This window comes from Protopterus annectens, chromosome 7.part0 (genome assembly GCF_019279795.1).
Source record: "Protopterus annectens isolate FY-2018-M chromosome 7.part0, PAN1.0, whole genome shotgun sequence".
In the NCBI taxonomy this organism is placed as follows: Eukaryota; Metazoa; Chordata; order Ceratodontiformes; family Protopteridae; genus Protopterus; species Protopterus annectens.
This window is the reverse complement of record NC_056739.1, coordinates 514,375,082-514,447,170: the sequence shown is the minus strand read 5'-3', so window position 1 is coordinate 514,447,170 and position 72,089 is coordinate 514,375,082. Positions and strand designations below refer to the sequence as shown.

Here is a 72,089-nt window from a genome sequence, read left to right as displayed (position 1 = left end):
GATCAAGTTCGTTCATAAGGGCCCAACTTGAAAAATTTTTCCCATTTATTTTGATACAGTTTCCTAGTTGAAGAATTGTGATGGGCCACAATGATTTGACAGACAGGAGAGGAAAGGGAAGGATGCCTGACAATCATAAGAATTAGAGAAGCCATGCCATGAGCTTGTGATGAAGGAGGTTCGGATGAACCATGCCTTCTGGATGAGACAGCAGATCTGGAGCTAGGTCCAGTATCCATGATTTCCAAAGATGATGAGGCCAAAGGAAGGGAAATTAGAAGTTATGTACCTACCATAACGTTCCATGTTAGTTGTCTTCTCTCGCCTTCTTTCTTGCTGGATGGGGTTCGGAGCCGATCCTCGGCTCCAACTCGGCACTTGCTTTAGCTTGAGAACTCCTTTTACCAGCTCGAGGCAACCCTATATCCCATGATGCAAAGCGGAACTACCTCAGATCTCGTTTGGTAGCTAACCTACCCTGCTAAGGACTAACCTAACATAATTAGGAAAACCAAGTTCATAATAAGAGTCCTCAAAAGAAGGCTCAGGAGGAAACAACCTGATAGGAACTCTTCAAGATCTGTCCAGGCCAGGGGGAAGGAGGGAGGGGCCAGAAAGAAGCAGAGAAGACAACTAACATGGAGCGTTATGGTAGGTACATAACTTCTAAATGTTAAGTTGTCAATCTCTTCATTCTTGCTGGATGGGACCGTCCTAGCACCTGTATCCCGGGTGGCTCAATGGAACAGACTCTTGAGAACTGTGGAACCAAAAATGGCCCTGTCTCTGGAGGCCAAGTCTAACTTATAATGAGAGACAAAGGTATGAGGAGTGGCCCAAGTAGCTGCTGCACAAATGGTATCAATGGGTAGTCTATCCTGAAAGGCTGCAGAAGTGGATAGACTCCTGGTTGAATGTGCTTTCGGTTTAGAAGGTAGTTGTTTGCCTCTGAGAGAGTACACATAGGAAATGGTGGAAGACAACCATCTGGATAAGGTCACTTTAGAAACTGGAAGACCTATCCTGTTTTCTGCATAGGATACAAATAATTGGTCTGATTTCCTGAATTGTTTCGTTCTATGCAAATAGTACCTGAGCTGACGATGGACATCCAAAAAATGAAGCTTTTGTTCAGCTCTGTCAGAATAGTTTGGGAAAAAGACTGGTAGATCTATGGATTGATTAATATTGGTTTGAGACACAACTTTGGGAAGAAAGGACGGGTTTGTTCTTAAGGATACCCTGTCCTTATGAAAAACCAAGTAAGGACGGATGCAGAGAGCTTGAATCTGAAACCCTTCTTGCTGAAGTGACAGCCAGTAAGAATATAGTTTTCCAGGTCAATAATTTCAAAGAACATGAAGCAGGCGGTTCGAAGGAGGTAACATCAAGGATGCCAACATTAAATTTAGATCCCATTGCGGAGGAGGATGCTTTATCGGCTTTAGGAGAAAAACTCCTCTCAGAAAGGCTTTGCATAATCTATGAGACATAATGTTATTATCATGCAAGCCAACATGATATTTGGAAATAGCAGCCAGTTGAACTTTAACTGTAGATGAAGAAGATCCTGACTGAAAAACTTCAGCCAGGAAATCTAAAACAGAATGCACAGGAGCAGTAAAGGGATCAATATTCCTGGAATTTGTCCAAATAAAGCGTCGCCACTTGCTAGCATAAACAGTTCTGGTGGACGACTTTAAAGAAGACACTAAGATGTCTCTGACTGAATCAGAGATCATCGGAAGCCTGGCTAGGGAAGGAAGTGGAGCAACCAAGCAGTGAGGTTGAGAGAATAAATGGCCCGGTGCTGCTGACCTGACTGGTGGATCAAGAGATCCAGAACTGGGTCCAGATGCCAGGGCTGCACCAGGAGGTGACGATGCAGAGACGGAAACCAAATTTGTCAAGGCCAGTAAGGGGCAATGAGAATCAACTTGGCCCTCAAAACGGTGGCTTTCTGAATGACTTGTGGAATCAAGGGAAAGGGAGGAAAAGCATACAGAAGTCCCCGGGGCCAATCCTGGGTTAGAGAGTCTCTCAGGGGTTGGCCTGGTAGAGGAAAGAGAGTGAAGAAATCGGGGCACTTGTTGTTTTGGGGTGTAGCAAAAAGATCGCAACAAGGTGTGCTCCACTTCAGAAAAATCTGATCTACTACAGATTGATTGAGAGACCACTCGTGAGGCATCAGAATGGATCTGCTCAGCCTGTCCGCCAAGAGGTTGGACCTGCCGGGGATGTGCGTTGCTATCAGAAACCGATGAGAGGAGATTGCCCATTGCCAAAGTCTGAGAGCTTCTCGACACAACGGATAGGACCTGGTCCCGCCCTGCTTGTTGATGTACCAGACCACGGACATGTTGTCCGTTTGTACTGCAATAGTCCCCGTGGGAAGAAAGTCGTTGAGGGCTTGCAACGTTAAAAGCACCGCTCTCATCTCCAGGACATTGATGTGCAGATGGTATTCTATGGGTTGCCACGTCCGTGGACCATCCTGCCCTGATAATGCCCCCCCCACCCGATCAGAGAGGCATCCGTAGTAACTGTGGCAACTGGAGGAGGGAGAACAAAGGGTCGGCCCTGATGAAGAAGAGGGAAGATATCCACCAGTTCAGATGAGTTCTGCGATTGTGTGACTAAGATTTCGTGCCTCATCGGAAGACTGTGGTACGACCACTGAGTGAATAACATCCACTGCAGAAGACGCATGTGGAAGCAAGCCAGTGGTAGAAGAACAATGGCCGCAGCCATAAGACCTAGAACCTTTAGTATCAATCTGGCTTTGACCTTGCTGCTCTGCAATAGAATCCGAACAAATTTTTGGATGTCCAGAATTCTTTGATCTGTTAGTCTGGCTAACATTTTGACGGTGTTTAATTCTGCGCCTATAAAGGTGATAGATTGGCAAGGCCACAGAGAAGATTTTTCGAAATTTACTGAAATCCTCAAACTCTTGCAAAGCTGCAGAGTGTAGTCTCTGGTCTGAAGAAGTTGACACCTGGTGGTGGCGGAGAGGAGCCAGTCGTCCAAATAAGGAAACACCTGGAATCCCTGACATCTCAGATGAGCTGTGACCACTGCCATGCATTTGGTAAACACTCTGGGGGCTGAAGTGAGGCCAAAGGGCAGGGCTCTGAATTGGTAATGACTGGTCCCTAGCCGAAAGCGGAGAAACCTTCTGGAGCGCCTGTGAATCTTTATGTGATAGTACGCGTCCTGAAGGTCTATAGAGCACATCCAGTTGTCCTTGCCCAGAAAGGGCAGAATGGACTGAAGCGTGACCATCCGGAATCTTGCCTTCTTGACAAATCTGTTTAGACTTCTCAGGTCTAATATTGGTCTCCAATCTCCTGTCCTTTTGGGGACCAAAAAGAATCTCGAGTAGACGCCGTATCCTACTTGGTCTGCCGGCACAGTCTGGACGGCTCTTTTTCCTAGGAGCTTTGAAACCTCCTGTTCTGCCAAATCCCTTTGACCAGGTGAGATGTCTGGAAGGGATTGTTGAGTGCAGGATACCTTCGAAGGGATTTTGTAACCCTCGGATATGATCGACTGTACCCACATATCTTGTGAGAGGGAATGCCAGGCTACTGGGTACAGCGAAATCCTTCCCCCGACTGCCTCCAAGGGTGGACAGTCGGGCAACACCTCAGGGGTGCTGAAAGGGCTTCTCAGGAAGAGACTCCCTGTTGCCCTGGTTCTGAGGACCCCCCCCTGCCTCTAGGGTGGCGTCTGTTATTGTTACCCCCTCTGCCTCTGGGGGTAAACTGACCACGTGTGTCCGGTGTAGCTCCTTGGGCTTTGCGGAACCACATCTTCCCTCCCTTCTGACCCTTGGGATATGGTCTAGAAGGGGTGGAAAAATGGACTCCAATGGCAGAAAGAGTTTTACCATCCTGCTCACACCTGGTCAAGGTATCCTTCACCTGAGGTCTGAACAAAGCCGAACCATCAAAGGGGGTATTGGTGAAGGACACCTTAAAGGGGTCCGCAAAATTACAAAGCCGCATCCAGGCTTGACGTCTAAGAGCCACTCCTGTGCCTGCGGCCCTGCTCGCTCCATCAGCCGCATAGGATATGAGCCGCATGGAGGAGTTGGATAAGGAATTCAGGATTGCTAGCTGTGAGGCAATCTTTTCTTGAGCCCCAGCAGCAGAAGGATCCTGGACCACTTCACCTAGTTCCTTGAGAATATCTCTTTGAAGCCTGGTGAAGTGACAAAGGTAGTTCAGCGAGCATAGCAAAGGTCGCTGAAGAAAACATCCGCTTTCCATACCTGTCCATGGTCCTAGAATCCTTGTTAGGAGGATGGACAGGTACTGAAGGATCCGCAAGTTCCTTCTTAGTGGCCGCCACCACCATAGCATCCACAGAGACGCCCTTGGAAAGAAACTGTTTGTCCGTAGGGGCCGTAATAAACTTGGATGGTCTCCTGGGGACAGGTTCCACAGAATCTGGAGCTGCCCACGCCTTCCAAGCCACTGCCTGCATAAGTGGGTCGAAAGGCGGAGACACCCAGGAGGTGGAGGGTCGGGATCCAAAAGCCTCCAGGCATACCGACTCATCCTCGGAGGGATCAATGGATGGCCAATTCCCCCTCTGTTTGAGGAGCTCAAGGATGTCTGAAAAGGAGACATCCTCAGAGGGGGATCGTGGGGAACCCTCCGACTCATCTAAGTCGTATCAGATGTAGTAGACTCAGGGGAGTCTGTGTGTATCCTCTTACACGTCCTCTTCCGAGGGGGTTCACCTGCAGGATCAGGAGAAACTTCGGAAGAGGAGGAAATTCCCAATGGGGAAACCTGGGGCGATGGATCCCTGGGCCTGAGAGCAAGAGGCTGGCAAGAGGTGTCCACAGGCACCAAAGAGGGAGGAGCTAGAGGGATGGACCATTGACCTGGCTCAGTAGCCAGGACACTCCTCATCACCTCAAAGGCTCCCCTCCCCGGGAGACCGGAATATCCCGTTCGAGGACACAGGAATTCCGGCTCCACTGAGAGGGAAGTCTCCGAGGCGATGTCGGTGCCGAGCTTACCAAAGCGAAGCCCGAGAGGAGAGCGGGGTTGGACAAGGGTCCGATGCCACTAGCCCCTCGGAGCCGACAAAGGAAACTTCGATGACCGGATCCCTCCAAGGAAGGTCTCAAGGAGGAGATCGGGCCGAAGACGACGGAGCCAAGGATGTATTGGCTCCGCCGCGAAACAGTCGCTGTCCCGAAGCTCCGGCTCCGAACTCTGGTGGGGAGTCGGAGGAGGAAGTTCAAGGGGTGAAGCAATAGCGAAGTCTGTTGAGACGGGCTATGGAGCATTTGGGCCAGTGCCTGCGACTTTAACAGCCTGCTTACCACCCTCTAAGTCGTGGTCAGACAGCCTGGAAGATCTCGAAGATCGGCTCCGATGGCTCGCTCCGACAAAGAGGAGACCCGGGCCGAGTGGATACTCTCCAGAAGGGGACCGAGATCTCTTCGGACGAAGTCATCGGAGCCGAAGTCCCCTGAATTCCAGATGGAGCCGAAGGTTTCGGCTCCGATGCTGGATAAGTGTCGGCTCCAGCCGGAGCCGACAAGGCTACAGAACAGGTGTCAGAACCAATCGGTGCCGAACCCACTACTTCGAAGCAGAAAGATCGGCTCCAGCGGGCCGATCTCCGACGGGAGCCGGAGCCACCGGAGGAGGCTTGGATACTGTAGCCTGAACCCGGTGGCATAGAAGGTTTACTAGACCCTGTTTTAGAGGGAGAACCTTCTGGCTTAAGTAAGCCACGGAGGATCAATTTATTCCTCCTTTCCTGCAGGACTCTCTGGCTAAAAGAGTGACACAAAGCACAGGAGTCCTGCAGGTGCAAAGGCCCCAGGCAGTAAACACAAGAAGTGTGACCGTCTGTCAGAGACATTTTCTGACAGCACGAGTCACACTTCTTGAAGCCTGAGACCTTGCCTTCCTTAGACATAGTCCTAGAGGAAGAAAGTCACACACACCCCAACAAACACACAATTAATCCCCAAACACACAGACACACAGGTAGGGATTAACCAATGGGGTCTAGGCCTAACTTAAAAACTGTTTTACAATTATAAAAAGAATTTAAACTTTTTAACTATAAGGGAAATAGGGTGGGCTGTAGAAACACTACACACTATAAAAAAGGGGAAAAAAGGGAGAAATAAATCCCTAACTAAGCATTTTGACAATATCAACTTACCTCAGCTGGCAAAGGAGACCTCTTTCGCTAAGCGGCAAACGAGATCTGAGGTAGTTCCGCCTTGCATCATGGGATATAGGGTTGCCTCGAGCTGGTAAAAGGAGTTCTCAAGCTAAAGCAAGTGCCGAGTCGGAGCCGAGGATCGGCTCCGAACCCCATCCAGCAAGAATGAAGGCGAGATTGACAACTTAACATCCAAAGTTATTGAGGCAAAAGGAGGCAATGAGAATTACTGAATTCTCCAATCTCTTGGCTTTCTTTAGAAACTGGGATATCAAAGGAGTCAGGGAAAAGGCATAAAGAAGACTGGGGGGGGGCAATCATGGAGAACAGCATCTCTGGGTGACTCCCCTGGAGGGGAGATTAGGGCAAAGTAACTGCTGCACTTGTTGTTCAGAGGAGAAGCAAAGAGATTGCAGCAAGGTTGGCCCCAGTGACAAAAAATCTCTTTCGCCACCACAGGATTGAGACCACTCATGAGGCATGAGAAAAGTTCTGCTCAGCTTGTCCGCTATCACATTAAAGCTCCCTGGAATATGCACTGCTGTAAGAAAGTGGTTGGAAGAAATCACCCATTGCCAAACTCTAAGGGTTTCTCAACACAATGGGTAAGATTTGGTTCCCCCTTGCTTGTTCATATACCAAACTACCAACATGTTGTCCATTTGAATTGCTACAGTTCCCAGAGAGAAGGGCATCCTGGAATGCTTGCAATGCTAGCAGCACTGTCTTCATCTTTAGAACATTGATGTGCAAGTTGACCTCCAGTTGGGACCATGTGCCTTGGACTGTCCTTCCCAGATAATGCCTCCACCCCACCATATCTAGGAAGCATCTGTGGTCACTATGTCTTGGGACTGAGGAAGAATAAATGGTTGGCTCGAGAGAATCTCGTTGTAATGGAGCCACCACAAAAGATTCTGTTTGCAGCAATTGGTAATCATGATTGGGTAAGACATTGGTTTATGCATCAGAGATCACTGGGAGGCAAGTAACCACTGTAAGATTTTGCATGTGATATCTTGCTAAGGGAACAAGAGTGATTGAAGTTGCCATTGAGCCTATTGCTTGTAGGTCTAATCTGGCTGGAACCTTTCTGCTTTGGATAATTTGGCCGACCTGACATCTGATCCTTTGTAGTCTTTCTAGTGGAAGTGAAGCAATTTCTATAATAGTGCCTAACTGGGCCCTGATGAATTCCAAATGTTGGTTGAGAAGGTTGTAAATATGACATCTTGTAATTTATTGTAATGCCTAGAGATGCATAGAAATGGATAGTGAAATCCCTTAGCCATTTTAACTGACACCTGGTGGTAGCGGTGAGGAGACAGTTATCGAGGTATGGAAAAACTTGCAGTCTGAGATGAGCCGCAAAAACTGCCATGCATTTGATGAAAACCCTGGGGGCTGAGGCGAGTATAAAAGGGCTGTGCTCTGAACTGGAAATGATTGGCTCCCAGCTGGAAGTGCAGGAGTCTCCTGGACCATTTGCCCATTTTTATGTGGTAATATGCATCCTGGAGGGCTATAGAGCACATCCAATCTTTTTCCAATAATGGAAGCATTGACTGTACTGAGACCATCCACAATTTGGTTTGCTGAGCTGCCTGGTTGAACTGACTGAGATCCAAGATGGGTCTCCAGTCTCCTGTTTCTTTAGGCACTGAAAAGAACCTTGAGTAGAACCTGGATCCTATTTGGTCTGGTGAGACCTATTGGATGACTCTTTTGTTGAGCATTCTTTGAATTTCTATGACTGCTTCTTCCCTGTGACTGGGCAGAACATCCGGGAGTCTTTTTTGGAGTTTTGGATGTATAGATAGTGGGATTTTGTAACATCTGGATATTATTCCCTGCACCTATCTGTCCAAAGTTATAAGTTGCCAGATAGGCTGGTGCAGGGATAGTCCAGCCCTGAAGAAGAATCTCTGTACCCCTGTTTCTGCAGGCCACTTCTGCCTCTGGAGCAGCATCTTCCCTTACTTCCCCCTCTGCCCGGGGGAAATTCTTTGCCACTTGAATCCTAGAAAGACACTTGGAATTTTTTAAACCATAGTCTCCCACTTTTCTGTTTTCTAGAGTAAGGCCTCTAAGGAGTGGAGAAACATGCACCTACTGCAGAGACAGTCTTCCCATCTTTTTCACATCTAGCGAGTGTCTTTAACTTTGGGGCCAAAAAGGGATGATCCGTCAAATAGAGCATTGATAAATGATGCTTTAAATGCTTCCATAAAATCACGCAAGCACATCCAGGAATGCCTTCTAATGGCTATGTCTGAACCCAGTGCTCTTGTCATCTCTTCAGCTGCATGGGCAATCAGCCTTATGGGCGAGTTACAGATCGATTCAAGTGTTGCGAGCTGAAAGGCAACTTTGTCCTGTACCTCTTCAGCTACTGCTCCTGAGAGAGTATTCGAGAGTTCTTTGATCAGATCCCTCTGCAACCTTGTGAAATGTGCCATGTAATTCAGGGACCTGACAGCAAAGGTCACTGAAGCGTAAAAGTGCTTATAAACCTTTCCATTGTCCTAGACTCCTTGCTAGGAGGATGGCTAGTCGAACTTTCCTCAGCAAGTTCCTTCTTTGTGGCTGTCACTATCACTATGGCATCAATGGGTTTGCCTTTTGACTAGTGTTGTTCCTCCTCCTTAGGGGCTGAAAGGATCCGATCAGGTCTCTTGGGGATCGGTTTGATGGAGTTGGGTATCTTCCACACCCCGTTGAGCCATCAGTTTAATGAGATCATCAGCAGGTGGAGAGATCCAAGAAGAAAGTTGGGCACACAATGCCTCCAGGTATACAGACTCCTGTGAAGAAGGTTGGAGTGAGGACCAGCCACCCCTCTGTTTTAGGATTTACAGGATGTCCCCAAAGGAAACATCATCAGGGGTGACCTGGGGGAAACCTCCACTTCATCAAAGTCAGTATCGTCAATGAAAAACTCCTTTGGGGAGTCCGTTTCCTCTTGCACTTTTCTTCACGGGTACTTCCTCAGGGGGATGCTCCAAGGAAGTGTTCAAAGAGGAAACAACCAAGGTGGGTGTTTCCCGGGAGTTTTTTGCCCTCTGCCGTGGGGATGAAAATTATAAATGCTCCAGCCAAGGGGATTTGGAGATCTGTCCCAACAGGGATGGCAGAGACTGTATGTCCCCAGTGTATAAGGCCTTCTCTATGATCTGGAAGGCTGCCCCCCAGTAGAGTGATGGGAGCCTGGATCCAAAATAGACTCCTTCACAACAGAGGTCCACCCCGCACCGAGGAGGAAACCCTCGAACAGAAGCCTGGGTTGATCCTACAAAGGCCAAAGCACCAAGGGCCATGGATGGCTCCAAAGTTAAAGAAGCCGATCCATGCACCTTGGACCCGACCATGGAGTCTCGACCCTAGGAGGTATCCGATGTCAAAAGGTCGGACAAACTCAAGGCAGCTCTCGGTACTGGAGATGAAGTTGCTACCAGAACCAACACAGTCGACAATGGGCGTGTTGGAACTGAGGGCTCCAATGACTCAATAGGAGTTGGAGGAGGAATAGGTGGAGTTGTAGTATGACTGGCTAGGAACCAAAGACAACACCCTTGCCATTCAGAGCTGATCCACTAGTCTCATGATGTAGGCCTCGGAGACACTCTTAGTGGACCGAACCAATGCAGTCAATGGAGACCTAGGGGGTCTGACATCGATGAAGGGTCTTGGAGATCTATCCTTAAAAGGATCAATTGAGGGAGACTACCTGGATCTTGGTACCGAGATCAATTGTGGTTGTTCCAGTACAACCTTTTCTATTGGTGCCGAGGAAGCTAAAGTTGGCTTTGAAGTTTCTGTCAATGTCGAATGTTGTTTGCAGTTCGGTGCCGTGGAGCTCATCGGTACCAAGGGATGCTTTAAAGCCTTCTTAGGAGGTTTCAAAACACTTGGAACCAAAGAAAGACATTGCTTAGATGATGATGAAGATGATGATGAAGAACTGGTTTTTGTTTTTGACACAGAAATGGCCTCTTCAAAATCACTCTTCAAAAGGCCCTTAAGAATGAGCTTGTTCTTACATTCTGTAAGTGTCCTGGTAGAGAAAGCATGACAAATAGAACAACTCTCATGAGGATGAACTTTGCCTAGGCAATATACACATAATGTATGCCCTTCTGAATTGGCATTTTACCCTGACACTTGAGACACCTTTTAAAACCTGAGGTGCCTTTTTAAGATTTGGCTGGATACTCAGCCTTTTCAGCCATAATGAAAGATCTAAATAGTCATGCACACACAAAGCTGACAGGAAATAAAGTTTTTTCTTTTAAAGAGAGAAAATACCAACTATGGTAATAAAGGAATACCTTAAAAAGGTAAAAAGGAAGTAACAACTAAGGTACAACAAAAACACTACAAACAGTAGAGTAGAATAGAAAGAGAAAAAGAGACTCACATATGCGGAGATTAGCTAAAAAGAGGAGCAGATAGAGAAAATAATATATTGGAAGACAAAAAAGGTCTTATCAACAGAAAAAAGGGTATATTTAAGATAAGAAAACTTACTTAAAATTTAAGCCAAGACTCGAGAGTGGTTGAATACATCTGACACACGAAGCAGCAAATGAGATCTGGCATAATTTTGGGAAGAGCATTTTGAATGACTATGCTAACTAGAGCTCATCTCATCGTTTCTGAACTGCTCAATTTGTGTAATGTGCAAACATGGCAAACATCATGTTCACTTCTCCATGATGCTGTGCACACGCCTGACCATGTGAGCTCAGCTCTTTGCATGTGCTGGAAGCTAAGATTTTAGGGGTAGAAAAATTGACATACTCAAACCTACTAAGTATAGATCTTTATGAGGAATAATCCCCAATTTAAGTTGTAGGCGGCCATGGTGGTGCAACAGTTAGCATTGCTGCCTCACAGCAAGAGGTTTTCCAGTTCGATTCTCAGCTGGGGTGCCTTCTGTGCGGAGTCTGCATGTCCTCCCTGTGGTCGCGTGGGTTTCCTCCGGGTGCTCCGGTTTCCTTCCATATCACAAAGACATGCTGTAGGTGGATTGGACACTCTAAACTGGCCCTAGGTGTGTGTGTGCATGTGTGTGCCTTCTGTGGAAGGTTGGGCGCTGGGCTGGCAACTCAACACTGTAAAAACTCCACTGCCAATCTTGAGCGGACAGGTGATCTGCTGTGGCGAACCCTAACCGGGAAAAGCTGAAAGAAGAAAAAACCCTCAATTTAAGTTGTAAAAGCCATATTCCTCAGAATTCCATGATGAAAAGGTCTGTAACACATTTAAGTGTTAGCAGTGTTTTTAACTAATATCTATGGTAAATAAATCTGAATAATATGAATCTATCAAGAAAACATTTTATAAGAATAAAATGGTGTATGTTAAACATGTTGTGAGTTTCCTAGTTGAAGCAGTTTCCAAGCTATTAGTAAGTGTTCCATGTATTGCTATTAGTTCAACATTATTAAGAGGTGGTGCTCCCCAGTCTAAAGACTGAAGGTTGAGAGTAATGTCCATGATATCTTTAACCATGTGAAGATGGAGTCACTGTTGAACATTTATTCTTACCAACAAAACAGGGATTGAGAATTGCCATGTTTCACAACTTAAAGCGCCATTGGAATACTATAGTATCTGTATTTAATTATTTTGTCATTTATCATGCAAATGAGGTTCTCATTGGTGTCCATCATTTTATGAAGGCTTTGACATGAAAGAACTATTTTGGTGCCACTTCTCTGACATTTTCCTGAGATCTGTGAAGATCAGATAAGTATGACTGGAGAGGATGGGTAGTGTTCCTTTCAGAGGTCAGAGGTGCTGCGAGGAGGATTTTTCTTGACATTCTCCATAAGCAGTAACGGTATAGACTCCTGCTGGAGAGCTATACTGGTCATACTATACTTACATTTGTACTATACTATTACTTATACTACAAATGGCCAGGAATAGTTTGGTCAAAGCTGTCACCCTTGCTACTGGTATCCCATGCACAGGAGAGGAGTGCTGTCACCACTACAATGACTTGTGTCGATACAGGGCTGACTTCCTTTACCAATGGCAGGATGAAGCTATGACACAATCTTTTCATGAACGAAATTCCCTGCCAATGCATGCCAGATTACAAATTTTCAATATTCCCATTTTACATCTCCAGCCCCTGCAGAGATTGAAAGGAATAGGGAGATACACATGAACAGACTAGAGCGCCTTTGAGAAGGATGAGGTAGCTATACCTGCTGTAGTGAAAGACATGTTTGCTTCAATAGTAACAGTTATGTGCATTAAAAATAATTCTGTATAACTTTTGTACAGCAGTGCCACATATGCCAGTATTAGCAAACCTTAAAGTAATTAGTATAACTGCACAGTATTAGGCTTGTGTTTTTCATGCAATTTGCTTTGTAGGTGGACAAGTAGCACATCATGTTATGTGCACACTGAGATTGTTAGAATATCTGTGGGGGTCATGCCCCCAACAAAAAATTCTGTTGTAATTGCAAAATATATTTTGGCACCACTACTAGTTCCATATATGTACTCTCCATATGTATTGTTTGGTGGGTATTTTACAATATACAGTTTTCACTTATCATCAATGTTCTAACATTTTCTTGAAATGCATTTTCCAGCATGCCTTGCTAATGCACTGCACTTGAGAATGTCAGTGGCAAAGATAGGGGGTCACATCCAGCCAGGTTTATTTATTTACATTTGTTGACCGGGAGAGTCCGACTGGACACAGGTCTGTTTTCAGCGGAGGCCCGGGGAGAAAAGCTCCACATTAAGTATTATTTACATTATACAGTTAAAAAGCATTTAAATATAGACATTAGTCCAGTTAAGGACGCAAGACAAGAAGAAAACAGATGTAAAACAGCTGTAGAACATAGTACAATTTTAAAATATGGTGACATATACTAAACATGGTTACAAATGTAGTTGAGATATTTCTCTTCTCTTTTTTTGCTATCATGCTTTCCACTCTCCTGAAAAGTGTTTCTCAGACACCTGTACATTATTACTTCTGTGGCATGCCTTCATAATGAACTACCTTAGAAAATATCAGTAATGAAGATAGGGGTTCAAATTCATTTAGGTGTATTTCTCTTTTCTTGCCATCATGGTTTCTGTTCTCCTGAAGTGAGTTTCTCAGACACCAACCTGTACATTAATGATTCTGTGGCATGCCTTTATTCTGTGTTCCAGTTCCCTGAAAGAAGCATCCCTATCATCAGGTTGTAAATTATGTAAGGGGGTTTGGCACTATCTAAACATATATTTATATATAGAGTAATTTACCAATGTCGTGCTTGGAAGTTGAAAATTCGGGCTCCTACCCCACCTCCATCCTGCTCATTCCTTATTGGCTGACCTTGTGTTGTGCTTTCTGTTTGCTTCTGATATTCATATCTATTCTATTCTCCCATTTACAACCTACAATATCATCAAAACATACAGAGAAACAACACAAACGGATTATAAAAAAGCAGTCATCTTTCTGCGGTTATCATTGCATGACAGATGGCAGAGAGCAATGTTGATGGCAATCTGTAATCAGAGGAGAATGGCACTCCTTGTCCTATGGCAAAAGTATAGAAAAATCCTTGTGGTGTGATAATCGATCAATGTGTTCTGTGCATACCAGTCCGATATGAAATATAATTATGCACTTAATCCCTTTATTCTAAATCATTAAATAGCTTAGTGCAGTCATGCAGCTATTTCTGCCCTGCCAATACACTGTTTGGGGACTTCAAATTACCCAGGGGCTGTATATTGCTGTTTTACAATGCTAGGTTTGCACTCTGCACATGTGCTACATTTTCATGATATGTCTGTATTATGATTGCTTTTACACTGACTGCTGCTGTACCTTGCCTTGCTAGGAAACTATGAATATACCGGCATGCAGACTGCAATGATGGAATGACTCCACTGACATTTTTGAATTTTCCTTTTTTAATGACATTCACATTGGCTTTATTTGCAGATGAAATTATTTTGTATCTGATAAAACCGGAAAAGGACATATCAGTGCTGTGGAGCATTCTGAGACAGTTTTCAGTCTTTTCGGGATACAAAATTAATAAAGATAAAACAAAGGCAACAGCTGTAAACTATGTACCTACACACAAACTGATTCAGCAATACCTGTATGTATGGGGACATGATAAAATGAAGTACTTAGGAATATGGATTAAAAAGGATTCTGTTATGGCAGCTAAGTATATGTGGGGAAAGACTAAACAAAAGATAATACAAAAACGGAGAAAGTGGAAGCTCTGTTTTATGGATATTGATAGCAAGATACAAGCAGTGAAAATGTTTTTAGTCCCTTCAGTTTTATACACTGTTCAGGCATATTTTTATCAACCAGAGGAGAAGCTGTGGATAGCAATTAATGAAGAGTTGAAGGATATTATCTGGGAGGGAAAAATGACACGATTCAAATGGGATAAGCTGATTCTTCCAATAGAATAATGTCATTTGGGATTACCTGAGTTGAGGCGGTATTTCACAGAGACACTCAAGGCTCCTATGCATAGCACAACTAGAAAGCCTTAATTCAATGTGAAAAGGAATGATGATGAAATATGGGGGAAGCTCAAGAAACAAGCAGAGACTGAGATTTTAGATGCAGAGAATAGCAATAACCATATAAAGTATTATATTCATAAAGTATCAGAAAGTATTCTAAGAACTAAGCCAACATGGGAACAGAGAAAAGAGATGTTGATGATATGGATGACTGCAATTATGGGTATAGAGAATAGGCAAGAGAGGGCTGGAATTCTCTGGAGAAAACTGGCAAAGGAACCAAGGTACCGGGAGCAAATACTTAAAGAGGGAAAGGTAACAGAATGGGAAGAGGCCAAAAATGCATAAGGACTGCGGGCTAAAAATTGCCTTCCCTACCAAGAATTGATATCAGAGTATAGGTAAAGAGGAAGGAATAAGGGGATCCTAAAAGATCAGCACTGGTAGAGGTTTTAGTAGAATCTAGAAGAGAAGCTGCTGTTAAAAAAGGGATAAATAGTATAGCATATAAAATATTGTATGATAACTATATCAATAAATCAGAGGAGGTTAGAAAGGATTGGGAAGAGGGATTGGACAAGCTATTCACAAAGAAACAATGGGAGGATATATGTATGGCTCTCAAATATGCAACAAAGTCTGGAAGATTTATGATTTTTGCTTAGCTATTTTTATACCCCAAGTAGACTCCAAATAATCATTTAAGAGTGCAAATGTTGGAGGTGCGATGGGAAAGAAAGAGACAATTGAGAACATATTTTTGGGTGTAGTGAAGTGGCAGAATTTAAAAATTCACTGCAGACCACTCTATCAGAAGTACTAGGTGAGCAAATCAGTGTAATTAAGGAAATTATTTTTTTTTATCTGTGATACAGACTCAGAATTGCCTAGACATAGTAAGGCCTTGATGAGTTTAATTCTGGTGGTTGCCAAAAAAGCAATTACTACAAAATAGAAATCAAAGTCTAACTCGGGATTCAATAAAGCCTACACTGTGTACACAATATGTATTCAATAAAATTCTTATCTCATTTTTGTGTTTTCTAGTCACGCAGAAAGATTAGGCTAACTGTACATGTAGTCTACACTTTGTGGTAACCTTTATGAATCCCTGTCAATATTTAAAGCAGCAAAAATATCAGTCGGAAAACTAAAATTAGGAGGAAGGTGTGTGTTATGTCTGTGTTGTCTGTTCCTCAGAACAGTGCACACTTAGTGTAGGCTTTATTGAATCCAGCTCTAAATCAACAGTACTAGAAGTAGTGAATACAGTAACAGAGATAAAAAAAACTGAAAGTGGGATCTTTAGAAAACAGTACACATAAAAATGGATTTTGGGAAAAATACATGCAAATTAATGTTTTGGAAGATAGATGAGGCTGAAGAGAAGGCAGAAATTGAATGAGCTATGTAATGTTCCATATAGATTATATGTGATGTATAATGTTTGCAACTGAAAATATGTCAGCATGGTTTGTTTTTATTTATATAAAAGTATGTTTATGTGTGTCATAAGTCATAATTCAATATAGATATTTCTTGTTCAAAAAATGAATACTGGGGTGCTCATGCTCCATTAAGGTTCACCTCTCCTGATGGTACTTGACTCTATCTGTGATGTGATCTAACACAATGTATGCACAGGCTGTGCTGTGGCAGTGATGAAGAACTACTCATCATGCACACTGACCTGGCCACATGAGTATTTGATCAGCATTGCTTCTCTTTACGTACTCAATGTAAACAGTGCTGCCTTGATCACTATCAAGTACATCGTGTTTATGAATCCACAGGAGGATTTTTTAGACAATTGCTGTTTCGGTTGTTGGTAGTCAGTGACTGCTTCATTTTGTTTGTCAAATCAGTGAATATCATATCAAGATAAATATATACATATATTCCTATCTATACTGCTGTCCAAGTCAGTTTTTGTTTCTTTTTGTTTGTTACATCAGTAAATATCACGTCAAGATAAAATAAATGTTCCTAACCATATTACTGGCCAGATAAGTTTTTGTTTCATTTTGTTTATCTCATAACTAATATTATGACACCAAATCCTACTGTAATCCATACTTGCCTGAACAAACATGGATTTAGTTATAAAGCATAACAAGAAATATAAGTATATTGCTTTTGTCTTGAACTGTCATCCTGTTTTTTTCTTTTCTCTCTGCTGCATCGAACATATTTCCAAGCTGTTAAAAGTTGAATCTAATATAGTATTTCAGTTAGATATTTGTTACCGTTTCTTGGAAAGTGCCATTTTCTTTTCTTTCTACAATTGCTATATATGAAGAATAGGTAAATTTGAATTGTTTTAAACACCTTTATTGAATTATCAGTTGTGACATAGGCACACTTATATTTATATAAAAGTAATCAAGCTGTATTAACAAGTTAAAATTAACAAATATTATGCTTCACATATATTGCTATGTATAGCAACATTACACAAATTATTCAATTTTTGCCCCTTTTCCAAACAAGAAACATCTTTATTAAACTATCACTTATGACATAAGCAATCATACATTTATATGAATGAAAACAAAACAAACCAAGACAATCCTAGCTGCAATCATTTTACATGACAAACCATTCTGACACACTCCCAGTTGCAAACATTATTCATCACTTATAATCTACCCAATCATTATCAAACATTATATAGCTCATTTAAGCCTTACCTTCTTTTACACCTCATCCCTCCCTTGTATGTATTCATAGGTAGGTACTAGGCTATTGGCCCTAGGGCCTATATAAGTCTAGCCAAAAAGGTACCCTGGCTTTCACCACCCAAGAAAATTATTTTCCTGTGCCCCTGTCAAGCAGAGCCACAGAAGTGATCCCCGGGGTGAATTTACTATTTCCCATCAAATCAAGATTTTTCTTGAAGAGCGCTAATGAGGAGCTCTGTTTGACATAGACAGGTAGTCTGTTCCAAAATATGGGAAGTCTCTGGGACAGGAATCTTTTCCTCCAGCATGTTCTGTTTATTGTGGTGACAAAGTTTCGGTCCCTACAGCTTGTAGCTCAGGGGGATTGGGATTTCTTTAAGTGGAGCATGTCCAACAGCTCTGGGTTTGACATAGCTATGTATGTTAGGCAGAGATCAACCCTGAATAGGCGATATGCGACGGAGTAAATCTGGATTTTTTTGAGACGGTCTGCATAGGGCATCTGTTTGAGGCCAGTAATTCTCTTTGTGAGGTATTTCTGTGGCCTTTCTAGTTGTTGTAGATGTTTTGTGAGGTACACACCAAAAGGGGCATTGTACTCTATAATGGGTCTAATGAGTGATGAGTAGAGGGGAACAATGACCTCTTTTTTTCAGGATGAGAAACCTTTTGTGATTAGGTGTGCCACGTAGAAGGATTTCCTGACCACTGTGGCGATGTGATTATCAAAGGAGAGGCTACTGTCCACCTGTGCCCCAAGGCCTCTTATCACACTTTCAGTGTTAAGTAGACTACTATCTATTTGGTAGTTCATGGATACAGAGTTTTTACCAAAGGGGAAGACAATGCACTTTTTAGCATTGAGCTTGAGGCCATGGCTTTGACATCTGGCATCTGTCTCAGTGAGGCGCTTTTGTAGGATGTCCACATTGTTAGGAGCTTTTATTATGGCTTCTAGTTTGCAGTCATCTGCAAACTTCATTAGCCAAAGACCTTCTGTGTTAGCCTGTACTTCAGTGAAATAGATACCAAACACGAGAGGACCCAGGACTGAACCCTGTGGTACTCCACTTGTCACTGGTCTGAAGCTGGATTTGGAGTCTGCTATTTTCACAGTGTGGGTTCTATCCATGAGCCAGTTGTCAACCCATCTTGTGACATAGGGATTTATACCTAGTCTAATGAGTTTAACTATAATTTCAGAGTGGGGGATGGTGTTGAAAGCCTTGGCGAGATCTAGATAGGCTGTGTGAACCACCTTACCCTCATCTATGGCTTTGGTGACTGCTTCAAAGGTTTAGGAGACATGATCTGCCTTTTACAAACCCGAACTGGGTGGGGTCCAGAGTTTGGAGATTACCAATGTCTTTGTTTATGAGTTCCATGATGATACATTCCATTGGCTTGCAGACCAGGCTCATCAGGCTAATGTGGCAGTAGTTCCCGGGGTCCGTCGTGGCTCCCCCTTTGTGGAATGGGATAACCGTTGCGGTGTGTCATTCAGTGGGCACAAAGCCGGAGGTGAAGCTATGATTGAACATGGTATTTAGGTTCTTCTTATTTATTCTTATTCTTCCTACAATTCCCATTTTTTCCTGTGTAGTTTGCTCCTATTTTTTTCTAACGATCTCAATTCCAGTTGTTTTATCTCTTTTGCTATATTCACTACTTCTAATATAGTTGGTTTAGATTTTGATTTCCATTTTCTAGTAATTGCTTTTTTTGGCAGCCACCATAATTAGAGACAGCAAGGTCTTACCATGTCTAGGCAATTCCGATTTTGTATCATAACTCAGAAAAATCATCTCCCTTGTCACACCAATCTGTCCACCCAACATCTCTGACAGTGCATCCCACGGGGAATTCTTAAAGTCCACCAACTCACTGCATTCCCAGAAAATATGTTCCGAATTACCTCTCTCTCTTCCCCATCACACCTCCAACATTTGCTACCTACCTGAGGAAAAATTCTCTGGAGTCTAAATAACTAAATTTGGATTTTAATCAAACAGCAAACAGTGGACAACTGAGATGCCAGTAGCTTTATGTAAGCACAATGAAAACACAGAAATCCCTCTAAGAAACAGTAAACTATCCAATTTCATAAAAAATCATCATCATCATCTTTTGACTGCTCCCATTAGGGGTCGCCACAGTGGATCATCTGTTTCCATTTCTTCCTGTCTTCTGCATCTTGCTCTGTCACACCAACAACCTGCATGTCCTCTCTCACCACATCCATAAACCTTATCTTAGGCCTTCCTCTTTTCCAGTTACCTGGTAGCTTCATCCTTAGCATCCTTTTCCCAATATACTCACCATCCCTCCTCAGCACATGTTCAAACCAATGTAATCTTGCCTCTCTGGCTTTGTCTCCAAACCTTCCAATCTGGTGTGACCCTCTAATATACGTATTCCTAATCCTGCCCACCCTTGTCACACCCAGTGCAAATCTTAACATCTTTAACTCTGCCACATCCAGCTCTAACTCCTGTTTTTTTTGTCGATGCCATTGTCTCCAACCCATATAACATAGCTGGTCTCACTACCCTCTTGTAGACCTTCTCTTTCACTCTTACTGGTACTCATCTGTCACAAATCAATCCTGACACTCTTCTCCACCCACTCCATCCTGCCTGTACTCTCTTCTTCACCTCTCTTCCACACTTACCATTACTCTGAACTATTGATCCCAAGTATTTAAACTCATCCACCTTCGTCACCTCTACTCCTTGCATCCTCAGCATTCCTCTATCCTCCCTCTCATTCACACACATATATTCTGTCTTAGTCCTGCTGACCTTCATTCCTCTTCTCCCTAGAGCATATCTCCACCTCTCCAGGGTCTCCTCAACCTGTTCCCTACTCTCACTACAGATCACAATGTCATCTGCAAACATCATAGTCAACGCGGACTCTTGCCTGATCTCATCTGTCAACCTGTCCATCACCATTGCATAGGTTCATAGGTAGGTACTAGGCTATTGGCCCTAGAGCCTATATAAGCCTAGCCAAAAAATGAATCCTGGCTTTCGACACCCAAGAAAATTATTTTCCTGTGTCCCTGTCGAGCAGAGCCACAGAAGTGATCCCTGGGGTGAATTTCCAATTTCCCATCCAATCATCAAGATTTTTCTTGAGGAGTGCTAATGAGGAGCTCTGTTTGACATAGATAGGTAGTGTGTTCCAGAGTATGGGAAGTCTCTGGGACAGGAATCTATCCTTCCAGCATGCAAATAAGGAAGGGCTCAGAGGTGATCCTTGATGTAATCCCCACCTCCACCTTAAATGTATCCGTCACTCCCACCCCAGACCTCACTGCTGTCACACTACTCTCGTACATATCCTGTACCACTCTTACATACTTCTCTGACACTCCCGACTTCCTCATACAATACCACAACTCCTCTCTAGGCACCCTGTCATATGCTCTCTCTAAGTCTACAGAAACACAAAGCAATTCCTTCTGATCTTCTCTGTACTTCTCCATCAACATTCTCAGAGCAAACATCGCATCTGTAGTGCTCTTTCCCGGCATGAAACCATACTGCTGATCACTAATCATCATGTCCCTTCTTAACCTAGCTTCCACTACTATTTCCCATAACTTCAAGCTGTGACTGATCAGTTTAATCCCTCTGTAGTTACTACAGCTCTGCACATCACCCTTATTCTTAAAAATCGGTACCAAAACACTTTTCCTCCATTCCTCAGGCATCCTCTCACTTTCCAAAATGTCATTAAACAATCTAGTTAAAAACTCCACTGCCATTTCACCTAATCACCTCCATGCTTCCACAGGTATGTCATGTGGACCAACAGCCTTTCCATTCTTCATCCTCTTCATAACTATCCTTACGTCCTCCTTGCTAATCCATTGCACTTCATGATTCACTATCCCCACATCATCCAACCTTCTCTCCCTCTCATTCTCTTCATTCATCAACCCCTCAAAGTACTCTTTCCATCTGCTCAACACACTCTCCTCGCTTATAAGTATGTTTCCCTCATTATCCTTTATCACCTTTACCTGCTGCACATCTTTCCTAGCTCGGTCCCTCTGTCTAGCCAATCAGTACAGGTCCTTTTCTCCCTCCTTAATGTCCAACCTTTCATACAACTCTTCATATGCCTTATCCTTAGCCTTTGCTACCTTTCTCTTTGACAATCCCACTTCTTCTTTGCCAACCTCTTTCTCTGTATACTCTCCTGTACTTCCTCATTCTACCACCATGTCTTCTTGTCGTCCTTCCTCTGTCCAGATGTCATACCAAGCACTTTTCTAACAGTCTCCCTTACTTGCTCTGCTGTAGTTACCCAGCTATTTGGTAACTCTTGACTGCCAACCAGTGCCTGTCTTAACTCTTCCCTGAACTCCACATCACAATTACCCTTTTTCAATTTCCACCATTTGATCCTTGGTGCTGCCCTCACATTCCTCCTCTTCTTGATCACCAATGTCATCTTACAAACCACCATCCTATGCTAACTACACTTTCCCCGGTCACCACTTTACAGTCGCCAATCTCCTTCAATCTGGCCCTCCTACATAAGATATAATCCACCTGTGTGCATCTTCCCCCACTCTTGTTTGTCACCCTATGCTCCTCCCTCTTTTTAAAATACGTATTCACCACAGCCATGTCCATTTTTTTTCCCAAAATCTACTACCATCTGACCTTCTGCATTCCTTTGTTTAACACCATACCTACCCATCACTTCCTCATCCCCTCTGTTCTCTTCACCAACATGCCTATTGAAATCTACTCCAATCACCACTCTCACCCTTGGGTACAGTCATCACGACTTCATCCAACTCATTCCAAAATTTTTCTTTCTAGTCCATTGCACAACCAACTTGTGGAGCATATGCATTAACAACATTCATCATTACACCATCAGTTTCCAGTTTCATAAACATCACTCTATCTGACACCTCCAAAACACTCTTAGCATACTGTTCCTTCAGGATAACTCCTATGCCATTTCTCCTCCCATCCACACCATGATAAAACAATTTGAACCCACCTCCGATACACCTAGCCTTACTCCCCTTCCATCTGGTCTCTTGCACATACAATATACCAACCTTCCTTCTGTCCATCATATCGGCTAGCTCTCTCCCTATACCAGTCATACTGCCAACATTCAAAGTTCCGACCCTCACTAATTTCATAAAAAATAGTAATGTAAAATACCCCAATATGCATGTAGTTGCATTTTGCACTCATATTGCACACTTCAGAAAATAAGCAATAGCATCTTAAATTCAAATTTTGCCTTTCTGAAATACCCTTTTTATTTCTATCAGACCAATCAAATCATCCTGAGATATCATTTTCTCTCAGCAGCCCTATCTATGACTCTTTTGTTCACCAGAACTAAAAATAAAAGGCTGAGGTGCGACACCAAATGGTCTTTGTATCTAAAGGTGCTGGAGAGGCATACCCAACTTTTTCCTAGAACTCAGAAGCTCAGGGGTTCAAACATAGGTTTAAGTGCAAATGTGACAATGTAGGATGTTTTATATTTGCATGGTTGGAATTTACATTATACGCAGGGCTATACAATACCTAATCCAACCCTCCAAATGTTCTCCTTTTTCCCTTCCCTAACTGTTAGTATGTAGGCCACAAATTGAATCATAGGTCACTTGCACCTCAAACAAATGCTGTATCCCCTTACTGCAAACAGATGCTGTATCTTTGCATACACAACACAGTGGAACTCTGGAATACCTCACCTAACTCCTTACTCAATTGAGATGTGTGATTCAGTAGAATGACATGGAGTAAGTGGTAAAAGGTTCTCCTGTGCATTCTTCTCCTGGTGATCAGCTAGCACATTTTCCTGCTAAAATATATATATGACACTCTATGGGTCTATATGCTGTCATGTCTCCGCACCTTATAAAAGACAGAATTTCATATTTTTAAACTTTAATTTGTTACAACCTCTTCTGAATTAGTTAGTTGTTAATAAATTAATGGTATTTTAGAAGAATACAAATGCGCATGTGCGCACATGTGCTCGCATTCACACACACACACACACACACACACACACACACACACACACACACACACACACACACACACACACACACACATACACACAAAAACTCACTGATGTGCACAAGTAAACAAAGTAAGAGGACTTTTAATACTTGGTTTAAATTTCTGACTTTAATATAGCCGACAAAAGAATAATATGTCATACTTTTTTCACAAGGAATATTCACAATGGATCTTTTAGTTCTGCTATGCATGACCATAAATGAGAAAAGGTAATTCTGATCACTGATAAATACTAGATACATAAACAATTATTGAAAAATATATACAGCCGTATAACTTCACAAAAGTTGTATAGTTAGAATGAAACTTGTTATTGTGACTGTTTGTTTTAAGCTTTGCCATAGATGGGAGCTTCTGTAAAATGGAACAAATAAGGCACATTTTTTGTCAAACATACTTTTCTGTAATGAACACAGGGAGTTTGCCACATCACTAATAATACTTTTAAAATGCATACATAACCTGTTCTTTATCACATTTCCTTTTCATCTTCTTCGGTTCCCTAAAATAAGAGTGAAAGTACTGTATGCATATTATTACATATATTTTCCACAGAAATGTTTAATGAGCAGCCAATAAAACTGTGCAGGAGATGGAAAACTGAATTTTATTTAAAAGTACTTTTCAAAGAATTTTGTTCTACAAAATTAAAACATCTTTTGCATAGAAATGGAACCTTGCCTACTATTATAATGCTTCAGTCTCCTCTCAAACAAGGGAAGAAAGTATTAAATCAAGTCCTCGGTGGTCAGGAGAGATTCTTGGCATCTGAGATCAAGAAGGTACATACCACTGGCACCTAATGGTCTGCTGCAGTGGGGGGGGGGGGGCAATAAATATTAAAAAAAAAAATCTGAAAATTACTTCTTCATATTTAGAATCACAGGAATACCACCTCTGTTAACATTGCAAGGTTAGCTTTTTGTGAGCAGACATCTGACAGTTTTCTAGGAAATAAATTTATATCACCTGTGGGATAGGGGATTTTAGAGTAAGAATATAAAATATACAGACAGGTGCAACAAAATTATGGCCCATATTAGAAAGATTAACGAGTCTGGCTAAATTATTATAACAGATTTCTAGACAGCACCATAACACAGTGGTTAAGATTTCTCACACTTAGCTCCAGGTTCGAGGGTTTAGCCTCTTGTTACTGAGTGTTTGACGTTTGTACACCTTCTTTTTGTCTACATCATAAATTCAAAACATTCTCAGTGAATGTCTATTGCATCTGTCTCTCTTGCTCTCTCACGATGTGAGTGTGTGTGTGTGTGTGTGTGTGTGTGTGTGTGTGTGTGTGTGTGTGTGTGTGTGTATGGTCCAGCTCAAGCACTGATCAGTATCATACCTCTTAACCACTTAGAACAAGAAATCTGGGCAAAGCATAACAGAATGGGGGATAAAGGCCCAAAAATAGGGACAAGGTTTAAATATTGCTCTTATAAAATTAGAAAGCAGATAGAATAACAGGTTTTGCATTAGCATGAATAAAGGGTGTGAATTCTGAAACTCAAATGTTTGTCATTATTTTCTGACTTCAATCCTCAATGATTTAACATAAAACCAAAAATGTTATGAAGAACAGGCCAAAAATAAGAGACAAAAATCTGTACAGTCTTCAAAAACGTGGACATTTGAGAGGTATGATCAGTTTCAGCATGCAATGAGTTGATAAAGTGAAATCTTGCAAATGTTGAAATAATCACATATGGGTACTGTAAGATTGGTTGAATTTTTTTCTTTGTTATTGTTGTTGACTTGGAACTCACTGATTACAGCTTGCTGTCAAGTCCTGATTTATCAATCACAAAGAACTAGAAGAATGGGAATGCCACCCCCCCCCCCGAACCCATGTTAGCCTCAATTCTGGTGATTAGAATGTGAAAGAATGGACTGGCATCAACATGTAGTGAGTTCATTGAGTGCAATCTGAGACATGGTAACATAGTCATAGCTAGATAAATACATATGTAGATAAACAAATATATATACATACATATATATGTATAGATAGATATAGATAGTGGGCCTGTCTCCATTTGGATTTGTCAATGGGTGGTTATGCTTGCTCAAACTGGTGGATTTTTTGAAAAGGTCACCAAAGCAATGGATGAAGGCAAAATGGTACACACCACATACCACAATCTAGCCAAAATATTTGACAAAATCCCCCACTGAGTCATAGTAGAAAGCTAAATAAACTGGGAATAAACCCCTATGTCACTCGCTGGATTTCCAACTGACTCACAGATTGGCTGCAGGAAATCTGAATAGGGGAAGTTGTCTCCAGAAAGAGATCAGTCACCAGTGGAGTCCTCCAGGATTCTGTGCTGAGACCTCTCTTACATAGCCTTTACTTTCTGAAGTGAAACTCATACCAAAGGGCTGTGGCTGACTGTGTTTGCAGATGACTTCCAGCTAGGAGCAGTTATTGAATCCTCAAATGACTGAAACATCCTGCAGGAAGGTTTGTCCCAAAAAATAACTAGTGCCAAAATCATGGACTGAAAAAAAAATGCCAGGAAATCAATACTATATCATTTGGGAAGTCATCTATGCCAGGGATCTACCACATTACCAATACACCCCAAAGAGTCGACCCAATTGTTCAGGATTTGGGAAGATATGTGGCCAGTGACTTATCTTTCCACTAATATATGTCCAATGTAATAAGAAAGTACTTTTATATTGGAAAGCTTATAAATAAAAAGATTGTGTCTAGATTTAGGGATGCCATAGCCATCCTTTACTCAGCCCTCATTAGACCACTCATTGAGTACAATGACCCATTTGACATGAATCTGTCCGGACACATGCAAAAACTGGAATATCTTTGTGTAGTATAAAAGACATCCTCTGACCCAATACTGATGAATTTACTGCACATTAGTAAGTCAGATTATATCAGAAATACTTGGTCTTGGTATCTAAACCTCTTCTGTAATACCAACAGGAGAGTTTGGAGGGACAGTTATATCTTGCAGAAGATACCACTGCTCTGGAACAGACTCCTCAGCCACATAAAACAAAGCTCATCCCTGTCCATATTCAAGACCAACTTGGATCTATGGATGGGAAACAGATGATTTACCCCAGACCTGCCCCCTGTATGGGTATATATTAGAAGATATAAGTTTCAAAACTTCGAATCGGATATGGTCGACACCATATGATCGAAATCTTGAAACTTCAAATCTTTTAACGGAGATGTCCGTAAAGCACAGAAAGGGAAGATTTCCCTTTTCTGTACTGTAGTGTGATCTCAAAGATGGTATATTTAAGTAGCAGTGTATGTGGGGGGTGCAGGGGGGCTTGCCCCCCCCTGCTTAGAGCATTTAAATGTATTTTTTTGTAGGTTGTTGTGTTTTATTACATTTTCAATGTTTCAAGACTTTGATTATATGGTGTCGACCATATAAGATTTAAAGTTTTGAAACTTCGATAATGTAATATAGACCCCCCCTGTACTACTAATGGACAAATGCAGCTCCTAAATACTTTGTTACATGCATGGGTCTCCTCATATTATCTTTGGTATGATCCTAATTATTCTTATTTGTCTGTCCATGAAGCTTACCACAATCTGGCAAAAGTGCTGGATGCCATATCTCATGGTTAAATTATACACAACTTCAGAGATCTAAAGTTAACTGAAACCATAATAAACTGTATCCATAACTGGTTACATGGTAATATACAACTGGTAACACTAGATGGATTCCTACCCTCACTGTCTTCTGTCAACAGCAGATTCCCCCAAGACTATTTCCTGGTACCTCTTCTTTTTGATACCTTTTTTCTTGGAAATCAAAAAATGACTCCGTTCTAGCTCAACAAATAAACAGCTGAGTGCAAACAAAGGAGTAGTACCTTATTCCCACTGATAACACCGCCCTTTCAATAGCACTATTATATATGAATGATACATTAGAAATAACCTTTCCTTGAATGTTAAAAAAATGCAGCATGCTAGCATTTGGCAACCCCTTACACCCCAGGATTATACATATGTCTGTGTGTGTGTGTGTGTGAGTGCGCACGTGCGCGCGACTGTATGTACTGAAACTGAATGGATAATTCCACTAAATCCTGCAACAAAATATGTTTCATTTATTACATGTAACATGCTGTACATACTTCAGTTATCCATTTCTTCCTGTTTTATAGATTTGAATTACTAGCTGAATTCATTTCAAAGGGCTGCAGTAATTCTGTAAGCTGTCAATTGAATAGTTTCTGCAAGTGTTTATGTAAGGATTCTTGAATAGCTTTCCACTCTTGTTCAAAGTTTCATTCTTCATTTTCTTTTTCTTCTTTCGGCTTTTCCCGGTTAGGGGTTGCCACAGTGGATCACCTGTCTGCTCATGATTGGCAGTGAAGTTTTACGGTGTCGAGTTGCCAGCCCGGCACCCAACCTTCCACAGAAGACACACACACACACACACACATACACACGCACACACACACACACGCACGCACTCATGCCTAGGGCCAATTTAGAGTGTCCAATCCATCTACAGCATGCCTTTGGGATTTGGGAGGAAAGCGGAGCACCCGGAGGAAACTCACGTGACCACAGGGAGGACATGCAGACTCCGCATAGAAGGCACCCCAGCCAAGGATCGAACCAGAGAACCTCATGCTGTGAGGCGGCAATGCTTACTGCTGCACCACTGCGGCCATAGAACCAGTTAATTTTTTTGTCTTGTTTTAGTGTTGTGTGGATTAATGATAGGACTTGTTACTTTAAAACTGGCCAGGAATGAAATTTTCAGGTTGGCTAGTTGTGGTCTGTGTTTTTAATTTTAGTGAATTACATTGCTATGTATTTAAGTGTGCAGAGGTGTTTCAAGGATACTGCATACACTCATTTTGCATGGGTCTGATTTAAGTGTGCTGGGCTGTTTCAGACATATTGTATGTATATAGTTTGTATGGGTGTGATTTAAATGTGTAGGGTTGTTTTAGTTGCATGTACATATTTTGCATGGGTCTAATTTAAGTATATGGGGCTCTTTTGGGGATACTGTATGTATATATTTTGTGTGGGTCTGATTTAAGTGTGCAAGGTTGTTTTGGGAGTATTGTGTGTGTGTATATATATATATATATATATATATATATATATATATATATATATATATATATATATGGATCTAGGACACTTCACCGAATGCACATTTCACCGAAAGTGAAATTACTGTGCATTTTCCACCGAAAACACAATTCACCGAAACATATTTCACCGAAAATGGTATATGGCCTTGTCCCCACTGTACTGCAACCCTGGAGTTGGTATATTTAGTAGGGGGGTGTGGGGGCGTAGCCCCTCACATATTTTAAATGTATTACACTATATACATGCATACTTGCAATTGGAATCTATTACTCTTATCTAAACATGATATATACTTGAAATATGTGGGGGGCTCCGCCCCGCCCACCCTCCCAATGCTGTGGGCGGTGCCCCCCACCCCCCCCTACTATATATACCAACTCCAGGGTCGCACTACAGTGGGGACAAGGCCATATACCATTTTTGGTGAAATGTGTTTCGGTGAATTGTGTTTTCGGTGATTTGTGCTTTCGGTGATAAGTGTTCAGTGATAAGAGTTTTGGTGAAATGTGCATTCGGTGAAGTGTCCTAGAGCCATATATATATATATATATATATATATATATATATATATATATATATATATATATATATGTATATTGCAATGGTGTGATTTAAGTGTGCAGGTTTTTTGGAGGACACTGTATGTATATATTTTACATATGCAGTGTAAGCAATTTATTATTCTTTATTTATTTGAATCAGTGGAGATTTCTCAAATTATGTTGTTTTGGGGACATTGTAAATGTTTTGTGCAGGTCTGATTTAAATGTGCAGGACTGTTTAGTGGATATTGTACGCACATATTTTGTGTGGTTCTGGGTTGTTTTGGGGATATTTTATGTATATATATTTTGACTGGGTCTGACTTAAGTGTCGAGGTTGTTTTGGAGATATTGTATGTACATATATTTCATATGCAGTGTAAGAAGTTCAAATTTTATTTTTTGTTTGTTTCTTTGAATCGGGTGGAGCTTTCTTAAATGATGTTGTGGGTAAGGCATATTTATATATTTGGATGACATGAGGGCAGTGTACATAAATGTTCACTGCCTCCCCCCATCTGTATCACTTTGCCACTGTCCTGACCAAAATAGATAGATCTTAATTTTATTTCCATCCCTCCAATAAAAAAGTTATTCCTGTGCTGAGACTGGATGTTATTTTCACAAGAGTGCATAAAATTCATTACATTATATGACAATTTAGAGCTAAAAAATAAACATTTCTTGAGTTTAGCCAAACTATCAGCATCCTGAATGCATCTTGCAAGGTAAACTTTACACTAAATGATACATAACCAAGAGTGAAAAGCATGTTAGTATTTATAGTGGCTAAACAGAATGTGTCAATGACGCTCCGGATTTGTAGGTACTGATCAAGGAAAAGAGTGGCATGTGACCTTGACAGAATTATACATTTCACATGGTAGTGGTGCTGCGGTAACATTGTCACCTCAAAGTAAGACGTTGTCGCATTCGATTCTCAGCTAGAGCGTCTTCTGTGTGGAGGCATGCGTGAATGGGCATGCCTTCGTTGAAGGTTGTGCGTCAGGGCTGGTAAATCGGCAAGTAAAAATCCACTACCAAACATTAGCGGATCGGAGTTCCGCTGTGGCGACCCCTAACCGAGATAAGCCGAAAGACTCAACAACAACAACAACAACTGTCATCAAAGACCTGCAGAGCACCTTGTCTGCCACAAATTCTGCAATAAAACTGTGTGTGGGCTGTGAGACCCCCCCACCACCCCTCCCCCACCTCAGTCACCTGATCAAGGCCACATTTTTTTCTGCCCTATATCACACTATTTGTATTTATGAAAGTGATTAAAGACAAGAGGCCAGATTCATAAAGGTTACCTCAAAGTGTAGACTATTTGTACACTTAGTGTAACTATCTGAGTGAATAAGCAACACAAACATTGTGGTAGGGCTGTTTTTAAATTCAGAAAGTGTAACATTTATGAATGCCACCTCAGAAATCTAAAGAATATAAACACCAGAAATGTCACTGAAATGAGCTGGTAATGTGATCTTTATAAAGAGCAATTTAGACAAAAGCAAAGCATTACAGATCAAATGGGTCTCTTCAGAATATGCACAGAGAACCAACTATGAATCAAAGGGAGTGACAAAGGCATGAAACTTCAGAAGAGTGAAGTATAACACAAGGGAATTTTGTATGGAATCAGAGAAGTAACAGAAAAGCCTAAAAGAGGAGATAAGAAATGGGATGCATTGTGTTACACACTGGAGAGGCAAATTAAGAAGTCTGAAAAAGTATGTGTTTTAAAATGGAATCAAAGCATGTGAAAAGAGAAAAGTAAAGACATTTAGGTAACATGAGATTCAAAATGGAAATGCACATAAACACTAGGTAAATCATCAAGATGGTAAAATACAATTAATTTCAAAAAAGGTAACACAATAGAAGCAACAGAAGACCTTATTTTCATGTGTGTAATACAGGCAGCAAAACAAGAATGCAGTAAAAAAGCAGAGTGCAAATGACTCCTAAATAACACTCAGTTAATGAGAAAATATATGCCTACTGGCTTCCCAAGAGCATTACGTAATGTTTAGGTAGTTGAACAGGGACAGGGAGACTACCTTCGAACATTTTTTTCCAACTTTTAGAAAAACAATATATCAGCAAAACAACTATCTAGAGGAAAAGCTATGGCTGCACTGATATACTAACGAATGTCTACATAGGACCATGCAAGCCCTGGAAGCATTTCCGCAGTCATTCATTAGCCAGTGTGAAGTGTGAATACCATATACAGCTAATGATATGCAGACAAAAGGAGCTGGCATGCCTGCTTTTTCTTTTGAAATGTTACCATTAAATAGAAAATTCACTTTTTTTCTTTTACAAATAACTAAGGAAATCTTAGAGTGGTAAATGTCTATTAATTGCAGTGATATATACTGACAATTACAGCACGGCACCAATATGAAAATGATAATATAAGATTCAGGAACTGCCACATATGCATTCTTGGCTAATACAATGTGTTTCCGTAATATGTGATAATAATATAGTACAGTATACTACAGGAAATAAGCTGCCACAATACTAGTGTGAATGAAGAGGTAGTAACAATACTGTAACGCCATATTGGTAATTCTACTAAACTCACATGCTATATAGTAGGCACAAATTATACTGAATGGAAAAACCCTGTTTTTCCACTAACAGGTACCACTAACAACATAAATGGTAAAAAGGTAAATAAGTAATGTGTGGATATAGCATGCATAAAAAGCTTTTTTCCTTTTAATACATTGCACCTGTCATTTAACATATATTTCTTTTCATTTCTGCTTATATCACCAGCAGAATTTTAAGTTTAGCACTCACTGAATATCTGCTTAAACCCCTGAAAATGACCCATTTCAGGAAACTATTCAGCATGTATACTACTAGGGAAGGGAGAGAAATTCATGCTAATTTCTCAAGAGACTATGGAAAAACAGGAAGAATCAAATGACATGCTCCCATGACTAGGGGGGGTGCTTACTTTTTTATTGGCTATGCTGTCATCTACTAGTGTCTTTCATGCTTGGGACTCTGCAGGAACACATATATGACCTCTCATGGACTGTTTGGGTACACATACCCATCTCCCTTCAGTGCTGGTGACAAGAAGTTGTTAAAAAACAATGCCACCCCACCCAGCAGAAAAGAAGAAATGTCTGCCCCAAATCCAATCCTCCCAAATCTGAAGTAGTGGCAGTGTGTGCGATACTGCTTCTGTTACATGAGAGGTCCAGCTATGGACATGGCTTGTAAAGCTGTACAGTATTACAGGTGTTAAAAGATACTTCCTTGTATATCAAATGTGAATCACACAGGCACTATTGTGCAGGGAATAAAAAGCTGTCTGTCTCCACTACTGAAGAAATGCATACATTTATAGCACTGAGCTGTGTAAACTACAGCTTGAGCAGCAGCTCCAAATATTACCGAATATGTTGCAAAATGGAATTACATTGCTATCATTCAAAGGGAGGCACTCGTACAATGTCTTCAATGAGCGTTACTGTTAATGTAGCCTGGTTTACATGGAAGGTGCTGCTAATGCCTTGGAATCTCACTTAGCTACCGATGCAATTCTTTTGGAATAATAGGGCGTATATGCCAGTTAAAAATTGCTTGAGGGATGTATAAAAGATTTACAGGGCCTCTTCTGAAAATGGGATCTGACCAGTCACACATCTCCAGTCAACAAAGACCAACAAATAAATGTAATTATTCGTCTTCTAACTGATAGCTCTGTATAGCTTTCCTAGAATGCCAGTGACTGCAGTTTCAAGACAGAGTCCACAGAGTTAGTATTGTCTGCACTTTATTGGCTGGTTAATTTACTTGGCCTTTATCTCCATCAGATGTAGATGTTTCTGGAAGCTTCCCATCATTCTGAATCATTCGAACCACATCTGAAAGATCAAGACTTCTAGTAAGTATCTCAAGTAAAAGGTCATCCTTCTGAACACCGTTCATAAACTCTTCAAGAGACAGTTCACCTAGGGTAGAGAAATCCAAAAGTTACACATGAATTACAAGAAATATCCAAAAATATTTGGGCTAATAATGATGAAAGCACTGGTCCTCAACACCCCAGGTTCTGACTGCAGTTATGAAAATCCTATTATACATCAGCAGAACACACTAATATCATGGTATGCTTCCTTATTCCAACAGTGGGTGAAAATGTCCAATTCACAACCCCCTAATGAAAATCTGAGAATCAATTCTGTGAATCCTAGAACTCTGAAAGATTAAGTGTGCAAGTCTTTCAAAATAACACTAAGGTATACAACTCACTGTTACACATTAAAACTGCTATTTGGAAGAGGTGAGCTCTCTCTAGCTACCTGATGTGGGGTTGCACTGCCAGACACCCTTATTACTTACGTATGGTAACTATGAAATCATTGCATCACTGAGAAGAGAGAATCCTCTAAAATACAGTAATTTCAAATTTGACATAGATTTCTTTCATCACATTTAAATGTTTATTGCTCCAAGGAGTGCACTTACAGTCCTCAAACATACAGTAAGACCCCCCCCCCCATACCACATACCCCGTCAATCGCTTTACAAACATTGATAATGACAGCATGACATGTTGCCACAAGGAAAAGGAACTCACTAAAATGAAGACCTGCATTCCTTCTAGATTAACCATTGTACTGCATGCTGCCTGAATAAGTATATTTCAAAAACTAGAACAGTGACAGACTGGGAGATAAAGCTTTTAATCTGAGATAAGCAGGAATTAGTCAACAAAGTGTGAATTAGGAAAGTGGTTGGATTAGACCATTTCTAAGTCTAGGTAGCTAGGAAGTAGCTTTTAGGAGATCAGGAAGCACTCACTAATAATGATGGATGGATTGACGCAATTCTGAGAGAGACAGACTTTTGTAGAAGCGTATTTCAATCTGGTAAACGCTATAACATTCTGAAATATACTTGAAAAGTTTCAAAAAGGAGTATATTATGAAATAGTTCAATGTTTTCATTTTTTAAGCATTTCATCCACATGTTATCACTTCCAGATAATACACAGTCGGAAAGCTGCAAAACCCATACAATGTATTTTGTTAAAAAATACTGGCAATTGCTTTCCACGGTATCTTTTAAAAATCATCACTTTTAATATAGGAGAATCCAGAGCATATGCTTATTCTATGACATCAAGTTGAACAGAGTCTGGCAAAACTGACAACAGTGTTTGTCATATATACATTTAATATATTTTTAATATTTTCTGCTACTAGCCTGAAAGCAGGCATCATATTTTTAAAAAAACTATACTATTTCTAACAGAACACTGCAAACTTAATAATGAGATAAAAATGCATAAAACATGAAAATGTAAATTTGATCTTTTCCACATTATATTTAGGTTTCACTGTGAAGTTAAGTATGGATATTGTAAACTGAAATTTTACTACTGCATTCTGGATATTAGAAATATTATAAGACAAAGTGGTCCCATTTTCAGTTCAGTTTTCTGAGAAATAATTGCTCTGTTGAACCACAACTCTAAAACCAAATCATATCATCACTCATATACTCCTGCGCGCAAACAACTATAAAACAGCAAACACTGAGGCATGTGCCAGTTTTTAATATCACTCCATTTTCTCTTTTGACAATTAGTACAAACATCTGTTGTGATAAAAGCAGCATCTACACTTAACGATCAGCTATCCAAAACTACACGGAGAGCTAAGTTGTGTTCCCTCAATTTCAGGTTACTTCGAACTGTAAAGGTTACAGATGGGTATGACTGTTCAAATGAGTCTTGCATGTCTCAAGTTGGCAGTGACTAAGGATGACTTTATTTTTATTTTATTTTATTGTATTCCATTTTACATTATATGTATTTGTTAACATGTGGTGTGTCAGTCCTTCAACCATTTTCAGCTACAACCCAGGTGAAAAGGTAAAAGGTACAATTACTGACTTGTATATATCAGAGAAAACATTGTGAATGCAAATTTGAATACTTGCATACAATAGTTTTTCCATAGTTTTAATGCAAATGTGAATAACTGAGTAATGTTGAACAATGTATATGCCAACTCTGTTTTGCAGCACATTTCAGATATAACACATTAGAAATAGATGGAGTAATACAAGAGATAAAAATAGAGATTTTCTTTTTGCTACATACATATTTACAATACTATCAAGTCTGGTTCATTTGAGGTAAGCAATGATTCACAAGAGGGAAGATTTGAAGCCATTACTATAATGGGGTTCTACAAGACAATGATACTTGGCCTCTGTGTATGTAACATGAACTTTTATATACCTATTTTAGTCATTTTTTTTTTCTAAAAAGAATTGTAATCTATTATGTGGCATATATCTCATAGGATACTGTTCCAGCTCAACACAAGGACATCTATTTATCTACACACACAACTCTCATTCAGTTACAGACATAGGCAATGATTTACTGTTATTCAGAATGAGATTATGTTTCCCTAAAATTCTTGGAACTCTACCTGTAACTGCTAAATCTAATTTCCAGTCAACACAATGATTTTGTTATAATTTTTAATGCTCAACATGTAATAAATTAAAGCTGATAATAAGAACAGAAAGGTGCATTGAACAAATGAACAGCTGTAAAAGCAGTAAATGAGATCTACAGGTTATGTTGAAAAAATGTTATACTCCAAATTTTAAAATGTTATATTTTAGGAAAGAGAACAGTTTTCTTTGATACAATCTCATGATCACAGTCTTTTTCAGGTATGCTGCAGTGAGATCTGTGTAGCTGAAAAAATCGCATTACTGAATTGTTTCTAAGGAAAAGAGTTATGCATCTGCTACTCCCTTACATTGAGTTCATAAAATGGCCAGGTCACTGAAGAGGAGAATACCTATTTGTGTATGTGCATGTGTGTGCGTGTGCATGTGCGTGTGTGTGTGTGCATGTGCGTGTGTGTGCACGCGCGCGTGTGTGTGTGTGTCTGAGTCTGTGGTTGTGTTTAGAGAAGTAATCACAATGGTAAAATGATCTCAAGCTCATGATGAAGGGTCTACTGGTAGCTTGAGGCACATGTACATATTCATAACAAATTCCCCTTCCCCTTGAGAAATCTAAAAGAATCTATCAAGTACTGACTCTCTTTCTTAAAGGCTACGTGTTAAAGAAGAAGTTATGTACTCACCATAACGTTCCGTCTGTGTTGTCCATTTTCATTCTTCCTCAGCTGATGGGTTTGGATCCGATCCTGTCAGATCCAACTCAGCTATTGCTAAAGCCTGTGGAAAATAGGAACTCTCGAGCTTCTCCCTTACCCATAATGCACTAATCCCAATTACGTCAGATCTTGTTTGCTGTTCCAGCAAAAAGATATGGTCTACTGCTACTCTTGAGCTTTGTAGATATAAGTGACAATTATATTTCTTACATAATTATTTCCTTACCCTACTTCCTTTTTCATCTATTTAATAATACCTTTCTATTTTTCTTCCTTCGTTTGTACTTGAGTGCTCTCCTGATACTATTGTTAGTATCTCTCTATCTACCTTGCTAGTTCTTCATTATCATTGTTGATATTTTTCCCCTTTTTCCTTCTGCCTTCCAAAAAAAAAACTTTCTTTTTCTTCTGTGTAGACAATTTTCCAAACCTTCTAAACGGAAAGTGTGTTCACAAATTGCACCATTCAGATGCTCACACTTTATGCATGTATTGTTTGGGCCCTCTTCACTTGCAAGAAGACTGCTCTGTCATAGTTTTAATTCATGAGCTTTACTGGAAAGAAAAAATAAGCTCATTTTGAAAGGCCTTTTTCCTCCTCTTTTAGAAAAGCTATTTCTGAAGGTAGTTCTTCAAATGTTAAATCAAAGAAATCCTCTTCTCCATGGCCTTCCTCTCCATCTTCTACCTCAGATTCCTCAAGAAAAACATTAGCAAAAGATCTGATCTCAACCCCGGATCATAAGAAGTCAAAACTTTTGGATCTTACTTTAGCTACAGATCCGAAATCCTCAAACGCATGTGATCTGACAGTTTTGGATTTGACTCTTTCCAAACAGCAGAAAGTACTTACTGAATTACTATTTTACCAAACTGGAGAACAGTATTAAAAAACAACAGTGGTACAGTGTTATAGATATGAGATAATACAGCTTCAGAGAAGGGGAGAGCCCTCTTCTTTGTGGTTGTGCAACTTCAGGGTTGTAAAATATGACATGTGAAGGATCTTACACTCCTGCAAAAAATGCTGCTATTTTCTAATTTAGTGAAAAGGCAGTTTGATTACTACATTTCACAGAAATGTGATTCACTAAAAGGCGATATTGCATGTTGCCGCACACCCATTTATTAAGACATAAGAAGGTAGTGTGCAGAACCAATACTGTAAATATAATGTTCCTTACCATCTCCATTCAGATCAATCTTATCAAAGATCATGTTTGTGAAATCCTCAGCTGATGTTGCATCCTTGCTTCCACTGATAGCTCTGATGGCCTGAAACAATAAAAAAAATCTGTTGTACAAAAAACATAAAGTATTTATCAGCTCAGTTAGAAGCACAATATAGGCTTTATTTCTACTCTTTTTTTTTCTTTGCTTCATTAAATCATTCCTAAAATAACTCAGTAAACATAACCAAGAAATAATACAAACTAATGAATATACTGAAAACCATGCTTTATCATGAATATTATTTTTACTTACTGTACCAGAGAGACTGTTTGGCATTAAATGTACTTCAGCATAATGGACAAAATGTAAATTGCTGCTGTGGTCTTGACCAGCACTTGTATTTCTACAAGGGTTATCCTGTGAGATATGAAGACTTGGTGCATGCCTCAAGCAAACACAGCAAATATATGTCAAGTCAGAAGCAGATTATTCTAAACTCTCTGACCACAGTGAGATGGGAATGAAAATGACTTGAGGAATATGAACTTTTAAATTAGCATATAGCACAGGTCAGGAACATTTACCCTGGCAGTCCAATTTTCTAAACAGACAGTTGGTTACTGATGCAGGTGTTAATGTCCTAGCTGCATCAACCATGCCCAAGCATGGAACTTCCATTCAAGCTTCCTTAGTTTCACCACTTGACTTCCTTGGGTGATCAGCACCTTGCAGCCCGGGATAGCAGACATCATCTGTTGACTTAGCAGGCATGTTCCAAACTATATAATATGATCACTACATTTTCTGTGCATCTGTGGGGTCCACTAATAACTTACACATTACAGAAGAGTGAAATGATTGGCAGATAACATCTGTTTAAAGTCAAATAATTCATTAAGATCAGCAGTATAAAAATATCCCAGTTAGACATACTATTGGACTAGGACAACAGAAAGGGAGCTATTTTACTCTAACTATGTTACATGAATCAAAAGAAATAAAAGAGCTAACTGACAAACAAAAGATAAAACCAGTATGAGTAAAGGTAAGAAATAATAATGAAAAGCTCCATCACGTGACTAGGGCTTACATACCACTTGCGGGAGTGGTGTATACATCTTAGCAGCAGAGGCCTATGCATCATACATAGGAAGGGATGTCTAGAACACAAGATATGGGAACAGTGGTAGACAGAATATGTGTTTCAGTAATCATGATCATCAGTCATTCCAAGCAGCATGCTGCTGTGACAGCGATCAACAATGAAAATGCTGCTAAGCATCAAGCCTATTTTTCTCAAAGAGAAGAACTTTTTAAAAGCTCACAAGACTGTAATTTTCTGTATCTTAAGCATTGAATAAAACATCTAGGAGTTGAAGGAAGAGTGTTATGTTATGGTACCCCACTCCCCAAGACAATGAGAGTTAATGTTTATGTGATTCAACATGACTGTTAATAACAAAAAGGAAATTATACAGAGTATGCATCCGAATACTATAGGATAATCATTTAGACACGCATGAATGTAGGAAAAGTGGGTAAAATGAATAAATGAAAAAAGCCATAAGTGCTATAAAAAGGTAGCCATTTGGCAATAAATTCCTGTGGTCATACTGACAAAAATCAAACTAACAAGAATCCAACTAATAGCCACACCAGAAATGTGGTTTCTGAGGAAGTCCCACTTGGAGACGAAAGCACTAAACTGTTTGTAATAAATGTGTTGAGTTTTATCTGGACTTTAGCTGTTTCTTCCACATTTCTGTTGTGATTATTAGTTGAATTCCTGTGGTCACCAGAGTCAATATTTCATATTTTGCTTCTCCTATAATGTCCTATCTCTTTTAGTTTATAAGAAAAAAAAACATATCTGGCTCCCCGTTTAAGCACTGAGGGCTCTATAAACAGAAAAAAAAAACTAGCAAATCTGAGATGCACATAAGAGATTGGTGCCACAGTCATAGAAATGAGAATGCCAAGAAAAGGCTGCCACACAGCACTATATCACTCCTCAGGGCCAGCTTTAGTTCAAGTGAAACCCAAGGCAAAGGACTTTTTTGTACCCCCTGATGTCCACCAGTTACCACCTGCACCATTACCATTCAGTGTCTCCCCTATGTTTATTCCCATTGTGGACTCCCCACACGATACATACAGGTTACTTTTTTTGAGTTCCTATGGGGCCTGGATGCCACTAGGTCCCAGAATCCATGCATGTCTTGATGCCCTGAATTGCAATTTGGAGCTTTATTGCAATGTTTTGATCCACTAATGGCCTAAATGAAAATCACAAGAAAGGAAAGAAATAAGGACCATACTGTCAGCAGTCTATAACAAACCATAACAATCACAGAATCATATAACTGATCTTTTGCTTTTACCCACATACCTTCCCACCAAACCAGTAGCCATTTCTGGTAATCATCTATGGTGTGTGATCACTAGGAAGCACCAGAAATAATGGCCACAGTAATGCACATCACTTGCTGCTACAGCATCCCAAACACAATTGCTAAAGGAAAACATGAATGAAATCCTGCTACAGGTGCCATATACTGTTACAAATCAACTGTCCATAACATCTGGCTGCCTACTAGGACAAAAATAATAATAATCCTGCAGCAATCCACTACTGTTTCCTGAACTTAGAAAGGATTCTATATGCTGTGTATGCTTTGCAGTTGCATCTGTGAAAATTGGTCACATTTTGATGTCAGGAGTATGTATACTGACTATTTAGACCTTTTCTAATTCTGTACTATGTTCTAAGGTGAAAAATGCAAATAAATGTACACATTGCTAATGAATTCATAAATGTACTTACCTTGATGATATTTAATAATTCTCCCCTGTCAATGCATCCATTTCCATCAACATCATACAGCTTAAAGTACCATCTCAGCTTCTGCTCCACTTTCCCTTTCAAGACCAGACTCAGTGCTGCCACATACTCCATGAAGTCAATATAGCCATCCTGAAACAAAAGATGGACAGCAGATTGAAGTACACCCCACTACTGTCACAAAAGAAAATGCAACTAGTGCTGGTTAAGGCCTTGATGGTAAGTCTGGCACAATTAACTGAAATAATACATTCTTTGTGTGTAGGTCATAGAACTGTCTTTCAGATGTTAGGTATACTGATAGACAGATAATCCTATATGTGATGCCTATGACATTGTCAGTGAATGTAACTCCAAATGACTACCTGAAGGTCTGAGAAATTAATACTACATCAGTCTGCTACCAAAGTAAAACCAGTGCTGCACTTAGGAAGCAACCAGTATTGGTGAATGTTCATAGTGAATGCTAGGCTAACTGCCCTAAAGGGACATTTTAAGCCTAGTCAATAACCTGAGGTCAGAATTAAACCCTTTATCTTGAGCCTAAGAGGTGAACACCTTAACCATTATTCTAAATTGAGACATTGCACAAGAATGGCTCCTTACAGCAAGTAGTGGTTCCTTTTCTGGTTTCAGCTGTAGCCTCCACAGTGACAAGAGTATGCACCCCATTATCACAAGAGCATGCACTGCTATTGTCACTATAGCATGCACCTCATTGCTGCTGAAAAACAAGTACTTTTGTTTCTACATAAATAGGATTTTCTTATTCTACTAAGTAAAATAAACATTAGGTCAAATGCCATAGGATATTGCAGGATGGAGGAAGAGGATGTTGCAGATACCACCAACCTGTGCTGGATGCAGGTAAATCCAAGTTCTCCTATGTTGGACTATAGTATTCAGCATTAGTGGGATAGTGTCAAGGATATGGTGTCTTTGAGCTGTATGGCACAGTGTTAAGCGCTATATTCATGCATCACTATAAAATATGCATTGAAGATTTTTATTCATAACAACTACATTATGCCATGGTTCGCAAAGTAGAATCTTTAGTTGCAGGCAGATTCCAAATAGTCTGAGACAAAACAGTTTCTTACCAATGTGTATTTGTATACATGCATACACATACTCAGAAAAACATTTCAGTGTGTGTACGTTTGTCTCTGACAATCTATGTGCCTGTGTCTGTGAGTCTATGTACATGCATGCACACATATGTTCACAGACATACACACACATGCAAATGTACACATATATCTGTTTGTGTATGCTTATGTATATATATGTATATATGTGTGCATATATATATATATATATATATATATATATATATATATATATATATATATATACAGAGAGGAGAGAGGGGGAGACAGACAGATATAGATGTATAAAAAACAAAGCAAAAAAGAAGATAAAAAGGTCATACTTGCCTCATGTACACAGATAACCCTCTCCTCCTACCACACAACACTACAACTCTCTCCACCCAAGATTGTGCTAGACAGTCAAGAGGAGAAGGTTAACACCCGCACTACACCTCAAGCAACACATTGCCCTTCTAAACCCACACCACCAACACCCTCACATAGCAACACTAAACCCTCATATGCAGAGGCCCTTAACAGTAACCTGCCCAAGCAACAAGGACCTCTGAAGCTAAAACGCAAACAAAGACCAATCACAACCAAAGTGTCACATAGATCACAACACCAGTGTGCCACCCAACAACAGCCCCTAAGGGTAGACAACATACCCAACACTTTAGTCATAGGTGACTCTATAGTCAGGCACACCAATGTCCCACTCATCAGGCTGAACAAGTAGAAAATTACAGTCAGCTGCCTGTCAGGTGCCAGGATCTGCTACATAACACATGCACTCAAGTCACTCCACAACAAGTACAAATATGACTCTGTCATTGTCCATGTTGGAGTGAATAACTTGAGATGTACCTCCCTGAACTACATGAAAACAGACATGGAAGAGCTTTCGGATCATGTGGCCCAGGCAGGTATGACCCTAGCCCCTGAGTAGCATCCTGCCTTTCCCCAGAATGATACCACAGTATAAGGACAAAATGATTGACTTCAACAACTGGCTAAGCTTCTGGTGTCATTCAAAGGGGATCCAATATCTGTTTGCCTGGAACGACATGATCAACAGACCACAATGCTTTGCCAGAGATGGTCTGCACCTGTCACCCCTGGGATTCAGGTTACTGGCTAAGGCTCTTGCCACCCCTATAGTGCCTTTTTTAGGCAAAGTTCAAAGGACAAAACCACCACCGTAACAGGTACAAGCATGCAAAATCTGAAGGTAATGCTACTCAATCCTAGAAGTCTAAACATCAAACTGCACTCTCTCGATGCACTCCTAAAAATGGAGAACATCACTCTCTGTTCAGTAAATGAGACCTGGTTCAAGGCTCCAGAGAGCACCCCTGCAATACCACACTACAACTCTTACCACATTTTTTGGCCACCAAACCAGGACCGAAACGCTAAAGGTGGAGGAGTATTCATATTCACACCACCAGAATTGTTGCCCAACACAATGCGTCTGAAATTCTCCAGGTGCAACTAACACTAGGTAAGATTGCAATCCAAATTGTAGCTTGCTACAGATCCACCACCATGCCCCAAGATTCTCACTACACCTTTCTAAACATGCTGGAAATATTAAGATACAACCAAACACCCTAATACTGGGCGATTTCAACCACCCTGTCATTAACTGGGAAAAATACTCATGTACCAACACCTTTGCCCAACGGTTCTTGGAATTCATAAATTCCAATGTCCTGGATCAGCTAATCCATAGTCCCACCAGGGCTCCTATATCCTACCCCTGGTCATTATCAACATGGGAAATTGATGCTCCACACCTATGGTCACCCTCTCATTGGTCAGGTCTGATCATAAGCTAATCACCCTTGACATCCACATCCCTCCCCCACTCCCCAGTAAGGAAACCGCCTTAAAAAAAATACTCCAAAGCCAACTTCATACTACTTAAGTCAGAAGTGACAAACTTCATGACACTCATGCAGACAGGAACTGAAAGTTCGACTGCTGAATCAAACACTAAGGCACTGTACAAGCACATCCACTCATGCATGAATCATGCCATCCCAAATAAAACCAAGATGCTTTCCTCCAAAAAAAGGAAGCCAATTTGGTAGTCCTCTGCCATAAACAAACTTTACAACAAAAGGAAAAAACTTTTGCAGAAAAGACGAAAATCCCAGAATGCAAAAAACACCCTTACCAGCCTCAGTAAGAAGCTGAGATCCTTCATAAAATCCTCCAAAGCTAGTTACAAAAATAAAATTGCCAAAGATTCCAAAGACAACCAAAAGGCATTCTATAGCTATGTCAAGAATCTAAATGGCAATGCTCAGATCTGCTCTGAGCTGCATTATAATGGCATTAAATATAATGATCCCAAGGATATTGCCAATATCCTGGCAGATCGATTCAGTGTCAACCTCACCCCCCTTTCACCCCCTAAAAGGACCATCTCAATACAGAAAGCTTGCCAAATTCTCGTAATAATGGCCACACAGGTAAAAATTGCACTCTCCAAAGCTAAGAATACAGCACCCATGGGACCAGACAACATCCCAGGCTGTGTACTACATGAACTACAAAATGAATTGGCACCTCACCAAGTGTCATGTCATAGCCTCACCTCAGGCTTCATGTACACTGAGTGGCGCACAGCTACAGTTATCCCACTCCACAAGGGGGGATCCATCTTGGATCCTGGGAACTACCACCCCATCAGTCTGATGAGCCTGATCTGCAAGGCCATGGAACATATTATCATGGAACTTATAAACAAAGACATTGGCAACCTTCAAACACTGGACCCCACCCAATTTGGGTTTGTAAAAGGATGATCTTGTCTCCTGAACCTGACTGACTTCTTCAAATTTGTCTCCAGAGCTGTGGACGAGGGTAAGGCGGTCCACACAGCCTATCTGGACCTTGCCAAGGCCTTCAACACCATTCCCCACTCTGGAATCATAGATAAACTTACTAAGCTGGGCATTAATCCCTACGTCACCCGATGGGTTGCCAACTGGCTTACTGATAGAACCCACACTGTAAAAGTAGCCAATTTAAATCCAGCTCCAGACAAGTGACAAGTGGAGTACCTCAGGGTTCAGTCCTGGGACCATTCTTGTTTGGCATCTACTTCTCTGAAGTACAAGCCAACACTAAGGGACTCTGGATAACAAAGTTTGCAGTTGACTGCAAACTGGGAGCGATTACTGAATCCCAAAATGATATGGATATTCTACAAAAGGGCCTTACAGAAACAGATGCTTGGTGCCAGAGCCATGGGCTCAAGCTCAATGCCAAGAAATGTATAGTTATGAACAGTAAAAAAACAAAGCAGGAGGTAGCAGCCACGGCTATGTAGAATAACAGCTTTATTAGTAAAAGAGGTGAGTGCTTTTGTGGCACCAGCAACTTCATCAGACAATCAAAACACAGCATTTATACCAAGCTTATCATTGCCATCAACTACCCAATTAATCCTTAAAACCATATACCTAGTATAAAAAAGTTTTATGCTGTGTTTTACTGTTCTTTGAATGTCTAAATGTTGTGTTTTACTGTTCTTTGATTGTCTGATGAAGTGGCTGGTTCCACAAAAGTGCTCACCTCTTTTACTAATAAAGCTGTTATTCTACATAGCCGTGGCTGCTACCTCCCACTTTGTTTTTTTATTGTTCATTTCATTGTTGTTGGAGGTAACTCTTTCTAGCACCGTTTGTTTTTTACTGCAAATGTATAGTTATCCCCTTTGGGAAAAACCATGTACCATGAATTACTACATAAGTGGCAGTACACTAAACACCGAAAGTGTGATAAGAGACTTAGGGACACAGGTGGGCAGTGGTCTCACCTTCAATAACCACATCGCCACAACAGTCATAAAATCACTCTATGTGGCACACCTCATCACTAAGGGCTTTTCATCCTGAAAAAAGGAGGTCATTGTCCCACTGTATCATCCCTCATTAGACTCATTATAGAATACAACGCCCCGTTTGGTATGTACCTCTCAAGACATCTGCAACAACTGGAAAGGTCGCAGAAATACCTCACTAAAAGCCCAGAGCTGTCGGACATGCTACACTTAAAGAAATCCCAATCCCTCAGAGCCACACACTCCGGGGATCTAAACCTTGTTATCACAATGAACAAAACATGCTGGAGGGATAGGTGCCTGACCCAGAGACTCCCCAGACTCTGGAATAGACTGCCCATACATGTCAAGCAGTGCGCCTCTTTGGTCCTCTTCAAAAGGAACCTTGACGATTGGATGGGAGATAGGAAATTTACCCCAGGGATCACGTCAGTCATCCTCCTAGACAGGGGTCCAGGGAAGTAAATATTGTGGGAAAAAATAGCCAGGGAATTGTTATGGCTAGGCTTGTATAGGCCCTAGGGCCACTAGCCTAGTACCAACCTATGAACCTATAGAGGCAAAGCATTTACTAAAACCTGCAAGAAAGATTGACCCAAGCTACAGTCTTCACTTTGTAAAATTGACTCAGGCTAGAATCATCACTTTGTAAAACCCATGGATAATATGCAAATGGCTCCTTAAGAACATACAGTGTTTCAGTTACATGGCTTCTGAATGTCCAAGACGTTTTACTTTCTACTTTTTCAGTCTTTATGGGTACATTCAGGCCAATAAATAGTGGGGTTTGGCTTTATTGGCATGAAGGTACCCATAGCAGTGTCAGTGGCACAACAGGTAGCACACTTGCCTTTGGTGGAGAAAGCTGTGGGTTCTAGTCTCTCACCAGGTAAATGGATTGCTGACACTGCAGGGCACCATAAGAGTGGGGATCATACTCATGAGTTAATCACTGTTAGGATGTATAGTTAAATTAACACACACTGTTTGACTTGGTAATAACACGTATCAAAAAGAAAATTACTTGATACCCTGGCTAAACTTTCCCTTGTAGTGAAAAATACCACCTTGGCTTTCCTCAGAAAAGAGGCCACTAGTGCAGTGGAACTAACCCAATTAAAGGATAAATAAATGCTTAAAAAGTAAAAAGCAATGGGCTTTCAGAAGCTATGTAGCTGACAGACTGTGTGTCCTTAGGGGGTCACTTGCATATATCCCATGGGCAGCCACTAGACAAGGTTTAAGGTAACACAAAGTGAAGTCTGCAGATTGAGTGGGTCTTTCTTGAAGTTTTTGAAAATAAATATACATTTACATGCAAGAAATAGATGTAGATATAGATGCAAAGGCACTGCAGTGTACAGTTTAGCCCATATAAAGAACAAGCATTACAAATTTAATAAGAAATTTACCCTGTAGCACTTTTGGTTAAAAAAATTAAAAATACAGATGTAGACATGTTCCTGAAAAGAGCAACAATATGTAGCTTATAGAACATGATCATAGCTCATAAGAACAGATGAGGACAGTAAGGAGGCAGAGTCTGCTTGTATAGAAGACCCACTGGTCATGTTAATAATTATGATCTTCTAGGTCATCATATTTCCAGTTTGTTCCTTTGACAGTACATAATATCCTATATCTCCTATTGTAGCTTTTATTTTGTGTCTTCAAAATGTCTCTATCTGGTCGTGGATTTCAGAGGACAAATGTCTGTTTTCAGAGTTTCAGAAGTGTCCCCCCCTGACTTTACGTTATGGGCCCACACATATTTTCTCCCACTCAGCTTTAACAGCCTTGTCTCATGTATGCTACTTCTGCTTTTGGTACCTCATAGTCAAACCCTAAAACAGTGAGCAATGGAATGGAGATCCTGCAGCAACAATGAGGTGCATGCTCTGGTAACAATGAGGTCTATGCTCTGGTAACAATGAGGTGCATACTCTGGTGACAATGAGGTACATGGTCTGGTAACAGTGATGTGCATGCTCTGGTAACAATGAGGTGAATGTTCTGGTGACAATGAGCTGCATGCTCTGGTGGCAATGGAGGGCATGCTCTGGTATCAATAAGTTGCATGCTCAGGTAACAAAGAGTTGCATGCTCTGGTGACAATGGAGTGCATGCTCAGGTAACAATGATGTGTGTGGGCTGGTGACAATGGAGTACATGCTCTGTTGACAATGAGGTGCATGGTCTGGTGACAATGGAGTGGATGCTCTGGTAACAATGAGGTGTGTGGGCTAGTGACAATGGAGCATATGCTCTGTTGACAATGAGGTGCATGCTCTGGGGACAATGGAGTGCATGCTCTGGTAACAATGAGGTGTGTCAGCTAGTGACAATGGAATATATGCTCTGTTGACAATGAGGTGCATGCTCTGTCACTGTGTGGTCTACAGCTGAAACCAGAAAAGGAACCTCATAAATCATTTTCCAGATACACTCCTGTCCTATGAATGAGGAAGTAGTTGCATTGTTTCCTTATGGCCTTTAAGGATGTAGTGGCACCTTAACACTAGATCATATGCAATTATGCATTTTACTAACACCAACCATGTTTCTGCATGGTCAATGAGGCAGAAGTGTGGGCAGGGTCAACAAAAAAATAAAATTTGTTGCAGAAATCGGGTCTATATTACATGATCGAAGCTTTAGTTAGTCGAGTAACTCAAGCTCAATCACTAAATGTAGAAAATGCAAAACCACGAATGGCAGTTTCCATGCAGGGAAACAATTTGTTTGGCCGTTATGCGGACTTTGCCCTTTCTACAATGTGGAGTGATCTCGGAGTCGGTATATTTAGTTAGGGGGGTCTGGGGGGCATAGCCCCCCACATCAGGGGGTTTGGGGGGGTGAAGCCCCCACTTAATTTTTGTTTAATGTTTTTGCTTTTTTTGTTGGGGCTACGGCATTGTTTCCCTGCGTGGAAACTGTCGTTTGCGGTTTTGCTTTTTCGATATTTAGTGATCTAGCTTTGGTTACTTGACTATCTAAAGCTTTGATCATGTAACATAGATGCCAGAAATCTTAGATGACTGTTTTTACTTATGTCATGCCATATACCTATCTTATGCAGATCAATCTCTGATTAGCAAAGGTTAGGTCACATAAATTAACTAACAGATAAATATTTGGGTCAGAAGGATAATATGTAGGTACAGCAAGCAATGCATGGACATGTGTTAAAGCAGTGAAGCCAGTTTAAGATAACTTATGCCATTTACATATCAAAAATACACACACACACACACACACACACACACACACACACACACACACACACACACACACACACACACACACACATAACAGCAATAACTTTAGTACATTTTTAAGAAAACTGTATATCCCTTTTATTATTTTTTAAATAAATGTATGCTGGTTTGCAGATATTCATCAAATATACTTTGTTATTTCTATATGTTTTAAGATAACATGTTTTAAAATATATATTAGTTTGAGAAGGGTTTATAAGCCAGAAAGCAGTTTTTTCCAATCTCTGTTATGTATTATAATGTGTATTAATTTAATTATGTCTCACATAGATCGGCAAAGTGCACTACATTTCATCTTTACATAAACACTACATAATATATCTGTATCAGTATGTGCATCTACGGATAAACATATAAACTGTGAAGTGTATAAATTGAAAACGGCTCATTGAGATAGCTTTATCCTATTTTCTAACACTGTAGAGGGCCTAAATATAGAATCATAAACAATAAAATACAAACTGAACAAGCTGTACACTGACAGAAGAGTTTTCTTTATATGTTTATATGTTATATGAGACAATGCAGACCCCCCAAGTAATATAATGCCCATTAGTATCATATCATGCTCTGTTATTCTAGAAAAAGATACTAATAACACCTCCAAAAGGTAACATCTTACCTTATTCATGTCAAACACAGAAAACATTTGTTCTACATATGCTGTTGATGCAGGACTCAGATTTTTGAGACCAAAGAACTGTTTAAATTCATGAAGAGTTAATTGTCCAGAAGGGCATTCAGTCATGAACTTTTTGTACCACTGATGAATTTCTGTAGTACTCAGGTCCTCTACAGCTTTTCCGTCCATGTTACCCATTGTAATAACAATTGTGACTCAAATCACTAAGCCTCTCAAAGTCCTTAATTTTCTAGATAAAATCTCAAACTTTCTGAAAGTTTCACAGTACAAGCAGCATTAGATGATGTTACATGAGACTGCAAGAGCAGATGGCAGCAGTTAAAGCCTAAATATTCTGCTTAGAATCAGAGAGCAGAAAGCCAATATCAGAAAGTGCTATTTTGTCAGATTGAAGTCCATTGGTGTTAATTTACTTACTCAAAGGGTTTCAGACCTTAATCTAATCCTTTCATGGATAATGAACAGCAGGGAAATGAGAATATTCCGGCATCAAGATACAGAATATTTCAGCAGAGCAACAGCAATAGTATGGCAATGGAACTGCTGTACTGAAGATTACACTTAAATGAGGGCATTACTGCTAGGATTATTCTGAAATAAGATTAGATTGTGATCCAAGTCCCTCCTTCTTTTAACAGGATGAAGAAGAGAGATTATCAGGCAAGTACTGCAGCATGTAGCACAACAAGTAATGAATTTGCGAAGTGGAAAAGCACCATCAAGCCTTTAACTTTGTTTTGGGGAGTAAATAGTTCATTTTTGATTCAGTTGTTCAAACAAACCAGTCTGGGAGATACTACAACACTATATTTCTATGTTTCCAACTTGGGCAAATGAGCTTAAAAAATGTAACTGCTGCAGACAGTGACCTAACTTTTGACATAAATATGTCCATTGTAGTAATAAAGTCCTATATTGCACAGATTATAAACAAAGGGATTGTGTCTAGATCTAGAGATGTCACTGTCCCCCCTCATTAGGCCACACATTGAGTATAATGCACCCTTTGGCATGTATCTGCCCAGACACATGCAACATCTGGAATTCCCAGAGAGATGCCTTACTAAAAGACTGCTTCCTGTACTACTAATGGACAGATGCAGCACCTAAATGCTTTAACCCATGCATGGGTCCCCTCAAATTATCTATGGTATGATCCCAGTTATTCTCATTAGGCTTGATATGCAATTATCAACCATGGGATGGGTAATGCCAATCTAAAACCAAATGGGATAGGTTATTTTGAGCACAAAAAGGGAAACTGGCTAGGCTTAAAATGGTCCACAAGAGCAGCCAGCCTAGTACTTACCTATGAGCCTATGAACCTATGCTGTTTATCTAATGTGCAACACACTCTGCCCATTATTCAGCAACAGAAAAGTAAAGTTTGCCTACTTATTCCATACTTAGAAGAACTGTATAAGATCTTTACTCACTCTGTTCCCATGTGAAGTAAAATGGTTCTGAATCAGCTTATATACTAGACAGGGTACATATCAGTTCGTCGAAACTTCAGCAGTTTGAACACCATATGTTCGAACTGTGAAGTTTGAAAACTGATTATTGTGAAGCCACGGAACACCAAATTCTTTCCCAGGGAAAGAATTCAGTTGGCCATTTCTGCGGCTTCACAATTTTCAGCACTGTGGTGGAAAGTTACGGGTCTGGTTCAGGTAAGTGTGCGATTTTGCGGACGTTAGGGTTAGGGTGCGGGTTAGGTGAGATAGGGTTAGGGCGCGGGTGAGGTGGGTGTGCGATAGTGACAGACTTTAAGGTTAGGGTGGGATAAGTGAGTTAAGGTTAAAGCGCAGGTCAGGTGGGTGTGCAATAGTGACAAACTTTAGGGTTAGGGTGGGATTGGTGAGTTAGGGTTACGGTGCAGGTCAGGTGATTGTGCGATAGTGACAGACCTTAGGGTTAGGGTTTGGGTTAAGGTAAGTGTATAGATAGTAGTGTATGTACAGTTAAGTGTAAGGTAGATGTAGGATTTTAAGTGTGTGTGTGTGTGTGTGTGTGTGTGTGTGTGTGTGTGTGTGTGTGTGTGTGTGTGTGTGGATTGCTGTTTTTTTTGGTGTGCTTGTGTTGTGTGTGTGTTTCTTGGAACAGCAATTTTTTTTCCCTGGGAAAAAAAAATCGCTGTTCTAAACCTTCAATGGTTTTACAATTCAAGGTTAGAAGTTCGAACATATGGTGTCTGAACTTCTGCCATTTCGAAGTGATATAGACCCACTAGACCTGTTTTACTAGGCAAGCTGTCCCCACAAGTTGACTGTAGCTGCATTTATGAGAAGACAGTCTCCATATATGATTCAGTTTCTGAAATTCAGGGAGGGTCTTTTACCGACTCTAGGACATACTGAATCAGACATTTATCACATGGTATAAACTGCTTTGAAGATACAACTAAATTTGTAGAAAAGACCAAATTCCCTTCTAGTCATATTTTGTATCTGAATTGAGCATGTTAAGGATATTTAGCCTGTTTTCTTACTTTCTACCATATCATACACCATCAGATCTGATGAAGTCAGTGCTCATTTAATGTTACTTTTGAATAAAGGATCATATTAAAGGATAGTTCTTGTTTATCTAAAATTACTGATTTTAATGGTTTTATTTAAATACTGAGGTTAACTTTGCTTATACACTATACATATATATGGGTCCCCTTCAGATTGTCAAAACCCCACATAATCAAATACCATACTGTTGTGACAACAATATCAAAAACCCATTTCAGTGAACCACTGCAGCAACAAAGATTTTCACAGGGTAAGTAACCTGTTGCCCAACAAGGTGAACTTTGCCCTTTTCCCAACTGTAGTCCGATCTTGGAGTTAGTATATTTAGCTGGGGGGTTGTGGGTGGTGCAGCCCCCGACAAGGGTGGGTTAGGGATGGTGTGGTTTAAGTTTTGTTACTTTTTGTATGAGTAGTTACTTACCCTGGGAAGATCTTCATTGCTGCAGTGGTCACTGAAATGGGTTTTTGATACTGTCATCTCGACAATGTGGTCTTCCATTATGTGGGATTTCGACGATCTGAAGTAGACCCATATATGTATATATATATATATATATATATATATATATATATATATATATAGCACAATAGAGAATATAGACAATAATATACATGTTTAGTTTAATGTCATATAATACACAAAATAAAAGTATTCATCTGACTATGGTTACTTCATAACACAAATAATCTAATGAAGGGCTGAAAGTCAGACACTAGTACAGAAATTCTTGAAAAAGGGATGCTGTGGGAAAACAGTAATGAAAAAACTGGGAAAAATTAGAGAGGGGGAACTTCCCACTATAAAACATATAGGAAGCCGAATATTTGAAAATCAAGGCAGAGAACAGAAACGAATTATGCTGTAGCAATGGTCATTAATAATTTGTTAAACTGGCCAGTACTTAAGAAATTTGAAAAAGAAAGTGAAGAATTTGTGGAGGGTTCCTAGTACCTTAAATAAGGTGAGAGAATACTTGTTCATATAGAAAAGAGAATGGAACCTCAAGGAAATCTTTCAATCAAGGATCCATAACCTGCTACCAAAAGTTTACCTAAAGGAAGGCACAAATGTCAAACCTGTAACAAGTGCTGATTTAAGAAACAGTGTTACTCATGAAGACTGTGGACATTTCCGTCAACAAGTGATGTGAGAGTTTGGCACATGAAGGAGGTGATGTTATGTTATGGGAATTCAACTGGTAAAGAACTTAAAGAAATGGAGAAGGAGGACAACCAGTGCTGGTGTTATAAAGAACAGACACGTTCCTTGGTTATTCTGTTAGCAAAGTCTAGATTATCAGCATAGAGGGCTTGATATATGAATAATATTTTGTGTAATAATGCATAAAGTTGACTAAAGGAATTGAAGAAATTAAGAAGTTTGAGCATTATAGTTTATCAGTCAAAGGAAACTCCAAGACAGCACAAACAGAGCAATGTTCTGAAACGTCTGAGGCTAAACAAAATAAGCAGAGTGTATCAGTAAATTTGGAAGTTCCTTTACAAAACACAAAGCAGACTCTTTATAATGAAATTAAGAATATCAGTAAGCAACTGGCAGACTTCATAATGGTACCCGACATGAAAGAGAGATGAAATAGACTATGAATTCTCATGCAGATACAACGGATAAGCTGAAGGGACAGAACTGGGAACTGGGAATTTCAGCACAACATGTAAATTCTATGGGATCAAGAGACCTTTAGGCACAAATAAGTTGGCAAGAAACATACAGCATGATGAAAAACATATTCATGTAATTGGAGTTGCAGAGAAGGAAGGAAGGAAGGAAGGTTTGGATTGTATTGCCTATTTTCAGGATAAATTGGAAGATTGGACTGGTTATCATGCAATGAAGAGTCAAATGAAAGGGCTCATATACTTTACAGGAAAACTCAGGGGGGAGACATTGAGGAGGCAGCCATGACACATGTTTGTGAGATTTTAAAACATATTAGCTGAATAACCAAGTGTTGTCTTTGTTATGGTAGCTGTGGAAGAGTTGCAAGGTGGGAGAAACATGAATTGTCTTTGGTCATGACATTTTGTTAATTAGATGGAAGCAATGTATGCAGTTTGCTATGGCCATGCAGACTAAGGTAAATTAAGTTTCATTTCTTGTGCACTATTGTAGCTCACATTTTCTTTCCATTTGGCGGCAAAGCATTGCTAGATTTCTCATGAAATGGAGAGTATGAACCTGTGGCAAAAGGAACTGGAGTAATAAAGGACAACAATGCATTTCAGGAAAAGAAGGCTGACGCCAGAGAGAGAGAAAAATAGAGAGTGCCTATAGGTGCAGAGAATAAAATTAAAAACTTAAGATGAGAGAAATGAGGGGACTTAAGAAGTTCTACAGCTGACTGTCAAAGAAGCAAAACTATGTCATTATGGTTCATATACTTGCTGAGTGAATAGGTTACAATGGACTACATGAAGTTCATTTAGTCATAAATACACCAGTAGACACACTGCATCGTTGAGAGGTACAGAAGAACCATACTTGAGGCAGGTTACTGAAAGATTAGTTTTGAGCAAGGTGGATGGCTCCCTCCCTACTTGCTTAAGAAACTTCATTCTTTTAACTTTCAAGGATATGGTATGGGGGAAAGTGAAAGCCTAGTTTCTTCCTTCTGTGTCTGCATTTAGAGATCATCTTTAATTTGCTTGTATAACTTGTCTCTTTTATTGAAGGATTCAGTGCACATTTATGATGTGCCATGAATGATACAGAACCGAAGAGTGAATGGGGTGAATTTTTATGAGATGTGAGACACCTAGCAATTGGAGTTATAAGATGATAACTGTACAGAGTTGCCTGTTTGATTGGGTCTTGTAAAAGGAAATATATTTGAATACATCTTCATTTGTGTATGAAGTTGGTTAGGGACTTTTCTATATTACAACTAGGATATGCTTCTTTATTAAGAATGAGCTAATTGTTAAAGGCAGATGAAAAAGAAGCTAGTCAGTGGCCAGGATTATGGCTACGAGATATTAACAAGCTGCTTCCAACAGTCCAAGGTTTAGTTCCAGCAGCCTCCATTTGCCTACTGTTTGACTCTCAGCAAGTCACTTAACCAAGCAGTACTCATGGGTCTCATTTGAAAAGGTGCATTTTGTAACCAGTAGGCTTGCCTATTTAATATTTTTTAATTAAACATTTGGGGCAATTAAATTAACAATGAACTAAACAGATAGTGGTCAGTGTGGATTCACAGGAGGTAGATAATTATTTGTTAAGTAATTAAAGGTAGCATTGTTACCTGTCAGGCAAAACAGGTGGGAGATAATAGTTAAGTCCTGATGCAGATAAGATACTAAATAGAGTGGAATAATTATGTCTGATGGTACTGAATTATTTTGTGTTTCAAGACATATTTACTGAACTGATGAAAACAGTGCATATCAAGCATAAAGTATATCATTGCCTGTATCATTGCCTATAATGATAGGCGGAAGAAAGTACAGTTGTGTAAGCAAACTTACCGTAACATTAGACATTCGAATAATCACTGTGACAATAGCCTTATACCCTACTAAGGATATAACAGCTAGCTTACAAAACACCTAAGTGCACATTATGTTCCTAAACTGTAAACCAGTTCAAGCAGAGCAGAAGAAAAAGAGTGGTTTGGGTGCCAAGCCGGCTTTCATCCCAACTGTGAGAGGGAGGATAGAAACCTGAAATGGTCAAGGTGAGAAAATAAAACTAAAGGTCCTCAATCTGGGAAAAATAAAACAGACAAAAATGGGGGGATGAAGCAGCTATTGCAGTAGTGATCTTTCAACCATCTACCTTTATGGTAAGTTTACTTACAAAACTGTGTTCATCATTTGATCAGTGCTGCAGTAGCAATATTGGTAGACTATAATAACTTAAAATGACTGGAAGGATGAGTGTCCAGGAGCTCTTTGAGCATGGCCTTAGTAAAGCCTGTCCTAGATCTGTCTTTGTAGTACTTTGTAAAGGTATGTAAAGAGGACCAAGAAGCAGCTTCTTGAACACTTCTAGATTCCAGCCCTTTCCAGAAAAACACAAATGAAGCTATGACCATGGTAGAATGAGTCTCGACCCTGTCTGGAATTGCCTTGTTATGGTGATTATAAAAAAAAAAATGGGACAACCATTTGGAAATTGTTTGCTTTGACACAAGTTGTCCTTTCTTCTTACTTTCACCAGAAATAATGAACTGATCAGAGTTCCTGAAACTTTTAGTTACCTGTGGACATTTGATAATACTCAGTTACCTGTGGACATTTGTAGTATAGAGTTCATTTCTCCATCATTTTTATGTTCTGGAAAGAAGACAGAGATGGACAGCCTCACTCAAAGTAAAATTGGATACCACTTTAGGCATAAATGAAGGATTTTTTCTTAAGGAAACTCTATACTTGTGGAAAATGAGATAAGGCTAACCCACCATAAGAGCTGTAATTCAAAGAATCTTCTTGCATAGATCAGAGCAATTAGCAAAACTGTTGTTCATGTCAAGAACCTCATGTCAACCTGACAAGCTGGTTCAAATGGGAGCACACACACACACACACACACACACACACACACACACACACACACACACACACACACACACACATACACACACACACACACACACACACCTGGGAAAGGCTGGCACAGATTTACCAGGTATGCCACCTCTGCCCAGACTATATGGTATATAATGCCACCAGAACACTTCCAAAAGCCAGTTCCTCTAAGGCTCTTAGAGGTGTACCCAATTATATTGAGTGAAATGAATATTAATACAAATGGTAGTGTTTGACCATTGCAGCAAAGCTTTCAGGAGTGGCCACAGTGTCACCAAATAAATATAAGTACTCTCAAAGGTTAAAATATTCTTTAAACGACCAGCCATGATGGAAAGTTTAAATATATTTAATAATAAATAATAAAAGAACATGAAAATACTAAATATCTATTTATAATAAACACCAGAGTTTCAATCACAGGAAATAAAAATAACACAGATGGAAAGATTCACACAGATACAGAAAAACAATACTTAACTAATCTCACTATATTTTCCTGAATGATCTAAAGAATTATTGTTCGCTAGTTCACTTACTAGAGCAAGGCAAGATGATGTAGGTGAGTGGTCTTTTCTTTTGTCAGGTTTCACAAACAGACTGCTCTGAGACTTCTGTCTCATTTAGTATTAACACATCATTTCAGTGCCAGATTACAGAATGATATCACATACATCTGGTCATCTGATTCCCACACTACTTCCTTTACTGGAAACCGAACCAGAATCTAGCACATATGTGTCATAATATACACACGTTGAGCTTTGCCAAGATGTGCTATAGCAACTGGAAGCTATAAAACAATTTCAAAAACTTCCTCCCTTCCAGACTAGGCATTAGTTCATCCCTAAAGACAATACAGTAGGATTCCTAGTTCTGGTTTTCACAGACATTTTGTCTTTGGCTGCAATAAGAACTATAAGATACAATCTTTATGGCTAAAACCAGGTAATTTAATTTCAGACTATTTTCAAAGTAAGATGGACTGAAATTAACATCTTCCCTTCCAGTATCTTCTGTCATAATATATTAATTTCAACAGCTATAATACAGTCTGACATATAGGTGTATTTATTTCCTGTCCAGCAGGACCCACTGTTGGTACATGTTTAACACAAGGAGCTTTACAAATGCAATTTCAACACAAGCACCTGTACAAATCAGTTTGATATACAAAATTATATATAATTCTTTACAAAACTCCAGCTAGCTATGCTGGCATATGTTACACATCCACTACCCTACTTCTCCTGGCACAGCTGGCAATAACTCATATCATCACAAGAAGTAAATTATGTACTTCTATTTCTAGGCACAAGTGGATATTTAATTACTATATCTAACATCAGTAACTTAACTCCTGACGAAGGAGTCATGCCAGCTCGAAAGCTCGAGTAATTGCAAAACCTATGTTGGTCCAATAAAAGATAATAAATAATGTTCAGGTTTCAGGGTCACTGTATTTCCTTTATGGAAGAGTGATAGGTCAGAGGATAATAAATCAGTCAAATAATGTAGAACCAGAGAAACACTAGCCTGAAAAGGATCCAGTTTACTGTCTTGGTTTCAACAGGAAAATCTTTTCCATTTACTAATGTCAGACTTTTTAGTATCAGATTTGCTTGCCTCACTTAATACCTGCACGTGTCCTCAGAAAATAGGTACCTAAAAGGTATTAAGACTCTGTCATCAAGGCAGTTAGTAGTAGTTGTTTGGAGATGGTATGTATCCAGCAAATCGAGTCTTAGGTGAATGTGTTTAGTCTGTGAGGAAGTATGTGATACTTGCTCTTAGCATTTCCAAAAGAAGAGACCCACTGTTGTCTGGGCCAGAAGGGAGTCACCAGAATAATCTCTGGAGAGTCCTTCAAATCCTTTGGAATGGCCCTGGACATTAGTGGAAAAGGGTGGAAAGGTATACAGGAACATTGCTGTCCAATGAAAACAAAAAGCACCTGTTTTCTGGGCCTCTTTGAATGGAGTCCTGGAGCAGAAGTTTGCCAAATGATTGTTGTGAATGGAAACAAAAAGCTCTTTCTGAGGTGTTCCCTACATCTGGGTCAATTCCTAGAAGCTCCTTGATTCAGTCCATATGTCTGAGAGTCTGTCTTGGTCCTGCTCAGTTTGTTTGTCACAAATATTTGCTCTGACAGGATGTAAAATATCTGTAGAGCGAGACTGTGCTGAAAAGCTATATTCCCGACTACTATTTCCCACATGTTTATTCATGTACCACATCACACTAATGTTGTCTGATGACTGAGAGAGTTGAAAGCATTTATGACTGACAAGATCTGCTTTGCATTTTATGTTTTATTCTGTCTTTTCTTCTCTAAATACCCCTGCCTTTGTATCTCCATGGACACGGCTCTCTAAGCAAAGTATAAAGTATCTATTGTTACAGACTGTGCTGGAGCTGGAGAGGGAAACTGAGACCTGGACTGAGGTATAATTGGTCTCTGCCCCAAAGAACCTTTCTTCTCATTAACCTCAAAAATGGAATCTAGAATGTAAGGAGATGATGATACCAGAACCATACAGCTTTTAAGTACCACTGAAATTTCTCATGCAGAGTCTTGCTACAGGAATCATAAGAATCATTGATGTCATGAATCCTAGTATCCTGAGAATTTCCCTTGTTGAGACTTGTGTTTAAGTGGGAAAAACTCAGAGGTAGATCTAGATCTAGATTTATTTTTTTCTTGTAGAAGAAAAGCTCTTTGAACTGAGGTATCTAGGAGACACACCAGGAAAAGAATCTTGTGAGAAGGAATTAAATGAAAATTAAACCCCAGTCTGTGCATAAGATCTCTGACCCAAGAAACAGATTCCTGACACTTTGAAAAATACTCTGCAAAAATTACCAAGTTGTCTAAATAAGGAAAATGTGAATAACTTTCAAACCACTGCAGACTACTGGATCTAGACAGTTTGTAAATAATCTTAAAAGCAGTAGGTAACTCAAAGAAAAATACAGAGAATTAAAGTGTGATCCAGACACAGAAAAAATAAAACAAAACAAAAAAAATTAAGGCACATCTGAAAGCTGGAGCAACAAGAACGTGATGATAAGCGTCTTTTAAATTTAGGGTTAGAAAAAACTTAAATGGGGAATGAGAGGTAACAGGTTATGAAGAGACAGCATTTTGAACAAACTGTTACAAATTGGTTTAAAAAGGAAAAACCTAGAACTGGCCTCCATGAAGCTTCCTTCTGTGGCACCAGAAACATTTCTGAATAAGAACCTTTTCCTATCTGAGGATCAGGGAGAGGTTCTATCATCCACTGAGTCAGCAGATGCTGAATGACAGGAGGAGAGGAGAAATTTGATCTGACAGATAAAGAGGAATCCCTTGATAAGGGAGAGAAACTCCCACTGCCATCTTTATGTGTGATGAATCACTTTCAGAACCCACATGTCTGAAGCGATCTGTTGCCAAAGACAAAAATGGAGGTTCAGATTTTTGGGAAGAATTAAAGCCTTGCTAGGTTGAGGTGGGGGTGGATTAGTTACTTATTAGATTTGAAACCTTCCTGAGGAAAACTTCTTTGGAGTCTGCTTAGACTATAAAAATGCCTATGCAAATACTTCCAGGCAAAGATCCTAAATCTTCTAGACTTTGTTGTATATTTAGGAGCTATACATATATCCTCCCATTGTTTCCTTGTGAATTGCTTATCCACTCTTTCTTCCCAATCCTTTCTAACCTCCTCTGATTGATTCCTATAGTTATCAGGAAATACATTATATGCCCTACTAATTATCCTTTTTAACACCAGCTTCTGTTCTAGAGTCTACTAAATATTCTACCAGTGCTGGTCTTTCACTTAGGATCCTATTCCTTTCTCTTTGTCCCCTATCTAAGGTGCTCAAGGGAGAGGTATCTGACGGTCCTAGAATCCTTGCTATAGATTGCTTAATGTTACAGGAAAGAGTAATAGTAGTACAGAAAGGAAAGAAACCCAGGGATAAGGCCATAACCACTCGAAAAATATCCACCAAATGGCAAAAGTGCAGCTGGGGTTCAACAGCTGTCAATGCAGGATTTACTACAAATAAAATAAGGAAGGGAAGTGTAAACCAACAATGTATGCAGTGGGAGACCCAGTCTTGAGTAACATATGACAAAATTGAACACTAGCTAAGAAAAGGAGATCTGTACTGGAAAAATGTATCTATACAGTGCCTTAAACTGAATGATTAGAAGGAACATCAACAAAACAGAGGAAGGGGAAAGTTCAGTTAGCCTTGAAGAACTTCAAGGGTAACCAGAGATGAGAGGTCATAACTGACCCCAAAGAATGTAGATGGAATCATGGTTGACACTGTAGCTGTCAAAGATCACCTCCATGGAATTCTGACAACCTTAAGGGGATTTCAAGGTTGAGAAGAAAGAGATCCAAGTGTAGGAATCAAGGTTGATCCCGCCAAGACAAAGCCTGACCTCAAAGGAACTGTCGGTTCAGTGATCTGAAGGGCTCGTGAGAGGACCAGGAGCAAACCACCATTCGAAATGCAGCCAAATAAAAAAGCATACAGACTCAACACTGATTCTTAAGTTTCAAGAATGCAAAAAAAAAAATCAAAGCCTTGAACCCAGACTGAAACATACTGAGAAAAATCACCTCTGACACCGAAAGAGGACAGGGCTGGTAAGATGGACCAAGGTAAATGCAGCAGTGGTAGTTAATACTGGACCATGCCAGACAAGCTGGAGTTAAGAAAAAATACAACAGGCATGCAGCAGTATAATGAAATTGAATTAAATACCATTTCCCAGACATACAGCTGATTTTTAAGAGCAGCCTAATTAGCACAGAAATATCAGCCAATACAGAATCACTCTTCAAGGGGGATGTTGCTTCAGAAAAACATAAGATCATATAACATAGCTACATGCCTTGGTATAAAAATAAACTTGTGTTAATGCCAGAGCATCAGGAGGGAGGGACAGTTGGCTTTGCAATGGCTAATGCGCATATACAGCCCAGAAATATCAACCAGCATAGTTTCACTGTGGATACAGAATGCATCACATAAAACATGAAAATTAATCAGCAAAGGCACTAAAGAGAACTGTCTACATGTGAAATTAATACTGAAAGTGTTAGTATTAAAACAAAGTGTAGTATGAAATCAATAACAACTTGTGGAAAAGACACTAGAAAAATAAATCTAACTACCATAAAAATTAGCACTTAGTGCATTAAGAGAAAAAATGTAAAAGCGTATTTCTAACAGAATACACAAATCTACAGTAACTGATAAGGAAACTAAACTATGGAGATAAGAAATTGTAGAGACTCCAGATAACTGCCTTGCAAAGTTTTCTTTCCAAAGTGACTTTCATTACAATGTAAAACCTGTAGCAAGAAAGGGTTGCAGACAAAAGAAATCTGAGTGATAAAACAAAGGAAAAGCATTCTTCAAAATGGTGCGAAAAAAGAGCAGGAGATTGGATGATGACTAAGCAAATATGCGTTCTAACAGAAAAAGTGTTCCAAAAATTAAAAGGAACAGAATGGCTTTAATATAGATCTAGGAGACACATTCAGGTTCACATACTTGACTAACTAAATAAATAAATAAATGAAAACCCCACTAGCACTTAAAGAAAAAATAACCAGTTAGTCCAGGGGCATTCTTCAGAAATGGTGACTGCTTGGACTGTTGAACAGGTCTGATGTTGGGTCCTCAGGCATTGGGCACTGTGGTTAAAGGGGTGGAGCTAGAAGGAACTATGGAAGTTCTATGGGCTAGTTTAAGTACCTGCAGGCCTTAGTCCTACAGGTAAAGGATATGAAAGCACCAATGTCAGATCTGATAAACCTAAAACGTTCACTAAATTGGGTTACTATAGCCATTATATCCAAGCAGGGAACATGATTTTGACACTGAATTAGGATATTTTCTGAATAAACCCTGTTTTTTATGCAACTCTCTCTCTTTGGTGCACTAAAACCTGCCTAATGTTCATGTTAAGCTACATGTTAGTCTAAGGGTACCTCAGCACAAACATTAGAAGTGAAAGGGACACATACTCCGTGCTGGGTCCCTCATAAGGCAAACATTTAAAAGTAAATCACTTAATAAGATAATCATGCATTGTTACTGTACGTAAACTTGTACAGCTAGGATAAATGTCTTGCCAAACCCAAACTTGCATCAAACCTGGAGACAGGATCATTACATCATTTCAGTGGCCTTCTTTGCATCTGTTCAAGGAATTAGTTAATCAAGTTTAATTGGCATGCTTATACTGAAACAAGCAAAGTACAACAAAATGAAAAACATAAAATTAAGTAAATTTAAGAGAAGCAAAAAAATCAATTGGAAACTGCACAGTACAAAATGGAGACACGCACAGAAAGTTAAACTGTAATGTAACATAACTGTATGAGAAGGTTCAAAAGCCTTAAAGTACAAGTGAACAGCGAAAATGTGTATGAGAAAGTTCAAATGCTATAAAGTACAAGTGAATACTGAAAATGTTAAAACTTGGAAGACAGTTTTGCAGGGCATAGCCCCACATACATAATTTTTTTTAAGAATAGGGTCAGCGCACCCAAGTAAATTACCATAAATACCAGGTATGCCAATATAACTTTATCTAAAAAAAAGAAGTTATGTCTTACCATAATGTTCCATCTGTCTTGTGATCTTTGTTCATTCATTACTGATGGGTTATCAGTTCTTCCTTGGAACCGAGCCAGCCAAACATCAAGCTCGCATCAGCCAAAAACTCTCGAGCCAAGGTCCTACCCAGAATGTTCTGCTCCCTGTTACCTCAGATCGAGTTTGCAAGTTGATAGATAAAAGTAGAGACTACCTCTGGTCATAACAGACCTACAATAAAGGAGTATATCAGATCGACCAGGGACCTCCGAATGGGGGACGGAGGATGGGAAGTAATGAATGAACGAAGATCAACAACACAGATGGAACATTATGGTAAGACATAACTTCTTTATCTGATGCTGTTAATCTTTGTTCATTCCTTACTGATGGGACACAGCCCCCAGCTACCTATATCCCTGGGTGGCCCTCACAGAAGGACATTCCTGAGCACCATGGCACTCTATCATTGTAGGCCAAGTCCAATTTGTAATGATTAATAAAGGTATGAGGTTTGGCCCAAGTCGCAGCTGAGCAAATATCATTGAGGGAAGCCTTAGCATGGAAAGCTGCTGAAGTTGCCATAGATCTTGTAGAATGTTCTTTCACTCTGTGAGGCAAAGTGACATTGTCTTTGTTGTAGATAAAGGTAATACAATTTCTCAACCATGAAGACAATGTAACTTTTGAGACAGGATGACCTCGTATAGATCCAGAAAAGGCCAGAAACAGTTGGACTGATTTACGGGTAGATTTTGTTCTGTCCAGATAAAACGTAATTGTCTATGAACATCCAAGGAGTGCAGGCAATACTCTCCCTTGTTAGCATGGTTAGGAAAGAATACTGGGAGATCAATAGATTAGTTGATAGACCGCTCTGACACCACTTTTGGTAAAAAGAATTAGTTCTCGGTGATACCCTATCCTTACTGAAGATAAGATAGGGAGATTTAATGCATACGGCTTGAAGTTCTAACAGGCGTCTGGCCGATGTGATAGCAATCAGAAACAAAGTTTTCCAAGAGAGATATTTCACATCACATGTAGATGCAGGTTCAAAGGGGGAAAGGGGGGGGGGCTGTTAGAGCTTGCAGAACCAATGCCAAATCCCAAGGTTGTACTGGCTCTCTAAAGGGAAGTTTTAGGTGGATAACCCCCTTCAAGAAAGTTTTACAGAGTCTATGTAACATAAATGAAGAATCCTGAAAACAAATGTGGAAATGTGAGATGGCAGCTAAATGCACACGAACAGTAGAGGCAGATACCCCAGAGTGGAAAAGATGTGATAAGTAATCCAAAACCACTGAAACTGGGGCTGACAAGGGGTCTAATTGTTTATTCGCTGCCCATACAGAGAACCTTTTCCATTTATTAAGATAGATTAGTCTGGTGGACAATTTATGAGATGCAATAAGAATATTGTGCACAGGGGACAAGAGGTTTTCCTGCCTGGAAATCACTGTAAGTGGAGAAACCAAGCTGTCAGTTTCAGGGTTGTTACATTGGGATGAGTCAGACCCTGCAAATGGGAGATCAATGTTGGGGATGGATTGAGGATCCATGGTTGATCTAGCAGGTGAGGCCAGAGGAAGGGAAACCAGACTTGTTGAGGCCAATATGGAGCAATGAGGATCACTTTGCTGTTCAACTTCAGAAATTGAGAGATGAGGGAAAAAGGAGGATAAGCATAAAGCAGACCCGAGGGCCAAGCATGGACTAAAGCGTCCCTCGGTGACTGTCCATGAGGGGGGATCAGGGCAAAATAGTTGCTGCACTTGTAGTTCGTTGGGGAGGCAAATAGGTCACAGCAAGGCTGGCCCCAGCGGTTGAAGATTCTTTCTGCCATCATAGGAGAGGGACCACTCGTGAGGTTGCAGAATGCACCTGCTCAATTTGTCTGCTATCACATTGGAGCTCCCTGGAATGTGCATTGCAATTAGAAAGCAGTTGGAAGCTATCACCCATTGCCATATTCTCAAGGCATCTTGGCATAATGTCTGATGCCCCCTTGTTTGTTGATGTACCAGACCACTGACATCTTGTCTGGTTGGATCGAAATAGTCCCTGACAGAAGGATGGAATGAAATGCTTGCAACGCTAGTAGCACTGCCCTCAGTTCCATTACACTGATATTCAAAAGGGCCTCTGTCTCCAACCAGGTGGCTTGGACCGAGTTTCCCTGACATAGCCCCCCCACCCCATCAGGGCAGTGTCTGTGGTCACCGTGGCTATCGGTTGATGGGGACTGAAGGGGTGAGACCATTGTTAGGGATTTCGAGACATCCATCAGAGTAAATCTTTCTTGCATCTCTGAGTTACACTTATCTGAAAAGACAAAGGATGTTGTAGAAGGTACCACTGAGTGAGAAGTATCCACTGAAGGAGCCTCATGTGGAATCTGGCTAGAGGAACAATGGTGATTGAGGCTATCATTGACCCCAACAGTTGGAGTATAGATCAAGCAGGAGATTTGTGTTGACAGAGCAGTGGTTGAACCTGTTGCCTTATTCTTTGAAGCCTGTGGACCGGAAGGGATGCTGTGCAATTTCTCATGTCCAACAGTACCCCTATAAATTCCAAAGACTGAGCTGGGGTCATGTTGGATTTCTCCAAGTTTATAGTGATTCCCACGCATTGTGCTGTGAGGAGAGTGTAAGTGTAGGGCTTCTTCTAGTAGATGTTTGGCGAGGAGCCAGTCATCTAGATATGGAAATGCCTGAAATCTTTGAAGTCGCAAGTGAGTGATAATCACTGCCATGCATTTGGTGACCACTCTCGGGGCAGTAGAGAGACCGAAGGGCAGAGATCAAAATTGGTAGTGACTGGCTCCTATGCAGAAGTGGAGGTATCTTCTTGAGCATTTGTCCATTTTAATGTGGTAATACGCATCTTGATCTACCAGAGCACATCCAATCATCTTCTCCCAGAAGAGGAAGGACAGAGTGAACCATGACCATCTGAAATTTCTCTGTTTTTACAAATTTGTTCAGCATGCTGAGATCCAGAACTGGTCTCCAGTCCCCTGTCTGTTTTGGCAATAAAAAGAATCTTGAGTAAAAAACAGATCCTATCTGGTCTGGGGGGACCATCTGGATGACTCTTTTTTGTAGCAGCTCTTGGATTTCATGTGCTGCTGTTTCTCTTTGACTGAGTGGAATGTCGGGTAATACTCCGGATGAGAGTGGACAAAGATGGAAGGGGATAGGATAGCCTCTGGATATTATCTATTGTAACAAGAATGCAAAAACAAACCACTGAAGAAAATACAAGGAGGGAACCAAGCGCCAAATGAAAAGCCACGAAGTACTGCGGTGTAAAATAGCGTGATAACTTGAAACAAAAGTGTAATGTACACCGGCACAGTCTTAATGTATGACTAGTTTATTTAAAACTCAAACACGTTTTCGTCTCTCCAAAGAGAAACTTCTTCAGAAATGAAACCAACACCTGAGGCAAAAACTTTTAAAAGTTCCGCTTAAGAACAGTATCATATTCAAACCAATCAGCTGATCTTGGTAATTAAGCAAAGTCCAAGATTTAAAGAGAAATCAGAGAATAATGTTTAAAATTAAATACATTAATAATACAACGTAAGAAACCATCAAGGGTCTAAAAATTCAAAAGCAGCACATAGTTGCAAACGATGTGTGTAAAAATAGCTAATACTGGTAAAACAAATGATTAATATATAGGTATCACAATAAAGAGAGCTAAGTGTACACCTATAGACATCCACCGGGATGATCCTTAACATTGGATTAAGAAACTGAAAATGAAAAAATGAAAAATGACCTGAACCAAACTAAAAGTGGCAATTCATTGTCTAAAGCAGTTTTTTAATTTTAGCAAACATGTAATATTACAGTTGTCGTTAAGTCCAGGATGGCAAAACGCATTCAGTAGTAACTGCCATTCAAGTTCACAGCATTCCAACATTATAGATATAGGCCCCCCTCTGATGTCATAAGTTACTTGGTCAATGGCTAAAAATTGAAAAGCATGACCTGGTTTTGTAATGACATGCTTAGCTAATGCATTGTCGTTTTTGTTTCTAGAAACTTCATACATGTGTTCGTAAATTCTGTCGCGGAATCTACAATCAGTTTTTCCTACATAGAAAGCATCACAGTTTACACAGATTGCCAAATAGACTATACTTTTAGAGTTACAATTGAATTTGTGGGTGATATAGTATTTTCTACCAGCTATTTCAAAAAAACTGCTATTTTTGATATATCTGCACATACTACAAGCTCCACAGGGAAAAGATCCACATATTCTATTATTCACACTAGGTTTTTTACATTCAAGAAGACTCTTTAAGTTGGCACCTCTTCTGTAAATAATAATCGGATGAGGACCAACTCTTTCCATCAATAAATTATCTTTGAACAAGAGGTACCAGTTCTTATTGAGAATAAATTTAATTTGGTCACTGTCATTATTGAATGTAATAATGAAGCCAGACTTGTAATGGTGATTAATGGAAGTGTCGTTCACCCCTAGAGTAACATATCTGAAGTGTCCAACACTAATCAGATTATTTATTGAATAAACTTCATTTTTAATGTAAATAATAGTAGTGGACTCCACATTAATGACAGTCTTGGAGTTTAGAATAGGGCTAAACCAACCTAACTTACGTTTGTTAGCTACTTCAGTAATTAACTCGTGTACTAAATGAGTAGGGTATCCCCTATTCAAAAACATGTTCTCTAATAAGTTACATTCCACAGTGAAATCTAAATCAGTAGAACACATTCTAGCTGCTCTAACCAACTGACCCTTTATGATGGAACGTTTCTGATTGAAAGGGTGGGCACTAGAATAGTGTAAAAAAGAGTTACAGTAAGTTGGTTTCCTGTAAATGGTGGATTGTAACGTGTTGCTAGCAGCGACCTTGGATATTTTAACATCCAAATAGTCTATGCTAGATATATCAAATTTATATGTGAATTGAAGTAAGGAAGTTTAGAATTGAAGTAGCTAACAAGCCTATCTGCTGAGTCACTGTCACCTCTGAGGATGATGAAAATGTCGTCCAAACATCTTGTGTAGTACACGAGAGAATCAGAAATGCCAGGGTTATCAAATATAAATTGTTTTTCCCAATAAGCTACAAAAATATTGGCCAGGCTAGCACATGGGGAGCCCATAGCCACCCCTTGTTTTTGTAGAAAATACTGACCATTGAAAGTGAAAAATTTATTTGTCAAGATTATGTCGATAAGTTCAGAGACCAGATCTATGTCATTCATTGGAGCATTCTGTTCTATCATCATTAAAGAAACCCATTCAACAGCTTCCAAGTGTGGAATGGAAGTGTATAGATCGACCACGTCGATGGTCAAAAAGTTGGAATCATGGTCGATACATACATTATTAAGACTCTCCAAAAAAGACCAAGAGTCCTTATAAATCTGTGGGATTTCCTTCAAGTATTTTTGAAGTATGAAATCCACCACTTTAGCACAAGGATAGGTTAATGATGCTCTACCAACTATATGAGGTCTCATTGGAGGATTCAAAGTATCCTTATGTATTTTCAGGATGCCAAACATTAAAGGTAACTTTGGGAAAGGAATGTTAATATAGTTATAAGTATCCAAATCAATTTTATCTCCAATGAATAGGTCCCTGAAATAACTTTTAACCCTGGACAGAGCTGTATTGTATTCATTAAGTGATACCTTAGAATAGGCCTGGTTGTTCAACACCCTGTCCATCCTATTATTATAGTCAGAGGTATCAAAAATTACTAACCCCCCTCCCTTATCTGGTTTGATACTCCGTACCATAGATGATCTAATCAAATTCAATGCCTGCATTTGTTCATAACTCACATTACGGAGTCGAGAATGGTTACCGTACTTATGAGTGTGTATGTCAGAAAAATATGTATTAATGTGTGTGCTTAATGCTAATTAGAAACTAAATGAGTTAACACGTTTTTCATTCTATTTTATATGCACAATTTATTATACAGCTTAGTTTTATATGAGACTAAAAGATGCTTTTGAAACTGCAGTGTGCTTTCTGAAACTTGCAAGATGCCCTCTGACCCAGTAACTGCTAGCACAGTGAAATTCATGTTTATGCCTTTTGGAAATGTACTTGAGAAGCAGGTGATTATCTGCTAGGTCAGGAAGCAATGAATGAACAATGTCATATTCTATAATGTAATGATTTTGAACAATTAGCTCTGTTCGAAGTATGAGAACACGCACAGCTGCAGAAGTTAGAGATAACATAGACAAAGGACTGTTGGAGAAATGAACTGCAATCTATACTTGCTTTGTGCTCAAATTAGCCTTAGTACCTTGAATGGTAACATTGCATATATCTAACCGGTGGTAGCCAAGGCCATGTTGTTTTTCTTAGGAAGTTTCTCACAAAAATTGATAGTACAAGCAGAAAATCATATAAACAAGCACTACGAAATGATGATGTTAAAACTTGTGATTTACTACGTCAGCTTGGTAGGCAATGTCTTATTAGAAAATGTATAAAAATGCTTGCATTTCCTGATTCTAGTCGAACAAACTCTGTATTAGCACGTTTTTGTCTCCTTGCTGCAAGATTAAAGTGCCTTAACCTGAACCTACCGTGTATTGATCATTTTTAAAGTATATTTTTCCTTTGACAGATTGGTCCTTCGGACCAGAAACATATCTCTCACTCAGGCTCAGGTCAGAATTGGGCCTAGTGGCATGAACCCATATGGAGAAGAGGTCACATTGGTTCTTCTGCTTTGAAAGACCTCCGACTGAATTGTCATTCAAAAGAGGCCAGCCACCGTTTCTGATCTGTGATTGGAGGACGAGTCAACGTTCCGGTGGGATCAACACACAGAGGCTCAGGTAAGGAGGAATTTACCTTTTTCTGTTTTAGATCAGAGACTTGTTACAGTATTATTGTTTTTGTCAGGGAGATTTGCATGTGCAGATCAGGGACAAAAAAGATTGCTGTCTTGTCATAGATCAGGGAAACAGAATAGGTAGGCAGTTATTCTAGATATACTGTGAAAAGGTGTAAGTCATGGTACCATGTGATAAAAAGGGTTACGTAACAATTTCTAACTTAGCTAAAGCAACATGGGAAATCAGTGCACAAAAAGTTCTCGAGACCCGCCCTTAACCAAAGACGCGAAATATATGCAATTACAGCATGCCGATAATATTAAGTATCATACAAAATGGGTTAATAAATACCAATTTGATGGTAATTTAGATAAACCTTCACTTATTAAACTTGTTATACAACTTAAAACAGACACGAAAGGTCAGCTAAAAAAGCAACGACAATTAGGAGTCCCTCAGGCACACAGGTGGCTTGAGGAAGCAAACCGCAGGGAACAAAAGATTAAAAATTCAAAAGCAATGTTTTTAGATAAAGAAGACAATAACTTGGTAATAGCAACAGCCCCTCTGCCCCCGCCACTTCCCTTACCAAAATATGAAGCGAGTGGACAAGCTGATCCACCTCCGCTATACCCAGCTGTTCCTGCAAAACCAAAACCGTTTGTCAGAGACCCTATCGAGACCAGGTCTCGAGCACGCAACTTAAGAGGGGATATTGAATTGTATGAAATGAATAAAAATTCACAAGCTATGAGTTTAGAAGAGATATGTCCACTCATAGAAGTACCAAATCTGCAGGCAGGACAGGACCCAACTCTTCTAGTATATAGGCCATGGACACCGGAAGACATCCGGAAAGCCACAGAGGGAATTCCCCATCCAAAAGTTAATTTTAGAAAATTCTTAGAAGACTTACAGGGCATGAGGTTAATTTACCATTTGAATGGAGAGGAAGTAGAGAAAGTAGTCAGACAAATTGTAGGACCAGATTGGCACATGATCAGTGGCAACTGGAATCCCTGTGATGCAGAGCTTAGACCACTCCCACATAGTAACGCAGAACTGGACAACAGAGTGAAAGGTCTGACAGACCGAATCTCTGAGAAATGGAAGCCTAGGGCTGATTGGACTTGCATTAATCAATGCATACAACAAGAAAGTGAAACTGTTGATAGATATTATGCCAGATTATTAGAATGTTTTAATAACCATTGTGGAATGCAGGTACCTGAAGACCAAACACATGATTCCCCATATGAGCAGCAACTAAAGAATGCATTTTTGAAAGGCAGTATTGCACCCATTAGCAGCTTTATTACAAAGCACATGGTAGATCATCATACAAGTAGATTACAGTCATTACTTGAATATGCAAGACATGCCGAAAGGCATTTTAATAGCAAAAAGAAAAAGAAAACTCAAGTATTTGCAGTAGAAGATGGATCAGAAGTCTTTGTAGTACAAACTGGGAAGAAGGGTAAGAAAAATACCTAGGGAAACAAACAATCTGATAAATGATCAGGGGACTCTGAAGAGAGAAAGAAAAGGGGTGAATGTTTTAAATGTGGGAAAAAGGGACGTTTAGCAAGGGATTGCAGGCAAAATAAAAAGGTAACCACAGAAGACAAGGAGGGTGAGGAATGACTATATGGTAGTCAAGAATCACTGGAAAGGAATAAACAAGAAAAGACAAGTGCAAATGTAATAGAAGGGGTAGAGGACATGATAGAAGAGGTAGAGGATGTGCATGAAATCACAGATAATGAAGAAAATGAAATTTTGGACTTGGCATTATTGAGCCTAGAGCTCTACTTAGCAGACACAAAACCAGAAGTTACACTTCTGGTAGAGGGGAGGGAAGTTAAATTCTTGTGTGACTCAGGGGCTTCACAAACCCTGATACATCCTTCCAAACTACCAGAAAATTCAGAATCACTTGACTACATATTAGTGAAAGCAGCTAATGGACAGCTGTATCGGGAGCCACTCTCCCACAACATAGTGACAACTGACCCAGTTTTAGGGATGACCCAGAAAAGCAAAATTGTTGTTTCTGCAAAATGCCCAGTGAATCTCTTGGGCAGAGACCTAATGCAGATATTTGGCATAGCCGTAGTTCCAACTATGCAGGGTATGGAAGCACAGCAACAAATGGATACTTTTGGAGTGCGACCGGAGGGTGAAACATTTTATTGGTACAGCCAGGACTTAGTTACTACTGGTTCAGGGGCAGTAACCGAAGAACTGATGAATGTAGCCATCAGTAAATCCCCCTCCCTTGACACTGATAAACAGCATTTGTTGCATTGCACTCTATATTAC

The 72,089-nt window shown here is 40.0% G+C and overlaps 1 protein-coding gene across 1 annotated transcript; it reads right to left on the bottom strand.

Moving 5' to 3' along the window:
- Positions 1–30,233: 30,233 nt before the first annotated feature.
- On the bottom strand, positions 30,234–49,396 carry GUCA1A (guanylate cyclase activator 1A). Its single transcript, XM_044076085.1, has 4 exons — positions 49,199–49,396; positions 40,334–40,483; positions 37,521–37,611; positions 30,234–33,135 (listed from the first exon to the last, which is right to left on the bottom strand). The coding sequence occupies exons 1-4, from the start codon at positions 49,394–49,396 to the stop codon at positions 32,969–32,971; spliced, it is 606 nt and encodes a 201-aa protein (XP_043932020.1). The 3' UTR covers positions 30,234–32,968.
- Positions 49,397–72,089: the final 22,693 nt, after the last annotated feature.

Excerpts from the sequence above, each read along its gene's own strand:
- GUCA1A (XM_044076085.1), bottom strand. The coding sequence starts at position 49,396 with ATGGGTAACATGGACGGAAAAGCTGTAGAGGACCTGAGTACTACAGAA. Across the intron at positions 40,484-49,198 it reads CTGTGTTTGACATGAATAAG|GATGGCTATATTGACTTCAT; the intron begins GTAAGATGTTAC and ends CTTTTGTTTCAG. Across the intron at positions 33,136-37,520 it reads GATTGATCTGAATGGAGATG|GTGAACTGTCTCTTGAAGAG; the intron begins GTAAGGAACATT and ends TCTCTACCCTAG.